The sequence below is a fragment of the Pinus tabuliformis genome, chromosome 3_1 (genome assembly GCF_031772625.1).
Source record: "Pinus tabuliformis cultivar Carrire ecotype Pingquan chromosome 3_1, CPIR1, whole genome shotgun sequence".
In the NCBI taxonomy this organism is placed as follows: Eukaryota; Viridiplantae; Streptophyta; class Pinopsida; order Pinales; family Pinaceae; genus Pinus; species Pinus tabuliformis.
The window spans coordinates 647696088-647768176 of NC_142301.1; positions in this window are offsets into that span (position 1 = coordinate 647696088).

Below are 72089 nucleotides of genomic sequence, written 5' to 3' on the forward strand. Positions count from 1 at the left end.
ATGAATTTTCAGGTTTGAACATTGATGTTGATTCTGTGAAAGACACACAACCACTGAATGAACAGGACCAAACAGCTATATCACTCAAAACAGCAAATCAAATACTCTGTCCAACAACCTTTGACAAGGAAAACATACAAGCACTTAAACAATTGCATTTTGATGAAATAACTGGTGCAGAGGCTGAGGTCATACAGCTAAAAGACAATTTTCTACCAACAGGCCTAACTCCATTGGAGGACATTTTTGACTCAAATGATGTTCCTAGAAAACCAAAAATGCAACCCCTTAACGCTGCCATTGAAGAATGCAACATTGGAACTACTGAAAAACCCAAGATAATAAAATTGTCTGCCTCTTTACCTCCTGACCAGAAGCCTAAATACATTGATCTCTTTAAAGAGTTTCAAGATGTGTTTGCATGGAGTTATGAGGATTTGAAATCCTATGACACCTCTGTTATTCAACACACTATCCCTCTCAAGCCTAATCAAAAACCATTCAAACAAAAATTGAGAAGAATCAATCCTATGCTTCTCCCTTCAATTGAAAAAGAGGTGCAAAAAATGTTTCAAGCTGGTATCATAGCACCAATCAGGTTTTCAGACTGGATTTCAAACTTGGTCCCCACAAGAAAGAAAACTGGGGAGATTAGGCTTTGTGTTGATCTAAGGAATTTAAATCAGGTTTCCCTTAAAGACAATTATCCCTTACCAAAAATGGATCATATTCTCCAAAGAGTGGTGGGGGCTTCAAGAATCTCATTACTGGATGGATTTTCAGGTTTCAATCAGATCCTAGTTCACCCTGATGATCAAGATAAAACAGCTTTCACAACCCCATGGGGAACTTTCAAATATGTTAAAATGCCTTTTGGGTTGAAAAATGCAGGAGCTACATTTCAGAGAGCAATGGATATTGCTTTTGCTAAAGAGATTCGTGACTTCCTTGTGATCTACCTAGATGACCTCACACCTTTCTCTAAATCTGACCAAGAACATCTGAAACACTTAAGACAAATATTTATAACATGTAGGAAATATGGCATTTCCTTAAATCCTAAGAAGTCTCTATTTGGTTTGGAAGAAGGTAAGCTGTTGGGTCATATCATCTCAAAGGATGGCATTAGAATTGACCCAGACAGGATACAGGCCATCTTGCAAATGCCCCATCCAAGAAACATTAAAGAATTACAAGCCTTCTTGGGAAAGATCAACTTTTTAAGGAGATTTATCCCAAACTTAGCAGAACTGATCAGATTACTAAATAACATGCTAAAGAAGGATTCAAAAGTGAAGTGGACAGTAGAAGCAAATCAAGCTTTTGAAGGTATTAAATTGGCCCTTACCCAAACCCCAGTCTTAACAAATCCTCAATTTGACAGAGAATTTATCATTTTCTCTTTTGCCTCCCAGCATACCATTGCTGTTGTCTTATTGCAGAAAGATGACCAAGGGAATGAAAAACCTATTGCTTTCTTTAGTAGAGCCCTTAGGGATGCACCTCTGAAATATCATATCATGGAAAAGCAAGCTTATGCTTTGGTCAAAGCCATCAAAGACTTTAGGATTTACATCCTATACTCTCATGTTATTGCTTATGTACCAAATCCCATTGTGAAAGACATACTAACTCAAGAAAACTTAGAGGGCAGAAGAGGAAAATGGATTGCTAACATCTTAGAATTTGACATTGAAATAAGACCTACAAAGCTGATAAAAGGGCAAGGTTTGGCTAAATTGATGTCTGAAGCAAACTTCCAAGCCTTGGACATTAACCAACTGGACAATGAACCGGAGCTGGCGACTCCAAAGATCAATGTAGCCTTTGAACAATCCCTGTGGTATGCTGATATCTGTTATATACTGCAAAACCTGTGTGCTCCCCCAGGGTTGTCCAGAACCAAATCTAGATTTTTAAAAATGAAAGCTTCAAGATTTTGTGTTATAGATGGTAATTTATTATGGAAAAATCATGAAGGTATATTGTTGAATTGTCTAACTGTGGATGAAACAAGCAATGTTATGAAAGAATTTCATGCAGGTGATTGTGGTGGACATTTGTACTGGAAGTCCACTGTGGACAAGATATTGAGGGCAGGTTACTATTGGCCTACTCTCTTCTCTGATGTTAAAAAATTTACCACTTCATGTCACAAGTGTCAGGTGTTTGAGGGAAAAAGAAAGTTGCTACCACTCCCCTTAAAGCCTATTGCAACAGAAAAACCTTTTCAGCAATGGGGCTTGGACTTCATTGGGGAGATTCATCCTTCATCCTCAGGCCAACATAGATGGATTCTAACAGCCACAGATTACTTTACTAAATGGATTGAGGCTGTTCCATGCAGACAAGGAAATGATTCAACTATCATTCAGTTCCTTGAAACCAACAAGATAATAACAGACAATGCTGTTGCTTTCAGATCCAAGAAGATGGTGAACTTTTGCCACAAATTCCATATCACTTTAGGCCATTCTACTGCATATTACCCTCAAGGCAATGGTTTAGCTGAATCATCCAACAAAAGTCTTATCAACATCATTAAGAAGATACTAGAAGAGAATAAGAAAAATTGGCATAAGAAGCTTGTAAATGCTTTGTGGGCAGACAGGCTATCAACCAAGAGATCTATTGGGGTCAGCCCATATGAGTTGGTTTATGGAATGGAAGCCAAATTTCCTTCATCCTTAGGGGTCCCTGTCATGAAGCTACTTCAAGAAAGTCAAGCTGAACCAAATGACATGCAAAGAAGAATCAATCAGATTATATGTTTACAGCAAACGAGAGATCAAGTGTACAGCAGAGTTCAGGTCCTACAAGAAAAACTGAAAAAAGCCTTTGATAGAAGAACCAAGGCTGAAGATTTCTTTATGGGTGATAAAGTGCTTAAATGGGATTCAAGAAGAGAAGACAAGGGTAAGCATGGCAAATTTGACTCCCTTTGGAGGGGACCTTTTGTTATTCAAGCAGTACAAGGAAATAACACTTATTTCTTGAAAAATTTGGATGGCACTGAAGCTGAAGAGGGCCCTGTGAATGGCCAGATGTTAAATCACTATTTTGACTATTTTCCATGTATATAGCATGGCCCTACCCTGTACATAATCAGTTGTATATACTATTTTCTTTCAGCCTATAAATAGTTCAGTTTAAGAAGCTTTGTAAATAAGCAGGAAAAGGCTTTTATTTCAGCAAGTTCCACAATGGTGACAGATTCCAGTTTTGAGGTCCAAAGAGACAAGTTTGCAAGTTTTGAGAAAAAGTCAAAAGCCAAGGCATTCTGACCTGCTGTTCTTGGTCTTTCAAGTAGAAAAACCATCCCCAAGTGGAGCCACTGTTAGCTACCTATACCAATAGGTTTCATTTTTCATGATTGGCAGGGGAAGTGCCAATATGATCTACTTTGGTGATGCAAAGATCTCATATTTTGTGGAAAAATCATATCTACAGTTGGTCGATGTTGTCCTACGTTTGAATGGGTGATCCAACAGTCTAAGCTGGGTCATGCCTTGTTTCAATTGTTTGTTGTAGATTAGAGAAATAAATCTGTCCAAACTGTTCAATCTTTGCAGATAAAGTAGTTAGGTAGAGAATGAAGGTTCCCAACTGTTTAATCGGGGGCCTTGGAAGTAATAAGGCTAGCCTTAGATAGAAAATAAAAAGGAAAAAGCCAAAGGAAAAGAAAAGGCACATGAGGGTTTGCAAGTCTAAGTGCACCCTCCTTGAAGTAACAAAAAATGCTAGGCAATAGAATGGGTAGGTAGATGGGGTTGCAGAAGCATGATTTATGACATTTCACTGGCCTAAGCAAAGGAAAAACATGGTGTCAGTGCAGATCTTCCTATTCAGCAGTTTTGTAGTAGCAAAATGAAGCATGTCTAACTTCCCAATCATCCCCCATCACATTCCTTGCTAACATCCCAATACCACCTTTGCTCATGAGATAAATCAAACTCATGGATTGATCCATGTTGCATAAAGAGCCACATTTCCTGTGTAAAATTCTTTTCATTTTGATCTACTCCCTAACTAAGTTTGTTTCCTAAAAACTTAGTATCTATCACTTCCCATTCACATTCCCCTCCAAAACTAACTACTAACTCTATCTATACTTAACTCCCTATGTTCCCCTCTCCCTATTACTATAGCATCATTGTGTATAAAAACCCCAAAAAATAAGTATATTCCCTTCCCCTCGGCAATATAGCCCAATAGTCCTAAAGGGTTGCAATACAAAGAACTCAAAGCGCTAAGGCAAGACAGTGCTAATATAATGTTTTGGGATTAAATCAAGATCCGCTTGATTTATAGCCCTAACCCCATTTTTGTGAGTTAATGCCAATAAACCAATTTTCACCCACAAAACACCAATAAACCCAGTTTTTCCCCTTACCCAAAGTTTTGATTAAAGCGTGCTTTTCACAAAAAACAAAAGAAATTATTAAAAATTGCCGCCGGTCCCGCCGTATCGTCCTATTACATTGGTTTCCCGTCGACCGTCGGATTTGGGCTTTCCCATCCGACGGCCCATATCAATATCGGGCCACCCCCGATGTCCGGACTATAGCACCTGAAAAGTGTCAGAGGGTGACGTCAGGGCAGTGCCACGCGTCGCTCCCAGGTCGTATCGGGAGGCCGCCTGCCAATATTGCCCCCGTACAATAAGCGGTCCGAAATTACCGCTTACCGCTTTGGTTTACCGCCCGCCCACGTCACGCCCACGCCATGCCCACTCAGCGTCGCGTCAGCGCCCGGCCCGCCATCGCTCCGACCTGTCTGCCACCTCATCAGTCCCTATGGACCACTCACAGGCCGCCATGTCACCCTTCTGTACCCGACCCCACCCGATGATGTCATGCTGACATTATCCAAAAAACGCGCCAAAAGCCCAAAATGTCCATATTTTCGCCAAAATTCGCGTTTTTCTCATATTTTCACCAAAAGAACTATTGAGCTCTCTGCATGTAATTTACGACGTTCTCGCCGCCAACCTGCAGAAATCAATTTTAGAGATCGTGGGTGCCCTCAATTCACCTACATTGCCACCATTTGCCGTCTGCACCAGGTATTTATCCAAGTTTCTCCTCCGCACCTGGTTTATTTTGCATAAATTCACCAACACAAGTGAGGAAAGAGAGGTCAACACTGTAATTACCTGCAAATTCTCGGAGACCACCATTTATTTCCACAATGTAAGCCCAATTTCACCTACAAAACTCCCCATTGTGTCTAATTTCCACGAATATACAGTCTGTTTGCGCAGTCGCAAACTAAAAGCTCTGCTACACAAGTTCACCAGGAAAACAGCTTTTTAGTCCCATCATTTACTCATTGAACCTTCTCAGGAGCATTTCAATTTGTTCTCACCATAATTCACTCTGTTTCCTCTGCAAATCGCCCTGCTCTTGCAAAATTCACTGCCCTGTGTTGCTGTGCCCAGTAAATCAGGTTCAAATCCATTTCCAAGTGTTAGTGAACCATGGAAACACCAGTTGCATTGAATATTGCACCTCTAAATGCCCCACAAAGAGAGCTGGAGTGGCAGGCCCTGGCTGACAGAGATTACCAGATGGCAGAAGTACTCTCAATGAACACTAAATATAACATCCATGTACTCAATGACCTTAAAGCCAAACACCTCAGTGGTAATGATATCCTAGGGATTTGGGACTCCAACTTGCCTATTTTCAATCTCCCTCAAGTCAATATCCTCCCAGACTTGATACACAGATGTAGTGCCAACTATGACCCCTGTCAGAGAGCTGTCCTCAATTCCTCAGGCACAGTCTTGTTCCATGTCACCCCTGAGGCCATAAATGAAATGCTACACTTTCATACCTCAAGGCCATTGGCTCCCCTCTCCATCATGGATTTGATAAAGAAAGGAGGCAAGCTGTCCAGTGCCCAAATTGTGAAGATCAATCAGTTATTCATTCAATCAGGCTCTGAAACTGTGAGGACCCCTCCCATTGGGAATGTATATCTAAATGAGCTAGGCAAAATGCTTGTGGATATGATCAGTTATGTCCTGGGATACAGAACATCTGAGGATGTTGATGAAACCATTCTGGCTATGCTGTCCATTTTTTCCCCTGGAAAGCCTCCTGTTGTTCATTATGATTATGCTGCCTACATTGCCAATAAGATTCATGAGCAATTGATGAATCTAGAGAGGGAGAGGATATTCAGATACACCTCTTATATCTATCACCTGTTCCTATTCTATCAGCCTGATAGCTTCCCTATTACTCTCAAGAAACTTGATGCCCAAGGGAACCCAAGGTCTGTAGTATTTTGGTCTTCTATCTTTCATCATACATCTTATTCACCATACAGCTACTGTGAATTTATAGACCTGTTTATCCATCCAGCCATGTCCTTGCTACTGAGTGCCCCTCCTCCAAGATTAACATATGAGATGCAAAGGATCCTCCAACTCTCAAAGGCCTACAACATTGGGGATTGGTACTTTTACCAACACCATACAGTGATCAGAATATATGGTTGTGAGTTAGCCCCATATAGGCTGCCAAGATATGTCCCTATGAGACTCTTTGCCTTAGAGTATTTCAGGCAGTTTGGAAATGCAGACATGCTCCATTTCCACAACAAGAACAAAAAGGTGCAACTCAAAGTCAGGAACCAGCTAGGCCCATTTATTTATAACAAAAGAGAGGAGGCATGGCAAGAAGCAGACAAGATCCTGAAGTGCCTCGAGTTGCAAACTAGTTTCCTCTGGATACCCTATGATCCAAATCACTTCATTAGCCTTAGAAGGGTTAGGTATAAATTGGCCAGTTATGATCATGTCAGGCTACCTCATATTGAACAATAGGCGCATTAGAAGAGGCAAGTACTAGAGAGGAAATACTACAAAAAGAAGCAAAGAATCTTGAGAAGGAAGCTTACTTGGAAAATTGTGGGCAGGTTTCCTCGTCTTATCAAGTGCAACTTGGACCAGTTGCCTCGTCCTCTACAGCCCCCCAGCAGGCAGCTAAAGCTACTCCTCAGGCAGCCAGCAAAGGTAAAGAAAAAGAGATGGAACAAGAGCAGCCACCCCCTACAGCAGAACAGCAGAAGGAGCAGCCCAAACAGCAAGAAGAAATGGCTGAAGCTCCCATATCTACAGAGTAGCAGGCTCAAGAAAATGTGCCTCCTAGGCAAGAAACAGTAGTGGAGGCCTCGGTGCTCCAAACTCCACTAAATGAAGAAAGAAGCAGGAAGAGGGATAGAGAGCAGGAAACTCCCCTCACTACATCAACAAATCAAGGGGAGAAAAGGCAGAGATTAAATCCTCTTTCTGAAGAGGAGATGCCTATTGGGCAATCCTTGGGTATGGGCCCCCCTAGCATGGAGGCATCTGCCAGTTCCTTTCAACAGGAACAAGAAAGAACACTGGGAGGAGAGGTCAGCTCTGTTAGCGCTTGAGATTTCACCCTAGGCTGAGAAAAGTAAATCTTCAAGGCTACATCAAACCATTTCACCTCGTAGCTAGCCCTACGAGGTATGAGAAGGCTCTCTCGGGTCAGATTCGGTAGATTTTTCAATATGATAAGCTGACCAATTAGGAATTAAGATTTTAGGCTAGTAAATTGATAAGGGGGGTTGATTTAAAGTTTTTGGGGTTTTCGTGGCAATTGGAGGGAGTGCAATTCAGGGTGCGGGGATTGGGCTCAGTTTTTGCAGGGGGTTCTTTGGGGCAAGATAGGAACTTGTGTTGATGCCTTTGGCTTGGATGAGTGATCAGGGAAGAAAGAGAGGAGGTTAAAGAGGGAAAACAAGGACTTTGAATCCTCTTTAAACAGTGGAAAACATAGATATTGAACAGGATTAAAAGCTGAGCATGGCATGCATGAATTCAAACTTTATCACTTCATCTTGTTCAATTAGCAACAAAGAAAGAGAGATGTAACACATAAACAAACTTACAGTAACAATTAGAAGACACACCATCAACACAATGATCCACAAGAATCCACAATGAAGTCTGCAAAACCCTGGCTTTCCTTTCCTTAAATTGCAGAAATAGATGTACAATACACAATAATGTTTCTCCCACAAGAGTCCAACCATGAAAATGAGAAGGAGAGAGCATAATATAGACCATCTAGACCATCTAACTCCTTTCCCCACCTCTAGGGGTCGAGCTCAGCTTCCTAGGAGCAGTTTGAACTAATTCTAAACTAAGAACTAGAAAATAGGCAGCCAAACATCTTGCCCCTATTACTTAGCTAACTCATCCATGCATTAATTTTTCACTTTTTACATCATGGAAGCTTCTAGAAGGGTAAAGAGAGAAAAAATATATCAAAGTGCCATGAAAATATTACATTTATCCATCATCTACAAGTAAAAATGGTCAACCATAGTCAAAACAGTGCTTTTTGACAAAAAATGTCAATTCTGGCAAAGCTGGCTCGAATGGTCGCGCCCCCTGTTCAAATGGTCGCGCCCCTTTGCAGCTACTTGTGAGTGGGTTCCACTGATCCAAATCAGGTACAAGATGGCTCATTAGAAAGCTTGGTCTGTCTACTTTCCATCCCAAGTGGAATTTCTGAATTTGGAGTTGTTTTGCCCCCTCAAAACCCATTTCTCCCAAGGTCACTTTCTGCAACTCAAAAAGTGGGCAGAAAGTCATTTTTTGATGTATTTTGAGTTTTTGGAGGCTCAAATCTCAAAATCAGGCTTCTCCCAAGTATTGGTAATTTTTCTCTTTGCATGCCCTTTCCAAAAATGCCAAGTTTTCAGAATTCTGAGCAATCCTCCAGAATGGTCTCACCCGGGGTGAGACCATTCCACGGCCAAAACCTGTAAATTACACAAAAAATTCACAAATGACAAAATTTTCTTCAAATTTCTTGAAATTTGGGCTGGGAGTCCCCAATCAAGTACCATGCTCATTCAAAGAGGCTTTGGCCAAAATTTGGAGTGGATCGAGCGTTTTCCTTCGTTTTTGTGCTTTGGCCAACCGTCCTTGGAGCACCTTCGTTCTCGCCGGTATTTTTGACATTTCTCTCAAACCATGACACCTGTGTAAAAACTGAAAGAGGTTTTTCTTCCTTGGCATGTTGTGGACAAAAACCTCTCTCATTTTTGCAAAATTCATCTTTGATTGCTCAGAAACAGCTTTTGAGTGAAACTTGTCCCGATGTGTGAAACAAGGGATTTTGTCGAAATGGAGCGAAATGAAGGGGATAGAGGGCTTCTAAATTCTTGGGGAAATTTTTGAGAGTGGGGAGGGATGTTAGGAAGCAGGGGAAAGTAGAATCTTAGAGATTGAGTGAGGGGAAGGGGTCGAAAAGGGCAAAACACAGGTCAAACCTAGAAAATTGCCAGGTTGTAGCTAGAAACTAGGGTTTGTGCAAAAATGAGGAATTTGGCGGATCTAAGGGATGGGAAGTGTTTGATAAGGTACTTTAGGGATAGGGAAAGGTGTATGAACATCAGGAAACAAGTTTTGCCGGTGATTTGACCGCCCAAGAGAAATTGCTTTCAAAACCGTAGGAGAGGGAAATGACCTTGCCTGGGCGCAACATGAAGCATGAACAAGGTGTAAAATGACTCATTAGACACTGACATGATGATGAAAACATTCTGAATGATGATAGACTTAGCTGAATGATGACATAGACTGACATTTGGGCAAACCCTAGACCTAATGGCTAGTGACCAAATTTTGCTTGAAAACTCTTTGAAATGACAAAATTTGACCTTGACACTTTAAAATCTCTTTGAAAGAGCATATTTGATCGCTGAAGGAAGGCTGCAAAGACTGACACTAACATTGGCTCCAATGGGGATGGTAGCTCCTTGGAGGTGCGAAGAACCTTAGACCTCTGGGAGAGCAGACCAGTGCCTTATCCATTGGGCAATGGAGTCAAAAACTCAAGCTGAAATGCATGACTGAAAACAGAGTACCTAACAACACAAATTGACTCTCACTCAACTAAAAACTGACTCGATACTTATACACAACCTACAAACTGAAAATGATGCTCAAAGGGGAGCTTATTCATCACAACCTACTCTAACAGTTTCATTCATCACCTGATCAAGTGAAATGAAACAACCAATGCAACCAAGTAAGTATCACATCTGCTGGTTGAAACCTCCACAAATGTTTGCTTATGAGCAACAAGAGAGAACTACTAAAAGGCAACTCTGATTGCAACTGAGAAACAGATCCATTGAATGATATGAACTCTCTATCCGCCTCCAAAAACACTGCATAAGGATCTTGAAATTCAAGCTCACTGGAACTTAGCTCATCCAATGGATTACTTCTCTTTCCCTCATACCATGCATGCAAACTTTGATTTGAGCCTTGTGACGAGACCCCTGCTGAAAATGACGAAGAAACTGGCTGCCGGATCAAATTCATATCAACACATTTTTCAAGCTCACACATAGTAAATGGAGAAAGACTTTGACTGCAAAACTCATCCAAAACATCAGCTATTGGATCATGAAAAACTTGAAAAGACTGCTGCAACCCATTTTCTATTGGTTCCAATGTGACTACCTGATTTCCTACATGTTGCTCATCTTGTTCTTTAGAGATAATATGAAAATTCTGCCTTATAAACTGAAATGCTTCGAAACAAAAGGGTAAAGAATCTTCCTGCATCATCACATCATGTATTTCATCTTCCACAACTTCATCTATAATCTGACCTTCATCCTCAACATTAAAACTGAGTGATTGTTGATTTGTTATAGGCTTTTCATTTGAAGATGTACTATGCAATCGACCGTTCAAAAACTGAAATGATTCAAAACAGAATGGCACGGAGTCACCTTGAATCATTAAATCAGCTGCAATTTGACAATCAATGGCTTTCGGGGGTTGCAAATCTGAATATGAGGAGTCTTGAACAAAGTTTTCATCGCGCTCAAGAGGATCCAAATCAAGACTAGTCAACAACGGATTTGTGATTGCATGGAAGTTGTCTCTAATGAACTGACATGAATCAAAACAAAAAGGCAAAGATCCTTCACTTACTTCAAAATTTGCTGCACTCTCCTCATCGATGTCATAGCTGATATGTAATGGCTGAACATTGTATTCAAGCTGCTGAAAATGAACTTTTTCCTCCCACAAACTAGCTGCTGATTTGTCTGTAAGATTAGCTTCTGTTTGGAGAACATAATCATCATCATACTGATCATAATGAGGCAAATCATCATCAAACATACACATCATATCAACAGCTCTCTCTTCTTCACAATGATCTATAAAACAATCACTACGACAACTAGGGTAAGAAACAAAATGTTTTGGATCAGCAACTTGTTCTTCTTCAATCAGCGAGCCATGAGCTTGAACATCATAATCATTCCTTGTGTTGATCTTGTCCATCATCTTTTCTACTGCACTTACCAAAATATCAAGCTTTACCTCTAAAGATGTTGATTCGGCCGGATCTATGTTTTTCATCTCTTCTTCCTTCATCCTTGCCCGTCGGATCAGCAGATGCGCCTCTACATTCACTGCACTGTTTTGCATCTCGTGAAGTGTTGCAATATCCATTTCTCTCAACTGAAACTCCATCTCCGGATCAAAGGCACCCGGATAGTGCAAGAGAGCAGATCTAGGAGTAGGCCTTATATCAACTGGGATTGAATAATAAACTTGGTTAAATCTCGCTGAAAACTGTTGTACTGTCTCCCCTGGCAATCTTTTGAGCTGGTTATACTCTTCTACAATCAAGAAAAGGTTTCGCCCAATCATCCACCTATCGAGAAAAACTTTGACGAACTGCTGGAAATCTGAGATGCTCGCATCAGGCAGGGCTTTGAACCAACTCTTCACTTTGGCTTGCAAAGAAAGAGCAAAAAGCCTTATACTAACATCTTCTTCATCAACTTCAAAAAGATCTAGAAAATTCTCAAAATTCTGGACATGTTGTTCAGCGTTGACATTCTTACATTCACCATCAAACATCGGCAAGTATAGATCATAGCTTTTGGGGAAAGCATGAAGAAAAGAAGGTAAAACAAGAGGTTTATACCGATCTGGAATTTTACAAGGTATAGGGGTATGTACAGCAGGTATGGAATTAGTTTTGGTCACTTGAGGCTCATCAACTTGAAGATGGCCATCACAAAATTCGGAAAAAAGGTCTTGATCAAGCTCAAAGGTATGCAAATCTTTAGTACTCACAATCTTCGAAGGAAAAGAATTAACTGTAGGTCGAGGATCTCTTCTCAAATACAATATACTTTGCAAAGCCTTCTTCACATTCGTGGGAAAAGAGAAGAAATAATTTACGACAAGGAATAAAATATCTTGGATGAAATTCCAACTTGAATACCTGATCTTGCCATATTCTCCTTTCATGTTTCTGCTGGTCGGGATAATCCTCTAGTGGAGTCTTTAGATCTGATCTCGAAAATGTTTTAGAGTCGCCAAGTGAATGATTTCAGCCTTGTCAGTGTCTGATCGTTGTTCACCATCAACAATCAGATCCGAACTTGATACATGTACTGGGGTAAAATTCAAATGAAGTCTTGTATTCACAAGCTCACGGAGATTGACTGAAGCAGCGTTTATCTACTTACGCTGATGTAAAACAAGAGCGTTTTCGAAGGCTTCTGGCGTAACTTCAGGCTCCGTCTAAGACTTATGAAACAAACACATCAACACACAAACAAGTTTGTTCTCCCCAGTATGGTCGCCACTATGTTAGCGCTTGAGATTTCACCCTAGGCTGAGAAAAGTAAATCTTCAAGGCTACATCAAACCATTTCACCTCGTAGCTAGCCCTACGAGGTATGAGAAGGCTCTCTCGGGTCAGATTCGGTAGATTTTTCAATATGATAAGCTGACCAATTAGGAATAAAGATTTTAGGCTAGTAAATTGATAAGGGGGGTTGATTTAAAGTTTTTGGGGTTTTGGTGGCAATTGGAGGGAGTGCAATTCAGGGTGCGGGGATTGGGCTCAGTTTTTGCAGGGGGTTCTTTGGGGCAAGGTAGGAACTTGTGTTGATGCCTTTGGCTTGGATGAGTGATCAGGGAAGAAAGAGAGGAGGTTAAAGAGGGCAAACAAGGACTTTGAATCCTCTTTAAACAGTGGAAAACATAGATATTGAACAGGATTAAAAGCTGAGCATGGCATGCATGAATTCAAACTTTATCACTTCATCTTGTTCAATTAGCAGCAAAGAAAGAGAGATGTAACACATAAACAAACTTACAGTAACAATTAGAAGACACACCATCAACACAATGATCCACAAGAATCCACAATGAAGTCTGCAAAACCCTGGCTTTCCTTTCCTTAAATTGCAGAAATAGATGTACAATACACAATAATGTTTCTCCCACAAGAGTCCAACCATGAAAATGAGAAGGAGAGAGCATAATATAGACCATCTAGACCATCTAACTCCTTTCCCCACCTCTAGGGGTCGAGCTCAGCTTCCTAGGAGCAGTTTGAAATAATTCTAAACTAAGAACTAGAAAATAGGCAGCCAAACAACTTGCCTCTATTACTTAGCTAACTCATCCATGCATTAATTTTTCACTTTTTACATCATGGAAGCTTCTAGAAGGGTAAAGAGAGATAAAATCTATCAAAGTGCCATGAAAATATTACATTTATCCATCATCTACAAGTAAAAATGGTCAACCATAGTCAAAACAGTGTTTTTTGACAAAAAATGTCAATTCTGGCAAAGTTGGCTCGAATGGTCGCGCCCCTTTGCAGCTACGTTTGAGTGGGTTCCACTGATCCAAATCAGGTGCAAGATGGCTCATTGGAAAGATTGATCTGTCTACTTTCCATCCCAAGTGGAATTTATGAATTTTGAGTTGTTTTGCCCCCTCAAAAACCATTTCTCCCAAGGTCACTTTCTGCAACTCAAAAAGTGGGCAGAAAGTCATTTTTTTGATGTATTTTGAGTTTTTGGAGGCTCAAATCTCAAAATCAGGCTTCTCCCAAGTATTGGTAATTTTTCTCTTTGCATGCCCTTTCCAAAAATGCCAAGTTTTCAAAATTCCGAGCAATCCTCCAGAATGGTCTCACCCGGGGTGAGACCATTCCACGGCCAAAACCTGTAAATTACACAAAAAATTCACAAATGACAAAATTTTCTTCAAATTTCTTGAAATTTGGGCTGGGAGTCCCCAATCAAGTACCATGCTCAGTCAAAGAGGCTTTGGCCAAAATTTGGAGTGGATCGAGCGTTTTCCTTCGTTTTTGTGCTTTGGCCAACCGTCCTTGGAGCACCTTCATTCTCGCCGGTATTTTTGACATTTCTCTCAAACCATGACACCTGTGTAAAAAGTGAAAGAGATTTTTCTTCCTTGGCATGTTGTGGACAAAAACCTCTCTCAGTTTTGCAAAATTCATCTTTGATTGCTCAGAAACAGCTTTTGAGTGAAACTTGTCCCGATGTGTGAAACAAGGGATTTTGTCGAAATGGAGCGAAATGAAGGGGATAGAGGGCTTCTAAATTCTTGGGGAAATTTTTGGGAGTGGGGAGGGATGTTAGGAAGCAGGGGAAAGTAGAATCTCAGAGATTGAGTGAGGGGAAGGGGTCGAAAAGGGAAAAACACAGGTCAAACCTAGAAAATTGCCAGGTTGTAGCTAGAAACTAGGGTTTGTGCAAAAATGAGGAATTTGGCGGATCTAAGGGATGGGAAGTGTTTGATAAGGTACTTTAAGGATAGGGAAAGGTGTATGAACATCAGGAAACAAGTTTTGCCGGTGATTTGACCGCCCAAGAGAAATTGCTTTCAAAACCGTAGGAGAGGGAAATGACCTTGCCTGGGCGCAACATGAAGCATGAACAAGGTGTAAAATGACTCATTAGACACTGACATGATGATGAAAACACTCTGAATGATGATAGACTTAGCTGAATGATGACATAGACTGACATTTGGGCAAACCCTAGACCTAATGGCTAGTGACCAAATTTTGCTTGAAAACTCTTTGAAATGACAAAATTTGACCTTGACACTTTAAAATCACTTTGAAAGAGCATATTTGATCGCTGAAGGAAGGCTGCAAAGACTGACACTAACAAGCTCCTCAAGCCAGCAAAGGAGAGCTGAATCAGGCATAAAGCAGCAGTTTATTGACATCAAGAAGAGAAATGAGCCAGTCAGGCTCCAGCTGTACAATCACTTGCTTAAAATGGCTCCCACAAACCAGCAGAGGCTTATGTCAGCATATGACATAACAGAGGGGAAAATGACCATGAGTCATTTTGTACCTACTATGCTGCAGCCACAGTCAGCTGCAAATTATATAAGGACCAACCTGGAGGTACTTGCAAAGGACATCCACCCAATGGGCCAGATAGAGCTTCATAAGCAAACGGGTGAGATGGTCTATTCAACTCTTGCAGACAAGACCTTCCTGGCACACAAATTGCAAAACAGTCTGCATAATACAACTGCTCAACTTGAGTTGGAGAAGGCATCCTCTCAGGCCAAAGACAACAGGATCAGGTCTTTGGAAGATATTATTATAGAGCTTGGGCATGACCCAAAGGATCCCAAAGCTGTACAGGCACTGCTAAAGGAAAGAGATGCAGATATTGCAGCTTTGAGGAAGATGGTAAAGATTCCAGCAACCCTTCACCCTCAAATAGAAGAGGTTTCTCAGCAGAGGAAGGACCAGGATGTAGCAGCCATGCTGCTAACGCTACACAAACAACTGGTACAAACAGAAGGGAAATTGGTAGAAACATAGGCTACATTACAAGCAGCCCTACAGCAGAGAGAAGGAGGCCAAACATCTCAGCCCCCTCAGCCAGTGATCAACCTTGAGGAGCCCCCTCAAATTGTCACTCCTCCCACAGGACAGACAACTGAAACAGGTCCAACAACATCAGCACCAGCAACAACATCAGAACAGGCTCCAAGCCTTGACATGCAGAAGATGATGAAAGAGATTCAAGTTCTAGAGGCCCAAATGGCAGAGCTGAATGAAGCCAAGGAGAAATTGGCCACAGTTAATGAAAAATATGACAAATCAAAACAAACTGTAGCTAAAAGAACATGGGAAGTAAGAGCCCTTGAGAAGAAGATAAAAGAGCTGGATAAAGAGCTCTCTCTTGACAAGGTTGTGGCTGAGATTAAGAAAGTCCTATGGGCCAATATTGGCCAATCAATAACAGATCAATGGCAATACATAGAAACCATTCATGAGCATATGGATCTCATAGGTAGGGCACACAAGGAAAGTCAGAGAGCAAGGGCATCTCTAGGCACTATGCCTGAGATAGCCAATAGAATGATCAATGTCCTCAATAACCGCACAGGCCCTCAGCTGGCAGCAATAGGAATCACCAATAGAACTGACACCATCTTGTTGATAAAGAGGGTCCTCACTTTGAGAAATCTGGTGCAGACATTGGATAGAAGGTGCCAGGAAATGCAAACAGAGGTAAACAAGTTCACAGATAAAGTCACAGCATTGCATAGCAGAGGCCTTCCCAGCCTACTAAACAGTGCAGGTAGGTTGCTGTCCCATGAGAACTATGCAAAAAGGGTGAATACATTTGCCACAAATCAGATCACTGCAGGATCAAGTATCCCAGAGGAAACAGGGCCTGCATCTGGGCAGAGCCTATATGAGAAAATAGAAAATTTGTTTTTTATCATGAATGAAATCAGGCATGTGTTTGAAGTGCCTCCTAATTACTTCAAATATACTGAGGCAGATGAAACATTAGGCACGATTTTGAGACATCAGTTGCCTACACAGGAATGGTGGACCAGCATGATACGGACATTACTGTGAACAAATAGGTCTTCATCAAGTTTTTTTTCATCAAAATATAAGTCATCATGTTCAGAAAAATCGATGCATTCAGTATGACTGGAGAAGAGTGGACAGAGCCAACTCAGCAGACAGATTCGGCCACTAAAGCAACACTGACAGGTACAGATGATAGGGCCGAGAAAGCTACAGCACGACAAAGAAATAAAGAGCGCAATATTCAGAATCGATGCAAAGCACCTTGTAGAGCTAGGTGCCCTCAAAGTCAAAGACTTCTGACGAATAGCAAACAACTGTTATGTATTCATTTAAGTAGCTTTCAATTTTGTAAAAATATCTTTGAAAGTTGGTAAGAACATTTATTGTACAATAACTCGGCACTAACATATTTTTGTATATATTGTTATAGACATTTTTGTGCCTTGCATCACTGAGCATGAAATGTCAATAATTAAGGGATCCAAAGTCCCTAAACATGTTGTTCCTACCCCTAGAGGAACAAGGCCAGCAAACCACAACAGTTTATAAAGGTTCTCCACCTGAAAACACTCAAAAACAAGCAATTTCTGGATCATGTCAACTGCTCCACTGAGCATCTGCGCTGAATGTCAAGTGCTCCACTCTGTACCTGCGCTGAATGTCAACTGCAAAGAAGGCCACCTGCGCTGAGCGTACTTGGACAAGTGGCAGACTCATTCCTCAAGGTGTCAATGCCCAGGAAGCTTCCAAAATGACACTTGGATCAAGGAATTCGACTGGTGATGAGTAAGAGGTTCCAAATCTCCAAGTGGAAGTAAGAATCTCCAAGTGGACTCAAGAACTGAACTGGGAGAGGACACTAGTCAGATTCATGCAAGCCTCAAGCTGACTCATCCTTTCTCCAAAACTCCTATATATAGAGCTCTCTCATGAGGTCTAGGGAGGCTGGATTGTATTGCAAAGAATTGCTGTTGGATTGTGGTTGGATCATTGGGTGTTTATGCTTTTGAAAGGGGCTGAAGAAGGAATTCCTTGCTGCTGGGAAGGAGATGCTGGGTTGGAACCCTATGGGTTGTATCTCTTCCTGAACCCTGTTTATCAATCAATAAAGCTTCTTGGTTCTTTCCTATATGCTGGTGTTTATTGTATGATTTGCATTAGTGTATTTGATTTACTTCTAATCCTGAATCATTTATGAATATGTATGTTTGCCTTTGTATTGTGTCCTTCTCTTGTTGCATGTAGCTTCTCTCTTGTCACAGGTAGTTGTTCTCTTGTGATCTTGTGGGTGCGAAAGCGAGGAGGCAAGTAGCTGTGGACACACAAAGCGGAGAGGATCTAGATCGAGGGACAACCGAAAGATAACGGTAAGTCTACCAATCTCCTCTCTTTCATATTTCATAAAGGAAGAAACCGAAGTAGCTGCATTCGTTTGTTGCTAAGGCGCTATCACGCCTTAGGTGGATAGGATCATCCTGCATAGGCATTTTTTCCCACAACAAATTGGCGATTCCGCTGGGGAAGAACTTTGTTTTAGTCATTTTGTTTGAGCTTGCATCATTGTTTACTTCATAGACTCAACGGCAACAATCGAACTGCTTTACAAAGTAGAATGTTGCTGCTTTGATCCTTTACTGGTTTTTTGTCTATGATCTTAACAATGGACTCATAAATGACTTGATGATCCTTTGTGATAGTCTTTAGTACCCTTTCAAAGTATCCCTCTGTTTATACCTTGCTTGTGTTTCTGATTTGTCTTGAAACAGTTGATTTTTGAGCATTTTATGACCTGGAAACCAAGAGAGACGAGAGTTTCTCCTTTCAGCGCAGGCACTGAGAAGGCAGTCTGCATTTCAACGCAGGTCCCGTGAAGGATACCTACGCTGAATGTCAAACTGACAGTGTTACACTTGCGCTGAACCAGTGTGGCCTTGTGCAGCTGGGGTTCCTTGCTATCTTTTGCCCTGTTTTGATCTCTGTTTTTGCAGCCTTTAACCAGCATAGGTACCACATCTGTAATCCCTTTTGTTTGCTTGTATTCAGCCTCATTTTTGTACAAAAAGACTGTAAGTGTTTTTATGTGTTTGTGGCGTCATTTACAGTTTTCCTTTGCTTGAGCAAAATAGTCATCCTGTAGCCTTAACTCAGATCTGATTGAGTGATTGATTGTGATCTTAGAAGAGAGTTCATTGGCTGTTTGCAGTTTGATCTATCATTTGCTTTTGCTTACTGGTTTGAATTTGTCATTTTTAAGTGTCGAAACAAGTATTTCTTTCGAAAAATCGCAAAGTGATTGTAATCTCTTCTACCCTTGCTGATTTTGGAAAAAGTAAACTTGTTTATTTTCAGTCATTTAAAAGCAAATTCGAAGTTGTGCAAAAAGCTTTCTTTGTAGGCATTTATACTAAGAAAGTGAAAACAAACACCTGCATTGTGCATTTTGCATTTTGATAAGATTGCATGTTGGATTTAGGAAGAGTGCATTAGAGTGTGCTGATTGCTCTTTGAGAAAAGATAGTCGCTCTCTTTTCCCTTAGTAGCTAGGATTTTCAAAGTTGAAAGATTATAAAGCTTGCTTATCATCTTAGACTGCATTTAGGAATTTGTACCAATACATCTCGTGGTGATCCTGAAAGACAAACTTTAAAAAGATCAACTTAAAATATATTGAATGAACCTAACAACGCTTTGCAACATAACGCTCACAGTAGAGGTCTAGGTAGAGACGTGTTCCGGCGTCGTTAAACGTAGTGACTGTCGATCTCTAAGAAGGTGGGTGATTCCTCCTGAGGGACGATTGCACTAATACGGACTTGTGCTCCCACGTACCGTCGCGTATATATTGGGAGACCCCTATAGGCATATATCCTTTATCCTTAGGAAACTGTGTCGGTCGCCCTACTGATCGCAATGCAGTGAACACAGCATTCACGAAGATCGACCACCCGTACCGTAAAACGTATTCTGTGGTTTTGCGAAAGGTTTGGCACACCCTCTGCCTAGATCTCCAGAGCAGTTTCTTTTGGCCTTTTTCAGACTCTATAACAGAAAAATTCCAACCGAGCATTTGTCACTTCGGGCTCGTTAAAATATCGAAGGAGACTAGAGTCATCTTTAGCTTTTTCTCGACTCTTTAAAACTGAAAAAGCAAGTTGTGTCTAAAAGCGTCGTTAACAATTTATTTTAAACGGAACAATCACCCTTATTCCCGCGTTGATCTTTAGGTTGAAAAGATGGAGCACACCAACCAAGGAGTTCCCCTTGGTGGGAATCCTAGTCCCTTCTCCTCTTGGAGAGATGTTGGTGTGCCCCACATGGCCACATTGTCGCTTCCAGGATTGACAATTGGCCTACCTGTTTGGCTCTTTTCAACCAATGTCGTTCAGAATGCCACCATTCTTGAGCAGTCGAGTCAACAGTTAGATCAGACAAGAGTTGCCTCCCAGCCTTCTACTTCATCTTCCTCTCCTCCTTCCTCTTCGCTTGACGGAACTGGTCGGTCAAAGAACCGAGTTCCTAAGGAGAAAAAGGAGAAGAAGAAGAAAGAAAAGAAGCAGAAGGAGCCTAAGGTGACTAGGGGCAAACAATTGTCATCTAACAAAAATCCACACACCGCACTCGTAAGGCCTAAATCACCATGTGTCATATGCAGGGGAGACCACTTCCATAGAGATTGTCCATGTATCCCTCGGATACTAAGAGACTGGTCCCCCCGTCTGCACAATTCGGTAGCATCGACCTCTGATAGCCATGTCGATTGTTCACCGTCAACTAGTGGGAGTGAAGCTCCAGGACAGAGCGGGAAAGCTAAATTTCCCTGCAGACTATGTGAAGGCGATCACGCCATCCACCGTTGTCCCTTTTTAGATGAGGCAAAAAGAGTTCTGGAAGATCGTCCGATATTATGAGCAAATCTTCCTCCTGGATATCAAAAACTCTTGCCATGTCCCTCGCTAGTTGAGAATCCGGTTGACCCTCCCAGGTGGTCAGCCGAAGCACCTGTCATTGAAGATGAACCGTCTGGATCCATGCCTGACGAAAGTCAAAAGGTTGATACGGCAGTTGACCCGGTTTTGCCTTCAGAGGCTCCATCTTCGAATGACACCATCACAGAGGAGAATCAAGACGACACCGTCCAGATTCTCTTCATCAGCACCGACTCTGATGATCAAGGGGGCAATGCCACCATTCCTTTATCGCAGGAAGGAAGTTCATCGGAGCGCTATCCGGCCGTTTACTCGGTCCCACCACCAAGCAACCTGGTTGTGTCCTTTGATTGGAACCAACTAGGCAGACCCCGGTTGCCGGCCAGTATACCATTCAGAATTATTTTCCAAATATACAGAATGGTAATGGCTGGCACTATCATTGATGAGGGGGCATCTGTGAGTATCCTTTCCTCTATTGCTTGGAAAGTGCTTGGTTCACCTGCGCTTTTGCCTGAGATGAGAAATCTATCAGGCTTTGATAAAGGAACCTGTCGCCCTTTAGGAATCCTCCCCAATGTGCTAATAACACTGAAAGGGAAGACCGTTCAAATGAACGTGATGGTCGTTCAAGGACCCTTGGATTATAACCTACTCCTTGGACGAGACTATATATATTGCATAGGAGCAGTAGTCTCCTCACTCTTTAGAGTAATGTGTTTTCCACATGGAGGAAGAATGGTCAAGCTCGTGGACCAACTTTCGTTTCCCAGATCACACATCGCAAATAGTCGCTTACCATCCCTAAATGGTCTATTCATGCAAGAAGTGTCTCAACCCACGATCCGTCCTCCTGATGAGCGCGAGTAATTCGAGAGGACATGACTGGAACCCAGGGGGCATGTGTCCTGGTCTGCTTCGGCAGAAAACTTTGGGTATAAGGTAGGATTTCCGCGAAAGAATATGACTAGTCTGTACCCCGTCCATGAAGGAAAGAGGGTTGTTCTAGAATAGGATTCTTTTGTCAAGGTACTTGGGAGAGACGGGGCCCGTCTCCCATCTTTGTCTATTTCGGTAGGCATTGCCGAAGAAGAGTTTTATTTAACGAAACAATCTTTAGGTAACCTGAAAAAGGTAGGCCAAGGAAGTGTTTTGTCTAACAGGACAATCTTCGGGTAACCAGAAAGAGGTAAGCCTCCCTCAGTAACACCAATGTTTTATCTTTTGAGTAGTGTTCTTCTCTTGCAATGACAAGTAGCTGTGAACACCCAAAGAAAAACAGAAGTGAGAAGGAGGAGGGGCAACCTTGAAATCATATTTTATACCTGGGGGCATGCAAACCCTTTTGGAGTGCAAGAAAAGAGTGGCTATTTACCTGTTTTTTGGGTTAGCTGTGTCAGAACCGGTTATTTATCTGTTTTTTGGGGTTAGCCGTTTCTGAACTTGCATAAAGGAAGGGTGCGGAGCAAAGCATAGTGAGATGAAGCTCCATAAAAAATAGGGATCTCACAATGAGACAATCTTATCATATGACTGGTATTTCGAGCAGTTTTAGCAGCATAGTTCATGCTCGTTAAAAAATAAACATAAGCTTTGAGCAAGTTTAAGCTCGTTAAAAAATGAACTTCCTGGTAAATAACCATTAAGAATGTAACCTGATCAACCATAAAAAGACCTTGGTCTTGTTTTGTGCACCTTCACCTCCACCGTTCATTTGGCCAATCGGTTACCTCCATATGATTGTTTACCCATTTTGAGGAACAGCTGCGAAGAGTGATTTCACCTAGCCATCCTTGTGACACTGCAGTGATTGGAAAATTCCAACCTGTACCTGGAATCTACTGCTATCCCTGTTCATCACTCGTTCCTCAAAAGACGAGTCTTCTTTAAGCTCTTTTCAATTGACTCGTAAAATATGAAAAGATTGCTGAGTTTTGGCCTTCCAGCTCGTTAAAGGACAGGAAGAGCTATCCCTCCTCTAGATTTTAATCTTTTTGGACCTGAGGGATTATTGCACAAAAAGATCGAGCGCTTGTTTTGTTCGGCTTGTTAAAAGTACCGAAAACTCATCCCTTCTGTATTGTTTTATACTTTTTCGGACTTAAGGGATTAGATGACGAAAAAGGAATTTTGGAGTTGACTTTATGTACCTTTTCAGACTCTCTAAAAATGAAAAAGGGCCGAGTTTTCCTTGTCGTTAGACTCGTTAAAATTATTAAATAGCGACAAACTTGTCTTTAGACGAGAACGAGTTTCCCTATCGCTAGGCTCGTTAAAACATAGCGATGGGCTTGCCCGAAGGGCAAGTTATAGAACAAGCATATGTTATCCTCCTCAAGCTTGACAAAAATAAAGAGGTACTGGTCAGCAATGACTGGGGAAAAATTTGGAAAAATCGAGAAGTCTTTGATGGTAGCAGGTCGCTCTTGAACATGACGCTTTTCCTCCGTATCGCATCTGGTTGGGTTGTTTCATTCACCGGTCACATCACCATGGTCTTTGCCACACCATCCATATTTGGGGTAATGCTACCGATCCATCGCATCAGTGTCGCCATATGTTCAAGAGAAGTCGTTCAGAAAGAGTCAACCAGGTCCCATCCACTGCCATACATTATCCTTCATCCATTCATGACCGCCACCCTGAATCATATGTCACAGATTGTTTTCACCTCCACTAAAATCATTAGCTCCGTTCCGTGTCACTGATGTGGGATTCATTAAGGCCCTCCTTTGACGGATCGCTTCTTGTCGACATCAGCTCATTATCCAAGAAGTTGATCTAGGAACAACCCATTCAGTACTTTGAAGCTTGCATGCCTCAATGGCAAGTTTCTCACTTCCGGCGATAGGTATACATCAATGACCTTCGACCAGAAGATTTTGCGTGGTGTTCGACGCCAAGTCCTTTATTCACACCACATGAATTGTACTGCAGTACCTTGAGGGTCATTATCATTATCGGTGATTCCTCTCGCGCTTGTTAACGGTTTACATCATTGATCGGTAATCAAGCGATGTCTTTCCATGTTCGACTTCAGCGCAATTCTCACATGGATCGACTTGTACTTAGAGTGAAGATCGAACGAGTTTGAAGACCCCAGATCTAGTTTCATCCATCCAGGCTGCGATAATATATTCAGGAAAATAAAGACATTTGTTATGTACATCATTGCAGCAGATGATCATCCTCCTCAAAGGATGATAGTTTTGCCAGAACTATCAGTCTACCATCAGACAATCGTCTGTTCTATGTACCAAAATGTATTTATAAAGCTGAGCATGGGAATGCCCGCCTCAGCTAGATCATGAAAGCAGAATGAATCATAATGTATTGTATTGTATCTTATTACAGGTCTCCTCCCAGCAAATGGATGAACTTCGGACTCCCCTGGATAAAGCATTTCACCCGATAAACGGCCTCATACTTTAGGGGGCAACTGTTATAGACATTTTTGTGCCTTGCATCACTGAGCATGAAATGTCAATAATTAAGGGTTCCAAAGTCCCTAAACATGTTGTTCCTACCCCTAGAGGAACAAGGCCAGCAAACCACAGCAGTTTATAAAGGTTCTCCACCTGAAAACACTCAAAAACAAGCAATTTCTGGATCATGTCAACTGCTCCACTGAGCATCTGCGCTGAATGTCAAGTGCTCCACTCTGTACCTGCGCTGAATGTCAACTGCAAAGAAGGCCACCTGCGCTGAGCGTACTTGGACAAGTGGCAGACTCATTCCTCAAGGTGTCAATGCCCAGGAAGCTTCCAAAATGACACTTGGATCAAGGAATTCGACTGGTGATGAGTAAGAGGTTCCAAATCTCCAAGTGGAAGTAAGAATCTCCAGGTGGACTTAAGAACTGAAGTGGGAGAGGACACTAGTCAGCTTCATGCAAGCCTCAAGCTGACTCATCCTTTCTCCAAAACTCCTATATATAGAGCTCTCTCATGAGGTCTAGGGAGGCTGGATTGTATTGCAAAGAATTGCTGTTGGATTGTGGTTGGATCATTGGGTGTTTATGCTTTTGAAAGGGGCTGAAGAAGAAATTCCTTGCTGCTGGGAAGGAGATGCTGGGTTGGAACCCTATGGGTTGTATCTCTTCCTGAACCCTGTTTATCAATCAATAAAGCTTCTTGGTTCTTTCCTATATGCTGGTGTTTATTGTATGATTTGCATTAGTGTATTTGATTTACTTCTAATCCTGAATCATTTATGAATATGTATGTTTGGCTTTGTATTGTGTCCTTCTCTTGTTGCATGTAGCTTCTCTCTTGTCACAGGTAGCTGTTCTCTTGTGATCTTGTGGGTGTGAAAGCGAGGAGGAAAGTAGCTATGGACACACAAAGCGGAGAGGATCTAGATCGAGGGACAACTGAAAGATAACGGTAAGTCTACCAATCTCCTCTGTTTCATATTTCATAAAGGAAGAAACCGAAGTAGCTGCATTCGTTTGTTGCTAAGGCACTATCACGCCTTAGGTGGATAGGATCGTCCTGCATAGGCATTTTTTCCCACAACATATATCCACCCCGCGCTGTTTATTGGGGGTTGTTGTTACTCATATTGTTCAAGAGAACTCGGTTGTATTTTTCCTGAAAGAAATAACAAAAGGAGCTATTGGTCTCCAAAAGAGATGTATGGCTCAGATGTGCTGTGATGAAATTACTGAATGCTGCAAGATTCTCGTGCTATGGCTAGATACAATAAGTGTTTTCTAACTATATTCATCTTTTATTTCATTTCTAATCTGTCTGTGAATGTATGGTGTTTAATCTTGGTAGAGAGGTAAAAGACTAGTTCAAGATTTGTCCATTAAAGACACCCTAAACTCAAACCTTACTACTGTGTATGTTTTCTTCATGGCTAGCTGCAACTGTGGAATTCTTAAATGCTCCCAATTGCTCTAATCTCATGATAAGTCCTTATCGAGTAATTCTTGTCGCTGCTGGGTAGGATTTGTTCTTTATCTTGCATTGCACTATGAAAGAACTCTTAATTGCCTTTCCTGGTGTAATTTGTACTGTTTTATTTTGCCAAAAATCAAAGTTTGTATCATGAATACCCATCTAGCCTTGCAGTGAACCTCTCTTTATTACAGACATCAAAACCTACTTATTTCTGGACTCCACATGCCCAATGGATTGAACTCTCCTCTGTATTTGCATGCCCTCCTTGAACAATAGTCTTCAACCAAAACTCAAACAAACTCCCAACTCATAACTAGCCTAAGATCCTCAAGAACAAAGTTAAAAACTAAAAGAGAGAGCCCTCTCTGATTACAGGTTGGCTAGAACCTGTGATCCAAAGCTTGGTTAGTGGTTACCCCGGCCGTATTCCCTCAGGAGTCAAAGGGAACAACCTGGTTGTTAACAGAAAGGAAGAAAAACAAATAAGTTATCTCACTTTTCTAACTGCATCAAGGAATTTTGTTAACACAGTGAACACTTCATTGAGGTAATGAGGTAAGGTGGGGTGTTTACAATTCCTTATTTATTAAGAATGATAAAGTGATTTTGGCTTTTAAAACTATTATTTAAATAAATGAAAATTAAAAATATTTAATTTTACATCTAAAGTATATTTGATTGGTTTATCTTTTTATGATGTATAATGACAATGATGACATTATTAAGTGTAGAGAATTGGCAAGAGAATTGCAAGTGTTTAAGAAAATTTAATCTAAATCAAGAGACACAATTATACTCTAATAATCTACATAATTCAATTTAAAATTTAGAGAAATAATCTCAGACATTCAATAAGAAATCACACACATGCAATGCATTTTTCTAGGGGAAGGCAACTCCTAAAAACCCCTTAAGCTTTCTTGCATTAAATCAAATGAATAGAGATGTATTACAATTTCTAGCTCTATCTGAGGCCAACCTACAAGTGAATAACCTATCTCTCGATACTCAATAAGAAGCTATGACCCACACTTAGTCAATTTTTGCCTCAACTTGAGCCCTATTTCCTAGCACAATTCATGATGAAATTAGGCCCCTATTATTTAGGATTTTTCCTCCAATTGATTTCACAATTTCCAAGGTTGATCATTTGACTATATGCAACACTTGTACCCTCAAGACCAGTAGACTAGTCTACAAGTGATTTTACACTACCTTGGAATCTCCATCACAGTTAGGGAACTCAAATTTTTTGCATCCACAACTATTTTGGGCTGATCAATTAGTTAACTAGATGATCACCGAGTTAGTTTGTTGTCCCAATGCAGAACTAACCTTCCACTAGTTCCTCCAACTATTAGAACTAGTTTAATTGAACTCAACTGGATATAATTGAACTAGATTACTGATGAGCCTCAGTATTTCAACAAGAATGCTGTAACTCCCAAGGCTACCGACTTTAGTAATCAACCCACGGTTTGTATAATATTAAGAGGTGTTGGCACTATATGTGTGGCATACAATGTGTTCTTCCTTTGCTGTCATGATGTAATTGATTACATGTACTGAAGTTAAATCCTAAACTAATTGCAAAAAATGAAATGTTTAAAATGGAACCTTAACCTATTGCAAGAAAGAAAGTACAAGGAAAGAGACGGAAATTCAATGCTAAATCAAACCATTTCCTAATTAACTACCAAGAAACTATGCTTTGAAATAATGCTAAATTATCATGAACCAAATGCTACTATATAAGCATGGAAGTAATAAGCATCAAACATCACTAATGTGCAAGTAAAGAGACTGAAATAAATCTATTTTTGTATTTTTGTCTTTTCATGCAAAATCAAGTACGCAAACTAATTTCCTTTGGTGATGTGGCAGGTGAATTAAGGATGTTGGAGGTTGTATGGAAGGTTTAGGAGATGGTTGGATGGTTTGGGAGACCCTTGGGAGGATTTTGGTAACTTCCTAGAGGTTTTCTCTCAATTTGGCCTTAAAACAGGCCATTTCAGGAAAACGTACAAGATATACTAGAAACCTATTGGATCCCCTCAAAACCTACAGGATACAGCCGAGAGAAAAATGGAAGGTGTTTGAGGTGATGGAAGGGTAAGGTAAGGTGGTAGATGGGTGGAATGGAGTTAGAAAATGCCTAGGATCACTCAGAACTCAAAACCAAAGTTGGGAGATGGATGGATTTGCTCAAAAAGCCTGCAGAAGTTTCCTACAGGATGTGTAGATTCACTATAATTCATCGAATGACCAAGAAAATCAAATCCAAGTTGGATGGGACAAATTTTTTTATTAACTAGGATTTATTAGGTCCCCATTCCAAGTTGAATAACTAAAAATAAAACCCTTTTTAACCCATTCTAAAAAAATAAAAATCATTACTAGTCAAAAATCTCGAAATTCGAGAACTAGTGAGCTAGTAAATCTAAAAAATGCCTAACCAAATCAAGTGAAAATGCAATGGGGTAATTTTTGTTATGAACTATAATGTTTTCTTGATCTAATTCAAGTGGAATCAAGTCAATTGAAGCTCATTAGCATGCTATAAAAAATAGCAGAAATTTACTGTTCTTTGCTAAAAAGGAGGTCCACAATCTAGATTTGGGAATAAGAACACTAATCCAAGTAGATCAATGATTCCTATGAACTTCCAAATATTTTCCGAGGATGAAATAATTCTTTTGATCCTACAAAATAAGTTACATCAACCATTTAACCCAATCCTACAACAAGAAATCATCAATACTAAATGCAAAAGTAGAAAGAATTAAAAACTAGAGATGCATGTGAATAAGTAATGAAAAGAAGGAAAGAAAATGATACAAAAGGGATCTGAGGTTCCTAGGATGTCCAAGCCCAAGGAAACCCAAATGCCTATGGAGGAAAACAAGATTTAGAAGCTAAACATGACACCAATCTTCATTATTTTCATCAATAGAATTATATCCCGTCAAGAAAATACAATGGAGCTACAAAAATACAAGCTCTCCCCACAATAACACTAATGAAAAATCTACATCTAGAGGAAAATTCGACTTGTTACTGATAAAAAATTATTATGAATCATTCCCCATGAATGGAAGAAGCTTTCCCCACCAAAATCCCTTGATTAGTGGATCTAGTCCCCAATACTAGGAATTTGCATTAAATGGTAGAGAACACATTCCTAGATTTTCTCAATCGTTCCCTAGAGGAAAATTCGACTTGGTACTTATACAAAATTATTAATAATCATTCCCCATGAATTGAGGAAGCTTTCCCCACCGAAATCCCTTGATTAGTGGATCTACTCCCTTGATTAGTGGATTTGGTCCATTGATTAGTTGAACACGTTCCTATATTTTCTCAATCATTGGAGTTCCACAATTTGTGCCATAATTTGATAATATCTTGTTGATTTATTATTTATTATTGATCCCCTAGTAGTAGGGAACAAGTCCCTAAATTATATTCTCCTCCAACTCTTCATAATTTGCCCAATATTCTCATAATATTCCACAAAAAATAAATAATATTAGGCACAAATATTTAATTATTCATAAACCTTCCTAATGAATATATTAAAGTTAAAAATAAATTATATAATGCAAAAAGAGAGGTTTAATGTGCTGAATGATGGTCATAGGCATTAATCTATGTTTTAAATTAGAGGCTTGGGCCTCAATTTATGTTTAATTTACAAGCCCATCATACCCCCCCTGATGAAAGTGTTGCTCATTCTCTGAGCAACTTAGTGACCTCATTGTGCTTCATCCATGGCCCTGTTGCACTCTCTCTTGTGCATTATGAATCTTGGTTGTAAGCTCTGCAAGGACAGTCCCAAAAAAATATTTGTTCAAAGAAAAATCATTCTTTCCTGAGACCATTATCTTGCTTTCTTTCCCTTATTCAAGATGAGTTCTTGAATATTTTTTAGTTTAGCAAGGTCTTCGATATCCTTATCAACCTTCTGCTACCTTGTTCCACAATTTGGACACCTCTAAAACCTTCAAACTACCTTTAGATGAGAACTATGACATCCTATAGTAATTCCTATCAAAACTATGGGAAACCTATAGGAAACACTATTAAAACTACAGGATAATGGTTTTGAGCATAAATGATAGTTTGAGGTTAGGAAAGGCCCTTAATTAACTTCCATTCCTTTCTTTTCGAAGACTGATTTTTTTAGTATTTTTCTTTTAAACTGATTTTGCTTTTAAGGGTGAATGCAAGGGTGATGATGGTGGACAAGGTATGGTGATGGAATGAGGAAGGGGGCGTATTTTATTGGCATAGAAAGTCATTTATTTTCCTTAGGAATGCCTCCTGTAGGATTTCTGGGTCACTATAATTCCTACAAGATCATTCTGTAGAAAACACAGCCCCTTTGTAAACTGAAGTAAAGGAGTGGAAACAATGACAAAAATGGTGGAGGAATGAATGGTGATGAGTGGTAAAATTAAAATGTGAGTGACAGGGGTCTCTATGTGATCCTCCTTTGCTCCTTGACCATCCTTCTTGCTGACCTACAAATGGAAATTTCATGAAAACGGAGAGGATGCTCTCTTTGTTTTTTTTTTCAAGAATTAAATGGGATGGATGAATGATGAAAATATAGTGACTATGAAGTGGATGGAGGGCTTGGAGAGCTGTGATGACCTTGGCCTTTGCAAAAATTCCTCTTTTAACTACTATCCTCATTCCTTGAAATCTTCACCCTTCTTAATTTGACTTTTCAACATTGCATGAGTGAAGGAGTGAGCTGCAATCAGCTAGCTGAAGGTGGCTAAGTCTGTTGACCCATCTTTAGGTTATAAAACCTCATCTCTCATGCATTGACAACAAATTTCTAACTATAATATGCTCAAGAGAAGAGGTCAAGAATATTGCATATGTGTACCTACCTAATGGTTGTTGGAGAGACATGCATGTTGCTGTTGAGTTGATGTTGATGTGCAGGTGTTGGATGGTGATGCCGATGATCTTGATGCTGTTGTTACACTCTGGAGGAGCTTATTTGACCTCTGGATCTCCTTTAAAAGTGCTCACTGCCAATCCTATAGGTGTTGTTGTGTATCTTAGAGGTTTACAGGACAACGACTTGTTTTTTCCATATCTTCAAAATGGTAGATTGGATTGAACTTAAACATTTTGTGCATGTTGCCATCATCATTTTGCACCTCCCCATAGAAAAATGTTGGTCAATGGATGCGCGGATCTTGAGAAAAAATAAAAATGGCTGAAGGTGATGGACGCTAATTTCTTGGAAACTGTGCACTGGAATTTTCTAAAACTTCTTGGCCATATTGCCATCATCCATGTGCATCTCCCCATGAAACAACTTTTTAAATGGATGCATGGGTATTAATAAAATGCAAAAATGCCTGAAGGTGATGGAGACCTGTTTCTTGGAAACCATGCACTAGAATTTGCTAAAGTTTCTTGAGCATGTTACCATCATCCATATGCATCTCCCCCTAAAACAACTTGGCAAATGGATCTATGGTTTTCAAGTTATGGCAAAATCAAATTTGTGTTCTATGTATTTTTGTATCCTGTAGTAAAATAGAGCATCCTGTAGTTTTTTAGGACAACAAAGAAAATGAGTGGTAGAAGCTTGATAATGATGGGTGGATGGTGAAAACAGATGAGGGTCATGGATTGGCATGGCCTTGACCTTGTTGGAGCATTTGACCGAAGTAGGGGAAAGTCAAGTTTTGACTTCTTAGACTTGGCTTGACCAATTTTCCTTTTGGTACCAACTTGTTCTTGTTGCTTGCAGATGTTGGAGAGTACATGCATGCATGGAGCAAGGATTATTTTATTTTTTCTCTATTTTTTCTTCTAGGCCTACTAGCCACGTCAATGAGGTTTTCAACTAGTAGGTCTGCCTAGGCACCTCAAAGGAGGTTTTCACCTAGGATCTTCTTTTTTCCCTTTTTTTTTTTTTTTGTTCATCCCATTGACTGCTTCATGGAGGTTTTCAATCAATAATCCAATTTGAGGCACCTTCAAGGAGGTTTTCAACTTATATTTTTATTTTTTTCTCTTATATTTCATTTTTTTTTGTACCCTACCCTACTCGAAAGACAAAATCACTTTCAAGTATAAGAATACTTCCAATGGAGCCATGTGCACATCAAGATGACAGACAAAATGATATGGAGGCTTGAAATGTATGCTTTTACATGTACTTGGATTTGGGAGACCAAATGATTTGACTTTGAAAGGATCAATCATAGTTGAGGAAGAGAGTGATGTTGCAACTTAGTGGCTATCTGGAACCATATTTAAATATAGCTGTCATGTCCTTCGTCCTTTTGTTGATCTGGATCATTCTTCATGTCTTCTTCTACCATGACCTTCAAATCTTTCTCTTTTTGCTGATTGTTATCTTGAATACATGAAGTATTTGATGGTAACCATGAGGGAGTTCTCTCATACTCTGATCTTCATCAATCACAGCCCATGGTTCTGTAGTCTTCTTATTTGAATCTTCTTCTTCTAGATGTGGTCCTTCAATGATATCAAGATAATAAGAAGAGATGCTTGGAACTTTTCTACCTCAGCATTGTAAGTGGGTTGAGCTACTTCAATGTGTGGGTTTGGAAATGGTGGTACAGGTAGTTGAGTGGGAGTGTATATTTGAGATGGATGTGGATGGGGTTGTGGTTGTGTTGGAGGTGAATGGTAGGGATAACATGGACTTGGGTATGGATGATATTGAGGAAAATATTGAGAATATTGTGGATGGCTCCCATAAGTTCCTTTCCAACCTTGTTTCCAAGATTGGTTTTGGGGTTGAAATGGCTAATGTTGCTAAGGAAATGGTGTGTTCCAATTACTTTGAGGTGGATGTGCATAATCTTGAAATTGTGAATTAGGCTCTTGTATCATATCAGGCTGAATAGGATGCCATGGTCCTCTTGGAGCTACATAACATTGCTACATTCGCAATTGACTTGCTCCATTGTTCTCTTGGTGAACTTCCTTCAAGCTTGGTAATGATGGACAATGTTTAACATCCTGTGATTCTGCAACAAAAATATCGGCATTTTCTTTTCCTTCATGTTGCACTCTTAACATTTCTACTTGTTTTGTTAGATTGCTAAGAATTTCTATTTTAAAATCATCAAACAAATTTCCAAGTTTAGCTTGACTTACCGATCTTGATGCTGATTTACCTACTCTTGATTTTCCTCTCGATATTTGTTTTCATGTTTCACAAAATTCATTAAATGATAATTGGTATACATCACATCTACTCATGATATTAAGGAGATCAATCCATTAATCCATTATTGTTCTAAGTAAGAGGGCTTTTAGTGTGTCGGATCCTAAATGATGTAGTTTTGCCCTCTCAACATTATACATGAACCTCTCTATTAGATCCTCTAGACTCTCATCTTCTCTTTGATTCATTCTAAAGATTTCTTCTTTAAGGTCATGATCTTTATATTTTTCTAGGAATATCTTTTGCATATCATTTCATGATCTTATTGAATAAGTCCCTAAACTCATGAACCATTTAAGAGCTATATCCTTCAATGTTGTTAGAAACAATCTCAATTTTTGAGTTTTTAATAAGTAACCATAAGATCTACAAACAATCTCAAATTTAGAGAGAAAGGTTTCCAGATCCTCTGACCTTAGACCATGAAATTTTGGAAGAAAAGATGGAGGGATGTTCTTCATGTGCACACTTCCATCAGTATCTTGAATGGGAAATCTGATAAGATCTTCCTCATTGTCATCATCGCCATCAATTTCTTCTACATTCTTCACCATCTTCTTCTTCTACCTGCAAAAGTGAATAGTGATACAGCTCTTACTACACCATGTGATCAAATGCAGGGGTGGGTTGGTGTTGGAGAATTTTGTTTCTATTTTTATGATTAAATGAAAACCTAATGAAATCCAATTTTCTATTTTTGAAATTAAATATGCCTAATGAAAATATTTTTATTGTTTTTGCAAAAATTAAAAAGAAATGAATCAACTAGGGAAGAAAACAATGTGTACTTTGAGACCTCACCAACAACGGTGCCAAAAAGTGATGAGCCTCGGTACTGCAACAAGAATGTTGCAACTCCCATGGCTACCGACTTTAATTATCAACCCGGGGTTCGTACAAACTTAAGAGGTGTCAGCACTATATGTGTGGCATATAATGTGTCCTTCCTTTGTTGTCATGATGTAATGGGGTGCATGTACTGAAGTCAAATCCTAAACTAATTGCATAAAATGAAATGTTTGAAATGGAACCTTAACCTATTGCAAGAAAGAAAGTACAAGGAAAGAGATGAAATTTCAATGCTAAATCACACCATTTCCTAATTAATTACCAATAAACTATGCTTTGCAATAATGCTAAATTATCATGAACCAAATGCTACTATCTAATCATGGAATTAAGAAGCATCAAATATCACTAATGTGAAAGTAAAGGGAATGAAATAAATCTGTTTTTGTCTTTTTGTCTTTTCATGCAAAATCAAGTATGCAAACTAATTTCCTTTGGTGATGTGGCAAGTGAATTAAGGATGTTGGAGTTTGGATGGAAGGCTTAGGAGATTCTTGGATGGTGTGGGAGACCCTTGGGAGGATTTTGGTGGCTTACTAGACATTTTCTCTCAATTCGGCCTCAAAACAAGAAATTTTAGGAAAACCTATAAGATGTACTAGAAACCTACAAGATTCCCTAAAAACCTATAGGATACAACCGAGAAAAAAATGGAAGGTGTTGGACGTGATGGAAGGCTTAGGGAAGGTGTTATATGGGTGGAATGGAGTGGGAAAATTCCTAGGATCACTCTGAACTCAAAACCAAAGTTGGGAGATGGATTGATTTGCTCGAAAATCTTGGAGAAGTTTCCTACAGGATGTACAGATTCACTATAATTCATCGAATGACCAAGAAAATCAAATCCAAATTGTATGGAACAATTTTTTTTATTAACTAGGATTTCCTAGGTCCCCATTCCAAGTGGAATCACTAAGAAAGATATCTGTTAACCCATTCTAGAAATATAAAAAACATTACTAGTCGAAAATCTAGAAATTCGAGAACTAGTGAGCTAGTAAATCTAAAAAATGCCTAACCAAATCAAGTGCAAATGCAATGGGGTAATTTTTTTTATGAACTAGAATGTTTTTTTGATCTAATGTAAGTGGATTCAAGTCGATTGAAGCTCATTAGCATGCTCTAAAAAATAGCATAAATTTACTATTCTTTGCTAAAAAGTAGGTCCAATAATCTATATTTGGGAATAAGAAGACTAATCCAAGTAGCTCAATAGTTACTATGAACTTACAAAGATTTTCCAAGGATGAAATAATGCTTGTGATCCTAAAAAATAACTTACATCAACCAGTTAACTCAATCCTACAACAATAAATCATTAATACTAAATGCAGAAATAGAAAGAAATAAAACTAGAGATGCATGTGAATAAGCCATGAAAAGAAGGAAAGAAAATGATACAAAAGGGATCTGAGGTTACTAGGATGGCCAAGCCCAAGGAAACCCATAAACCTATGGAGGAGAACAAGATTTAGAAGCTGAACATGACACCAATCTTCATTATTTTAATTAATAGAATTACATCCCTGCAAGAAAATACAATGGAGCTGCAAAAATACAAGCTCTGTCCACAATAACACTAATGAAAAAACTATATCTAGAGCCAAATTAGACTTGGTACTTATACAAAATTATTAGGAATCATTACCCATGAATGGAGGAAACTTTCCCCACCAAAATCGCTTGATTAGTGGATCTAGTCCCCAATACTAGGAATTTGCATTAAATGGCAGGGAACACATTCCTAGACTTTCTCAATCATTCCCCAGAGGAAAATTTGACCTAGTACTTATAAAAAATGATTAAGAATCATTCCCCATGAATGGAGGAATCTTTCCCCACCGAAATCCCTTGATTAGTGGATTTTCTCCCTTGATTAGTGGATCTGGTCCCTTGATTAGTGGAACACATTCCTACATTTTCTCAATCATTGGAGTTCCACAATTTGTGTCATAATTCCATAATATATTATTGAATTATTATTTATTATTGATCCTCCAGTAATAGGGAACAAGTCCCTAAATTATCTCCTCCTCCAACTCTTCATAATCTGCCCAATATTCTCATAACATTCCACAAAAGATAAACAATAATAGGCACAAATATTCAATTATTCATAAACCTTCCTAATGAATATATTAAAGTTAAAAATAAATAATCTAATGCAAAAAGAGAGGTTTAATGTGCTGAAGGATGGTCATAGGCCTTAATTTATGTCTGATTTAGAGGGCCATGTATTACTAAAACATACAATCACACATGCTTAACTGAAATCCAATCCCTCTAACTCAAATTTAATGAGCTAACTGAGTGACAAGAGCCATGTCACACAAGTTAACTACGTCCAAGTTATCTACTAATGTGGAAATTCGAATTTTTTCAATTTGACCTAGGAAAATTCAAACTTGGAATTTGTTGCTACACTTCTCAACACTCCCTCTCAGGAAGAAAGGGATTATCAACCACCCCTTTCCTACTCCTGCGGAACTCGAACTTCACTCTTGACAAAGCCTTTATCAAGATGTCAGTATCTTGTTCCTTCATCGAAATGTATTGTTGTAACATTATCCACCTCTACACATAGTCCCGTAAATGATGATACCACATATCTATGGATCGATCATGAAATACCAGATTCTCATATAGCTTAATGCAAATCTGATTATCACAATTGGATCCATCATTTGACCAAATAGTCCAACAAGTATCTTTCTCATCTAGATTGCTTCACATGTTGCTTGACTTGTAGCCATGTATTCTTCTTCTGTCGAGCTAAGAGCCACAAATATTTCCTTCCTGTTGTACCAGGAAACTATTGTAGACCCAACACTGAAAAGTCCACCTGATGTACTATTTTTGGTCAGATGGACTCCCTACCCAATCTGAATCTGTGAAACCACACAACTTCATATCCTCTGTCTATCTGTACCATAATCCATATTGGGTAGTGCCTCTGAGTTACCGTAAGACATTCTTATCTATCTGCTAGTAATTTCATTGGCCTAGTCATAGCTTAGCTCAACTGGTTGACTCAAAAACACATATTTGGTCATGTGTTCACAAGATACATCAGAGAATCCACTAACCCTTGGTAAATGGTAACATCCACCTCTTCACCTAATGTGGCAGTCTCCTTCCTCCAATTGGTTGCTAGAGGTGTCTCCATGGGTTTACAAGTCTCCATTCATAATATATCATTAACATACTTTCCTTGAGACGCAAAAAATTTCCCCATCGCCTTGTCATACTTCCAGCCCAAGGAAGTAGTGCATGAGACCCTTTTCCTTCCTTTGAAATTCCCTTGGAAGTTCCTCCTTCCTATGAGACAACTATCAATCCTGGTGTACCAAGCACAGGGAGCATATTTGAGACCATACAATGCTCACTTGAGTCTACACACATGAGACTCTCAATTAAATGTCTCAAAAATTTTTGGTTGCATAGTGTACACTTCATTCTCAATAAAACCATTGAGAAATATTGTTTTTTTATCCATCTAGTGGATCTTCCACCCCATATGCATAGCCAGTGCAAAACATTAACCTAATGCATGAATACCTTGCTATAGGAGCAAAGGTTTCCTCATATTCAATTCCATCTGTAACGTCACATCCTCTCACATTTAACCACATTCATTGGTTTTCGTTAGGTAAACATGAGTTGAGGGTCACTATGATAAGACTCAACCTCCTAAATAAGCTTAAGGAAATGGAATCGAAAAATTAAGACCTTACTGACTTCCCTCATGTGCTATAAGACCTTTAGGAGCTACCCAACCCATCTATGTGTCCATCCCCTAAGATAACTCTCTTTATCACTTACCTAGAGCCCCAAACACTCCCTTTCCAAGAAATGCAAGCGATTTTAGCCCTCTAGTCACACTGAATATCTTGCGTCCATGTGATTGTGGACTTTTCCAGTGAGTTCTATGCCAGTGTCCTTGAATTCTAAGCCACTTTTTTCAGGGCTAGGACTCAGGCTTCTGCCCATAACTCAGTGAAACTTCTAGAGATGAGAAATATTGTACACTTCATCCTCAATAAAACCATTGAGAAATATTGTTTTTTTATCCATCTAGTGGATCTTCCACTCGAGATGTGTAGCCAGTGCAAAAATTAACCTAATGGATGAATACCTTCCTATAGGAGCGAAGGTTTCCTCATATTCAATTCCATCTGTAACGTCACATCCTCTCATGTTTAACCACATTCATTAGTTTTCACTGGGTAAACATGAGTTGAGGGTCACTATGACAAGACTCAACCTCCTAAATAAACTTAAGGAAATGGAATCGACAACTTAAGACCTTAGTGACTTCCCTCATGTGCTACAAGACCTCTAGGAGAATCCCAACCCATCTAGGTGTCCATGCCCTAAGATAACTCTCTTTTTCGCTGACCTAGAGCCCCAGACACTCCCTTCCTAAGGCATGTAAGTGATTGTAGCCCTCTAGTCACACTAATAATATTGCCTCCATGTGATTGCGGATTTTTCCAGCGAGTTCTATGCCAGCGTCGATGAATTCTAAGCCACTTTTTCATGGCTAGGACTCAAGCTTCTGCCCAGAACTTAGTGAAACTTCTAGAGATGACAAATGACATAGAAACAAAGCTTATGAACCAACACTTGAGCCAAAAATTGATTTGATCTCTCCCAACAAGGATTGGCATTCTGTCAAGCACATGGTGAACATCCAACCTACAAGCCATGAATGCAAATATCAACATAATGATTTGGAAACTTATCTTAGGATAAAAAAGAAGGAACAATGCCTTCTCAAAATATCTGTCATAACACCAATTAGGTATTGCATTCATTATGCAGACATTCATTAATACAAATGTGTTAAGAGACATACTTAGATGCATGCATTTATGTCAATTAGCCATGCTTATAACGAACATATAACTAGATAAATAACAATGAGATAACAACCATTAAAGGCACATAATAATAGGTACATTTACTCATTAGAAGAAATAGGAACTAAGCTATTATTAACCATATGAAAAAGACTACCAAGTCAGGGACTTCCTATTATGTGGACTTATCCCTCTTGTGGACAAGAGCGATCTCTCTAGCCTTTAGAAAAACCTAGTAACAAACAACTAGGAACTGCTACCTTTCTTTAGAATATGATTGATTGAAACCAATAGTATGATAGAAGCCACTTACCGTTTAAATCAAAATTCCTAATGAAGTCATGTTCAGAGCTTTCAACCATCCAATTCTCCTTGATGCTTTATAGATCTTCCCATTGCTTCCCATAACTTCTCTGAGATGTCCTGAAGGAGATCTACATAGATAGAAACATACACAAGATCAAAGCATCCAACATATAGCAAAAGAGATAAATGGACTAACTAACCTAATAAGATACCAAAATGGATCAATATGCAATAAAATTCTATCTAGGTGCTTAAGGAATCTTTAAAATTATAATATTAATAGAAGCATAATTGAGAAAAAAATGTTTTCCTTTATATTCATAAAAATGGATAATAGACTTACAACCTTAAAGCCTTGATGTTGCAAGCCCTTCCCACAATCTCCAACCCTCTTCTTGAATGAATAACCTTCCAACCTTATTCTAACAACATAAACCTACTTCCGACATTCCTCCCCCAATTCTCAAACCTGTACTAGCTTTATAGGCCAAGAATGGGAAGCTTACGATCCATTCTCCAAGGGATGAGATCCACTAATAGTGGGTTAGGGGTTCCACAAAAAAATGGAGTTCCTCCATGATGGGAGGGAACAAGGCTAAATAGGCACCCATTTGAAGCTTGTTGGTTAGAATATATACAGCTAACAATGATTCTAGACTTTACTTTTTATTTTTACATTTGTTAATTCATGTTCATAGGCCATAGTCTAATATAGAGTGCACTTATGCGCAATTTCTAATGGACTTCTCTGAATATGCACAAAGATTGATTAGGGAACTACGTAGGAATCCAAAATCAAGGTTTTGAATCATGGGATTCAGTAATTTCACCTTCTTCGGGATATTTTTTTATTCTAAATTTTCAGGTGAATGCCTTGGGACACATTTATGGATAGTGAAAGATCCAAACCTGTGGTCATTTTCTCAATATGACAAAATGACATGTAATAGATTTCCCCCTAAAGTGAAAATTCAAAAGATATGTATGGTGACTGAAGCACTTTATCATGCCAAGTTTTGGGTTAGAGACTGCAGTCGAACACTTGAAACAATCAATAAAATATTACAATGCAACATATAATATCATCGCTGAGGTAGGCATTCCCATACTCAGAGTATAAATGTCTCAAAGAACAATATGGAAATACATTTGAAGATCCATGTCAACATAAGACATAGTATGGATGAAACCATCAATGGATATATGTTTACAATCATGAATATTTAATAACTCCACACAACTTGGATGGATGGAACTAGATTCAAGGTCTTGATCTCCATTTCTCGATCCGTAGTACAAATCTAACCATGCGATTGAATCTCTCGAAGTCGAACATGGTAGAAAAGACTTGATTATCGGTCAATGATGTGAATCATTAATAAGCACGAGAGAAACCACCAATAATGAAAATGGTTCTCAAGGTACATCCAATACAATTCATGAAGTGTGAATCGATGTTTCGATGTTGAACACTTAGAATTATCTGATCGAAGGTCAATGATGAGAACCTGTTATTGAAGGCGAGAAGCCTGCCATTATGGAATGCAGGCTCTAAGGTATTGAAGGTTTCTAGATAAAATTCCTATATAGTGAGCTAAAGTCGATAGGAAATGATCTGTCACAAGAAGGCCTACAACACAAAACTAATGTCAAGTTTTGAAGAATAGTAGTTTAGAGTAATCCAAGACCGACTCAGGGATAGTCAATGCAAGAGAAGGCTATGACTAGTATAGTAATTTGACTGAGGTTGAACTTATCCTGAACATATCAAAGACATGATGTGATGACTTGGCAACATTTGAATCATAAATAAAACTGAGACAAATTAAATACTTTCAATGAGGTATGGTCAACTGAGAGGTAAATGGGTTTCCCACGCGACAAAAAAGTGATGAAGTGTCATGTTCAAGACTAGCATACTACCTTTTATAAAACAAACAAAAAGATTCTTTCTCATTTTCCCCCACCATTACTAGCATGTACCTCTTTATTTTTTACAATCTTGAGGATCATAACATATGTTTTTCCTGTAAGCTTATCCTTTGGATGAGTCCTTTAAATTATTTCTAACAAACCCTAGGAAGGAGAGGTTCAGTCTCATCATGCTTAATGAATGCTACATTGTTTAGGTTTTACGAGTCTAGTGAAGGGGTAACTTGATGTCGTTTTCATGTTTCAAGAGTTTGAAAAGACACAAAAAGAACTCATTAAGCTCTTTCGATGTAAAATTTCAATGATACCATAGAAAGTAAAGCTCAGTGTTTTTCAGTTTGAGGGAGTTAGGAGAAAAACATAAGAAAACTCCACAATGTCCTTTTTCATAAATAAAGTCCCTCAAGCCCAAAAAAGGGTAAAATAATGCAAGATAGAACTCCATTGACCATGATTATTCAACGTATACCTTTTTCATATATAGTCTAGTTCAGTACACAAAAGGGGTAAACTTATACTAAATAGATGATTCTTCATTTACTTTTATGAGTTCGAACAATCAATTGTTCAACAATATTTTCAATTTTTAAGTAGTTTAGAAAAGGGAGTAGGGAGAACTCCTTGGTTTCACCTTTTTGTAAACTTAAACGAGTTTGAAAAAAGTGATAAAAATGTACTTGATACCAAAATTTTATGTTTCCATAAATAACCTGTGATCTGCACAATTGAACTCAAAAATCATATCATTACTCAAAAACAGAGTGAAAAACATCATAAATTTGGGTTTTAAGGGCTCATAGGAAAAAATGATATTTCAATAGGCCTAAAAACTTATAAAAACAAAAATGAGAGTGATAGAGCTCATTTTTCACCAAGAATTTCAGAGGTAGATTCTGGGCAAACTGTTGGACGAAATCTTGAGCCGTATTCTCCAGGTAAACCACCTCTCCGAGATATTTGTTTTCATGGTTTTAATTCATAATTTCACTCTAGATTTGGATTTTTTAGGGAGGGTTTTCAAAATTAAAATCGCCCTCGACGTGCTCAAATCACCCTTATCGGGCCTGCACACATCAACCATTTTTCCAAACTAAAAAATGTGATGTGCATGGTTTCTAAGGATATAAACATGAACATGCTCATTGTTCAACATAGTCGGTTGCACACAACACCGAGGGCATAAAAAATAAAAGAGAAAACGCCCAATTTTTTTGTCCATTTTCAACATGATAATTTGTAATGATCTTTTATGGGTTTTTTCAGGGTTTCAAGATGCAAATATTGAATGGAGAAATCGTGAGAATGGAGAACAAGATATAACTACCATAAAACATCATATTATCCTCTCAGGCATTGAAAAAATATGGTCGTACAACTTGTTAACTATCCCAAGCATGAAGGCCCAACTAGACTTGCTAGAATGGATGGTGGGAAAGTTAAGTGTTCAAGAAGAATGCTTCATAATTGGAGATCATGAGCTCCCCAATGATGCTGATGATATTTACTCATTTTCTAGGATTCCACACCATGGGGTGGAAATCTCTATGTATGGGCATAGGCGAGATGGTGAAACAAATGCCACCTATTTTATACAACATTGTACTCGAGGGTCTGCTCTCAAAGATGGGAGAATCAGCATCAAAACCATAGCAAGGCTTCCTTTGAAAAATATTGGGTTCACCATTGCATGACTATGTGGCAGTGTAGCTCTTAATTTCCTCACGAAGGCTCAAGTGCAAACCATTGTAGAGTGTTTGTAACCTACTATATTCAACTAGAGTGAGGTTGTAGTTTCCAATCTAAAGGGGCAACCAACTATGGGTAAAAAAATAAAACTCAAAAACTTTGGGTATGGTGCCTTCATCATTTAATTTTCTCTAGAGTGGATTCCTCTTCTTAGTCCACAGGTAGCTATATAGAGAGGAGGAAATCATGACCCTCACATGATAAAATGGGTTGCATTGATGTGTTATCGAGAAAACTAGTGTCTATTCAAAGCTGCTAGTCCCACTAAGATGGGTAGCTATCTTAGAAACAAATAGATTAAAGTTACTTGTGCTTTCCTTTATGAGAGATAGATGAGAGAGAAGCAAAGAGCACCAACCTCGGTCTTTCGCTAGTCTACTTGCTTGTTTCCTCTTTCCTTTGATAGAGCCTTCGTTACTCCTTCCTCACTTGTCCCACTTCAAAGAACACCTGTAGATTCAAGGCAACAAAATACCATCAAAGCATAGAGATATATAACCATAAATAAAGTAGGATCAGATGTACATCAACCATATAAATGCATACACAAACAAGATTCAGAGATATACAAGCATATGGAGGAAAACTCAAATAGCTTTATTGATAGAAGTAGTAGAAGAGAGGATTACAACCAGGCTGTCTGATCCAGCATCATCCTCCCAGCATGAAAGCCCTCTTCACCTCATACAAAGCAAGATCACCCAAAAGTGTCTTCAAAGAGAAACCAACAACACTTGCTTGCAAATTACAAAATTCCAGCCTTCTAGATCTCTAGGATGAGGGATCCATATATAGATGTTTCCAGGAGAGTGAGTCAGCTTTTGGGATTTTGATTAGTGTCATTTCACTGATAGTTCTTGGTTCCACTTGGATATTTCATTGATCTCTTACCCATCCCTATGCGAATTCAGAGAGGCAAGTGTCCTAGAGAAGTTTGTGGAAGATTCCATGATCATCCACTTAGAAAATTGTCTCTACCATTTGTCTACTCTTGCCCATCACACCCTACAGAAGGGCTTTTCATTATGCATCACACCCTGACCATGCTGCGGGTGAGATGGTCCAGTTTTGACCAGTTCTGAGTAGTTTTTCAGGGAGAACTTCTAGGAAATGATGTAATCGATTGACCATGATCCTTTAGGGTATGAAACAACACTTTTAGGGGTTTAGAAGCCCTTGGTTTATGGACATATGTGATTGGGGTTGCAGTGCCCAAACATGTCTATAACAGTTGCCCCCTAAAGCATGAGGTCGTAAATCTTCTGATGTCGGGTAAAATACTTTATCATGAGGATCTAAGGTTTTTTGAACTGGAAGGTGACATGTAATAAGATACAATACAATACATTATCTTCACAATATTTTCATGATCCATCTAAGGTGGGCATTCCCATGCTCAGCTTTATAAATTCATATTTATGTACATAAGACAAGCAACTGTCTCTGTGGTAGACTGATGATTCTAATAGAGCCATCATCCTTTAGTTTGGATGATTATCTGTGCAGCTATGATGTACATTTGATGTCTTTATTATCGTGAATATATTTCAGCCCGGATGGATGAAACTAGATCCAGGGTCTTCAAACTCGTTCAATCTTCGCCCAAAGTACAAGTTGATCCATGCAAAAAGATGTTCTGATGTCGAACATGGAAAGACATCGCCTAATTACTAGCCAATGATGTAAGCTGTTAACAGGTGCGAGAGGAATCACTGATAATGATAATGACCCTCAAGGTACTACAATACAATTCACGTGGTGTGAACACATGAGTTGATGTCAAACACCATGCAAAATCTTTCGGTCGAAGGCCATTGATGTAAACCTGTCGCCGGAATTGAGAAACTTGCCATTGAGGCATGCAAGCTTCAAAGTACTAAAAGGGTTGTTCCTAAGTCAACTTCTTGGATAATGAGCTGATGTCGATAAGAAGTGACTCATCGTAGGAGGGCCTTAATGAATCCCACATCTATGACAGGGAAAGGAGAAAATGATTTTGTGGAGGTGAAAACAATTTGATGATACATGGTTCATGGTGGCAGTCATGAAAAAAATGGAGAGCGAAGGTATTGCAATAGATGAGACGTTAGCTAGGTTGGTGAATTCTCTGAGCGACTTCTCTTGAACATATCGGCGACAGTGAAATGGACTGGTAGCATTAACCCCAAGGTGGATGGTACAGTGGACCAATGGTGATGTGACCGGTGAGCGGAATAACCCAACCCGACTCAATCATGGTGACGAAGTGAAAGTGTCATGTTCAAGAGCGACTTGCTATCAATGAAGCTATTCAAGTTTTCTTCACTTTTTCCCCAATCATTGCTGACCAGTACCTCTTTATTTTTGTCAAGCTTGAGGAGGATAACATATGCTTGTTCTATAATTTGCCCTTCGAGCAAACCCGTCGCTATGTTTTAATGAGCCTAGCAAAAGTGAAACTTGCCCTTGCCTGCATGGACAAGTTTGTCGATATTGTTTTAACGAGTTTAACGACAAAGATAACTTGGTCCTTTTCATTTTTAGAGAGTCTAAAAAGAGACGAAAGGGCAACTCCAGTGGTCCTTTTTCATAATATAATCCCTTAAGTCCAAAAAAGTGTAAAATAATACGAAAGGGATGACTTTTCGATAGTTTTAACGAGCTGAAAAAGACAAGCACTTGATCTTTTTGTGTAATAATCCCTCAGTTCCAAAACAATTAAAATCTAGAGGAGGTATGGAACTTCTAGTCGCTTTAACGAGCTGGAGAGGCAAATTTCTCGACAATCTTTTCATATTTTACGAGTCAGATGAAAAGAGCTTAAAGGAGACTCATTTTTTGAGGAATGAGTGATTTTTTAGATAGCAACTGGTTCCAAGTAAAGTTTGGAACATTCCAATCATTGTAGTGGAAAGAGGGTGGCTAATAGAATCACTTGTCGTAGCTATTCCTCAAAAGGGTAAACAGTCAAATGGAGGCATATGATCGGCTAAAAAAGAGTGGTGGTGATGGTAAGAACACAACCAAGGTTCAAAAGCTAATAGTCATGCGATCAAAATGGTTATTTACCAGAGGTGGGGTTCATTTTTTAATGAGCTTAAACTCTATGGAAACGCTTGCTCATTGCTAGGTTTATTTTTTAACAAGCTTGAACTTCACATAAAACTACTAATGGCGAGGTTTATTTTTTAACGAGCTTGAAATTTTCATAAAACTGCTCGTGTTCCTTTTTATGTAAGCTAGGAATGACCAAACTATAAAGCTAAAAAGAAAAAATGCTAAAAAGCTAAACAATGAAATTGGTCGATTTTTCTTGTATAAAAAGGTTTGCATGCCCCCAGCATAAAAAAAGGGCTTCAGTAACCATATGGAAACTTACTGTGGCTAGGCAAGATGATTTTCTGTCAATACTTAGACAAAATACTACCTGCACTTTGTCCGCCAAATAGACAAAGGTGAAAGGTCACCTGGATCGATCACATAACTTACAAGGAAACTTACCTCTACAGTTGGGTTTGTCCACAAAATAGACAAGGGTGCATGCCCCCTAAGCTTCGTTACATTCACCAGACTACTCACAGTAATTAGGTGGATGGAATGGAGGTTCCTTTACAAGATCAAGTGAAAGACTTGACTTGGAACTTTTCTCAGCCTTGTTTCATTTTTTAACGAGCTTGACACAAGACAAGGAATTATGCTCAGATCCTTGGTTTCATTTTTTTAACGAGGTTGACACTAGTCAACAAACTATCCTCTAGTGACCTTTGATCACAACTCATAAGGGGTCATGAAGGAAAGATCTGGTTCCAATGCCCCAAGTACATGATGTACAACGTCACTGAGTTGATCGTCAGATGATGTAGGTATGGTAGGGCTTGGGGGCAATACCTTGCAATGATCCACACTATCAAAATGGTCCGAGTTCTTCTTAATCTTTGATGATGTAGAAGATATCATATGAAAGGTTTCCAATGTGTCCACTTCTGCCAGATTACCTGGAGGCGGGAGGGAAAAAGTACCCATTAAGAAAGGGTCTTTTAGGAGACCTACTCTGATATTTTGAAGTGATTAAGAGCTTCCATGGATCATTGGAATGCTTCTAGTAACTTGGGAACCGTTGGGGAAAAAGATTAGTTGCTCAACGATTGTAATTCCACCTTGGAAGGGAAATGCAATCTTTCTAAAATATGTTGACACAACGGTGGCCATAGCCTAAATCCAGGGCCTTCCTAGCAAGATATTGTAGTCAAGGTTTCCATCAATGACCTCAACTTCAATTTCTACTGTCTTTCCCCCTAGTTCAACTTGCAAGTTACTTAATATCTCATATGGCATATATGTTCTTCCATCGAACGCTTTTAATGTTGTTCACGATCATAACAAGGATGGAGAGCCTAAAGTTTTCCAGCAACTCATTGACATAATGCAGGTATATGCCCCCTCATCAATAATTTTTCGATGAATAGTCTTGTTGAGAGCTTTCACTTGGATGAGGAAAGCGAGTTGGGCCGGTAACTGAGGTTCGTATCCTTTATGATTAAAGGCCACTAGATTGGAATCCATTGGTGTTGGAAATAATACTGAGAGGGGGGGTGAATCAATATTATCTAATCAATTGAACTTTTTCAATTTCATACTCAGATTCATATACGCTACTTCAGTTAAGTATACCCGCGTATATACGCGACTGTGTCTGTTGCAACTAGTGTATAATCATTAAACTCATGATTCAGTTATGTGATCTTCAATGGATGCAGCAGAACATTATTAGCCATATTAATAGTCAATAGTAGCAGTAAAACAGATAGATCAACACACATAAGCAACACACATCAACACCATGCTATAAGGTGGAAACCCAATGTGGGTGAAAACCACCTGCTGCAATTCGTTTCTATCTTCCTTTATTAAGAAACTTCTTTTACAATGTACTGGTGCAGTCCTTTACCAGTACGAAGGCTACAACCTTCTCTCGTTCTCTAGACTCTCCTGGAAGGGAGCTCCAACCCCCTTTGCTCTTGTACTAGCTAAGATACTAGTACGTAGGCGCCGGCCTACAATCTTCTCTCCTCCGGGTACCACGTTTCATACATTTTCATACTGGATACTCCTGAAGCACAACACTATAATCTGAAGGCCACGTTTCATCAAATTTTCATACTCGACCCATAAATATCATTAAAGCACAAAACAATCAATACTAGCATCAACAATCTCTGAATCACTGAAACACTGAAACCCTGTCAACAACATAATCACCAGAACACAGAGCAGAACTCTGCAATAACAATCAGAACCAACTGTACCATCAAAATCATGCATCAGAGTGCATAAGCTACTTGGAAGTGCCGAACCTGCGTGTATACGCAACTTCATCAAGATAAACCAGCGTATATGTCATTAATCATTTATTCATAACTTTGTTGCACTTCCTGACTTCAGACATAACCAGATCATGACATATACAAGGATAATATATGCGTTAGCACCCAGATCTAGTCCATCAGATCTCATAAATATGAGTCATTATGATCCTGATCCAATATTAGTTCTCATCCATCAATACTGAAGCTAAACACAATCAGCCAAACAAGATATGCAGAATACTGACACCTTTAAACTGTCATCAGAACCCTTTAACAACCAGAACCACCTGTAACTTCAAATATCATAGCTCAAAAGGTATACGCTACTACAATGAACTCAACCTGCGTACATACACGCTTACACCAAAGCCAACCCGCATACAGATCTATAAATATTCAATCATGACTTGCAGCGATTACAAACTTAAGTTATACCTAGTTCAGATCATTGCATGCGTTAATATAAAGATCTAGAATAAACATAATCAATCATATAGAGATAGTTCATTTCAAACCATTTGATCCTGATCTATCCTTAGATCTTGTTCCTCATCCTTCTTAGCACAGATCAAGAAATGAATCATCAACCCATAACCTGCATACTAGATCTCATACTTCCTCAGATATTCAAGACCTTTCGGATACCCTTGCCTAATGATCTTCTTCTCCTTTTATAGTCTTAGGCCTTGCTCAATACCACGGTCCAAAACCATAATAAATCAATACCAAGAGCCCAATACTTGGGATCAACACACTTACCATGGTCCAAAACCATAGGTTCAAATACCGAGGAATAACTACCACGGACCAAAAGTAATCTTTCCGACATGTACGTGCTTTTCCATGCATGAAATTGCGTGTATACCCTACTTGGTATATAGTGAACCTGCGTATACGCGACTTGGTATATAGTGAACATGTGTGTATACCCTACTTGGTATATAGTGAACTTGCGTATATACTCTTCTTTCTTCATTCTTTGTAGTCTGATCATCAATTCTTTGCTACTGACCTTCTGCACTATAATCTATCATGTTGCCATCAAGGACAACACTTGTATCATAATGCCAACAATCTCCCCCTTTGGACTTGATGGCAAAGCTAACTTGTAATACTTAGAACTTGATCTTCTTATTCCTTTGAGTTGTCTTGCATCCCATGCATTTAGTCACATTTGTAGATTGATCCAGTTATATGTAAGTGAGATGTTCTTCTATGAGAGGGTTGCCATCAAGTACAACACATGCATCATAATGCCAACAATCTCCCCCTTTGAACTTGATGGCAACAACACCAAATCACTCTCCCCCCTTGACATCAAGGGCAAAGGGTGGACCAAGATATTCTCTTTCCTTGATAAACATTCTGTTGTCCATACTCCCCCTGAGTACCTGCTGAAATCTCCAAATGTGCTCCCCCTTTGTATATGCCAAAGTGTACCAATCTGTCCATGCTCCCCTTGAGTACATGCCAAGTCTCTGTACTGCTGAAGTGTGCTATTCATGCTCTTCCTGACTAAAGGCAAGATATACAAAAAGATGTTCTTCAAGAAGAACCATGACTTATACATCATAAGAGACCTTCCTATCACCAAAAGACTCAATACATACATCCATTTCCCAACCACGTGGGGATATACTAGAATTGACTCAATACATACATCCATTTCCCAACCAAGTGGGGATACATCAAAAGTTTACACATGATAAAGAAAGAACATTACATCTTCATCCCAGGCGTAGTGGGGAAACCAATATAGGCCGTTACATGACCTTGACACCATGAAAGAGATATCACAAAAGAGATATATGACCGAAATATCTAGAGCAAGTCACCAATAACTGATATCGCCAGCATCTGTCAATCACCATTCAGATCAGCAACCAAGAGATCCTTTTGTTCTCCCTCTGCCTTTGTTTCACTTGAAACCAACAACAACTGTGAACTAGAACCAAAAGCTTCTAAGATAATGCCAACAATGCATCGTTGGAAGATTATCTGCTCCCCCTAAACTTGTGCCAGATGGTCTCTGTCAGACCCATATCAGAATCTTCTCATTCTGAGTTTGGCCCAGTGATTTTATTCAAACCAGCATATACGCGACTGTATCCACAGAAACTGGCGTATATACGTGGATACTCCTTGTGAAACTCGCGTACAACCAATTCTAGATCGGCAACCTATAAATGTCCTGTAGAGAATAAGTCATCAACCTATAACAAGGTATGTCTACGTCAATTCATCCCTTTGAAAAGAGTTCATAGTCATTCACATTATATCATGTGTGAAACCACCATAGTCATTTCATCAACATCAAGATCTACATGATCCAAGTATCATTGCTTGGGAACATCTGCATCAATCAACATATGTAAGTATCAGCCTATCATCATATAGATAAGAACTCATCATCATGTCTCCAACAAAGCAACTTTGAGTAGTCATCCATGTATCAACACTATGTATCTTGAGCTCAAGCTCATTTGGCAAAACTTCTTGATATCATCAACAACAACAATCGTTATCCACAAGAGTGCCTACATCATAACTGTATGATCTTTATGCATATGACGACAGCAGCATATGAGTGACTCATCATCAAGTAAAGAAGATGTGAATTCAAGCTATGTACTTCTCCTTATCTTTATGAATATCACCATGTAAGCACCATTAGAGAATCAACCACAGATCTGATCTAAAAATCCAAGAATCATCTGAACAACTCATAACCATATTATAGAAATATATATCATTTAGCCATATAAGCATCATCACCAACGACTATTAACCATAATGCCAACAATGCATTATTAAAGGCATATGCTCCCCCTCAACCTATGCCATCTATTAGATCTGATCATGCATATATCAGTAATAAGCATCAAGACATCATCATCATCTAGTTAGGATCAAAACACTTCTAGACATCTTACAAGTATCAAAACATTTCCACACATCCTCAGCAGACTGTAACTATTAACCAATAGAGCAAATAATGGACTGAATCATATCAGATCCTTTTTCTGAGCCTGTCCCCACTGCATTTTCTTCAGACTGACATATACGTGACTTTGCAGTGTCTAAATCACGTATATACATGACTTCCCTTTATGGAACTTGCGTATGAGGTTCAGGATACTGAATTTTTATACTTTCAGCTCCCTCTGTGTTTGTTATGTCTGTGTTGTGTTGTATCCGAGTACATTGTGTTGTGCCACATATGTCTGACTGTAATTCCTTCTTCTTCCATATCTTCAAGTGTGATGATGTTTTCTCCTTTCGGTGTGATGTCCGTCCTTTGTTCCTGCATTCCTTTGCTATATGTCCAAGCTTGTTACATGCATAACATCTTACATGTTTCATATTCCTCCTGTAGCAATCAACAGCTTTGTGACCAAACATATTGCAAGAAAAACAATATCCATTAAAGTACTTGGAATGTGATGATCTTGAACCATTCTTCTTCTAAATCTAGCTGCAACATGTCCAAGATTATGACATTCATAACATTCAATATTATTCATCTGAGTAAATGGTCGACTATTACTTCCATAGGTAGGAGTAAAAGATTTTCTTTGAAGAATCTCTTTCCTTGATTTTTAATGGGGTTGACCTTTCATCTCCTTGTTGATCATTTTAGATTTCTCTTTAGAGTTCCTTGCCTCACCTTGTGAACTAGATTCACCTTCAACAGATTCATGAAAACCAAGACCGGTCTTGATAGCAGGAGACCTTTGACTACTAAGAATATCATCCAAGGCTTTAGTACTATCTTGAAATCTCAACAGTTTATCCTTTTCTTCTAACTTACCATTCAAGATATTTACCTCAACTTGAAGTTGTTCCCCCTTTTCTAGACATTGCTTCTTCATGTCTTCTTCGGCTTTCCTTCCTTCTTCCAACTGATGCCTTAGTTTGAGAATATCCTTTTCTTGTTCTTCATTCAAATCTTGTTGCATTTGACGAATTCTGAAGGCACATTCCAATTGAGATTTTAAGCTGATATATTCGTTTACCTATTTTTCAATAGCTTGGAGTAGATCTTCCTTTAGCGAGCAGATCGTGGCTTCAAGACTTTCATAGTAACTGGATCTATCTTTGAGTTTCTTGATGGTTGTGCTTCTTTCATTGACTTCATCTCTTAATGATGTCACTTCACCCTGCAACTTTTGACATTGATTTTCCTTGTCCTTGAGTAACTTTCTTACCTTGTTTCCTTCCTCTGATTGAGCTTTTAGTTTGGTAGCTTCTTCTTTGAAAGCACATTCCCTTTTGTTCAATAGATCTTGTTGATATTTAATTTTGTCTATAAGCCTTCTAAATACTGCCTCTATTTGATACTTTTCTTGCTCACCCATAAAAGCAAATTCAGTTGCTTCACTATCACTTTCATCTTTTCCAAATGGATAGATAGCTGGAACATCAGAGGATAGCAAACTCATACCTGATAGGTCATATTCACTCTGAAATGATTCTGAATTTGAATAGCTTCTTATACCTAATCCCCAATCAATTTTCCCACTGTCATAGTTCTTTTGAGATGTCTTCTTCTTCTTAGGTGCTTTCTTCTTAAGCTTCTTTCCCATAGTTCCACGGATCTCCTTCAAGCGATCAAGCTTCTACCAAAGGACCTGCTCTAATTCCAATTGTTGGAAATAATACTGAGAGGGGGGGTGAATCAGTATTATCTAATCAATTGAACTTTTTCAATTTCATACTCAGATTCATATACGCTACTTCAGTTAAGTATACCCGTGTATATACGCGACTATGTCTACTACAACTAGCATATAATCATTAAACTCATGATTCAGTTATGTGATCTTCAATGGATGCAGCAGAACATTATTAGCCATATTAACAGTCAATAGTAGTAGTAAAACAGATAGATCAACACACATAAGCAACACACATCAACACCATGATATAAGGTGGAAACCTAATGTGGGTGAAAACCACCTGCTGCAATTCATTTCTATCTTCCTTTATTAAGAAACTTCTTTTACAATGTACTGGTGCAGTCCTTTACCAGCACGCAAGCTACAACCTGCAGAAGGCTACAACCTTCTCTCGTTCTCCAGACTCTCCTGGAAGGGAGCTCCAACCCCCTTTGCTCTTGTACTAGCTAAGATACTAGTACGTAGGCGCCGGCCTACAATCTTCTCTGCTTTGGGTACCATGTTTCATACATTTTCATACTGGATACTCCTAAAGCACAACACTATAATCTGAAGGCCACGTTTCATCAAATTTTCATACTGGACCCATAAATATCATTAAAGCACAAAACAATCAATACTAGCATCAACAATCACTGAAACACTGAAACCCTGTCAACAACACAGTCACCAGAACACAGAGCAGAACTCTGCAATAACAATCAGAACCAACTGTACCATCAAAATCATGCATCAGAGTGCATACGCTACTTGGAAGTGACGAACCTGCGTGTATACGCAACTTCATCAAGATAAACCAGTGTATATGTCATTAATCACTGATTCATAACTTTGCTGCACTTCCTGACTTCAGACATAACCAGATCATGACATATACAAGGATAATATATGCGTTAGCACCTAGATCTAGTCCATTAGATCTCATAAATATGATTCATTATGATCCTGATCTAATATTAGTTCTCATCCATCAATACTGAAGCTAAACACAATCAGCCAAACAAGATATGCAGAATACTGACACCTTTAAACTGTCATCAGAACCCTTTAACAACCAGAACCACCTATAACTTCAAATATCATAGCTCAAAAGGTATACGCTACTACAATGAACTCAACGTGTGTACATACGTGCTTACACCAAAGCCAACCCGCGTACAGATCTATAAATATTCAATCATGACTTGCAGCGATTACAAACTTAAGTTATACCCAGTTCAGATCATTGCATGCGTCAGTATACAGATCTAGAATAAACATAATCAATCATATAGAGATAGTTCGTTTCAAACCATTTGATCCTAATCTATCCTTAGATCTTGTTCTTCATCCTTCTTAGCTTAGATCAAGCAATGCATCATCAACCCATAACCTGCATACTAGATCTCATACTTCCTCAGATATTCAAGACTTTTCAGATACCCTTGCCTAATGATCTTCTTCTCCTTTTATAGTCTTAGGCCTTGCTCAATACCATGGTCCAAAACCATAATAGATCAATACCAAGAGCCCAATACTTGGGATCAACACACTTGTCGAGATACCATGGTCCAAAACCATAGGTTCAAATACCGAGGACTAACTACCACGGACCAAAAGTAAGCTTTTCGACATGTATGCGCTTTTCTGTGCATGAAACTGCGTGTATACCCTACTTGGTATATAGCGAACCTGCGTATACGCAACTTGGTATATAGTGAACCTGTGTGTATACCCTACTTGGTATATAGTGAACCTGCGTATATACTCTTCTTTCTTCATTCTTTGTAGTCTGATCATCAATTCTTTGCTACTGACCTGCTGCACTATAATCTGTCATTTTGCCATTAAGGACAACACTTGTATCATAATGCCAACAATCTCCCCCTTTGGACTTGATGGCAAAGCTAACTTGTAATAATTAAAACTTGATCTTCTTATTCCTTTGAGCTGTCCTGCATCCCATGCATTTAGTCACATCTGTAGATTGATCCAGTTATATGTAAGTGAGATGTTCTTCTATGAGAGGGTTGCCATCAAGTACAACACATGCATCATAATGCCAACAGTTGGATCAATCCCATCTATAGCTAATAACAAAGCCTGCTTTTGGGAGGGGAAATTCTACAGTACTTCAAGTGTCGACATAGCGGATAGCGATTGGGCCAGATCCTCCACTATATTATAATTTTGTGTTGCTCGAGAACAAGGATTAAATGTCGAATTATGTACTACTCCCTTAGGCGGTTTTATTGTTAATTCAGGAATGATTGGTGGAACAACTTCTGGCGAAGTTGTTGTTGAACTACCGGGTTGATCTGTAGCCTTGCTATTCGACAATTTTGGATTCCCATAATCTTTATTCCTTGTCGATATCAAAGCATCATTTTGTTGTTTCGAGATGGATAGCATAAGAAATTGGGATGGGGAAGGAAGATCGATAGCAACCAGGTTTGTTTCTGGGCTTGGAAACGGATTAGTCAACACCACCGAGGTATTTGAAGTTTTCAAAAATTTCATAACCTTAGCTTTATGTGGACAATCTTTCGTGAAATGCTCATTGTCGCATATGTAACATCGATAACGAGGTTTCGTTTGCCCAGTAGGGTTTCCATAAGATTTCTCAGGAGTCGAATATTCTTGTTTCTTCTTTTTTTTTTTCCCTTTCTTCTTGCCCCCTGGTTGCTTTGGTTCTTTGCCTTTGTCAGTCGACATGGCAGTAACCTCCGAGGCAAGAAGTTCTTCATTCCCATTTTGACCAGAAACTGTATGGGCTTTCTTAGATGTAGCCTTTGCGGTTTTCATGCTAGTTGTGCCTATCACCCATCGTTGGCATGAGAGTATTTTCTTGATTTAGGAGGAGGAGGAATGGAAAAATCTGTTCTAGGAGCATTAGGAATTTTGTCGTAGAGCATGCCAGACTGTGTATATATCAAGTCTAGATATTGCACATGAGCAATGACTTGCTCTTCAGTGACAACCCCCCCTAGCCACATCTTCCGTAATTGAAGGTAATAATGACTTAATAAACCATTCAGCTAGCAGCTGATTAGGAGCATATGTTTTTACCATTCGACGATGACGTTGCCATTCATGAATATGATCAGATATGTGAGTGGCTGTCATCTACTTAAAATTGGTAAGAAGCTACGTCCCTGTTTCGTACCTTATGGGTAACTGAAAATGGGTTAAAAAGGTTGTGGCAAGGGCATTGAAATTATCGAATGAAGCTCTAGGCAATTCGATGTACCATTTTCTTGCCGGACTAGTTAACGTTCATTGAAAGAGGTGAAGCCTAATCGAATCATCATTGAGAGTGTTGGATGAACACCATAGATGAAGGGTCATCACATGATTCGATGGATCTTCACCCGGATCTCCATTGAATTTAGGAATATTTGACGGAAGTTTATGAGGAATCATCAGCCACCAAGGGGTGTAAGCAATTAGATCATTTGTTAGACGATTCAGATCTGGTAATTCCAATGTTGCGATGAAAGGAAACTGTTGATTCAGGTTCAACGAAGCATACCCAGGATAAGATGGGATCTCCTGAGTAGTGGGTCTTTGCATACCAGCATAATGTATTTGATGTTGATAACTTTGATAAGGTTAATGGGCATAACCATTATGATATGATTGATGGTGACCATTTTGAATATACGGCTGCCCGTTACCTGCAAAGCTTTGTTGCTTAGCTCCTCGGTAAGCTTGCTTGAATTGCGGTTGTTGATATTGCACCAGCCATGGTTGTGAACCCATTTGTTATTGTCCAATACTCGATGTTTGACCAAGATGAAGGGTGATAGTACCCTTTTGAACCTGAGTCACTTTAGTTAAGAAGCCACTAATCGGCTATTGTGGTTGAGTCGTTGAGACAAGCGGTTGTTGTATTACGACCTAAGAGACTTGAGGTTGACATACAATATGCAACACTTGTACTTGTGATACAGTCACAATTACAGGTGTAGTGGGAATATTCGACACAGGATGGACTAGTTGCATTAAATATACAACCCTTGGTTGTTGAGACAGTATTTGTACCCAACCAATGGATGTAATTCTAGTTTGACCTGAACCTTGTTGTAAACTCTCATATGGTTGTTCTCTAGGAGGGAACAATGAAAAGGCATACTACCCCCCATATGGTTGCAATCTGGTACTTAAAGGGTAGATTTGCCTTTGAAGACACATCAGATTGACTTGTTGAGTTTCAACATAAGAAATAACAGATGAGAATCTGGAGGATGAAGAAATAGGAACTAACCATGTCATCAAAACAGTCCCTGATTGGACTCCGGCTTGTTGTTGATAACTTGCCAGGACAGATGGTATACCATCAATCATTGTAGAAATGGCAGCAGGAAGTTCCACTGTAGCTGTGTCTGTTGAGACAGTCCTAGATGTTGAAGGTTGTTCACACATGTTTAGTCTATCCAAAATATTTCCTAGCGATTCGACAGGAAATTGCGATGAAAAATAACTAACTTCTGTAGTAGATGGATGTAAGTGGATCCCAGTTCCAAAATGCACTGAATACTGGGCGGAAGATCCTTCACTATCTCTTCTATAGCAATCAATCCAGGTGGAAGAGGTATATCATCAGGTCCGTAAAATATTGTTGGTGCCAAAGAAGGTATAGACTCTGTAGCAATAGATGTTGGAGGGATGACACCTTCAGAATCAGCCCTAGATGGAGCTGGTTCAGGAATAGAAGTGTTTACCATTACACTAGGATCAGTTCTAATATCTTGTAACTGCAGTACTTCTTCTGTAGAGGTAGGGGTACCATAAATAATTGGAGTAATTGTAGTCCCTGATGATGTTGAAATGCAAGTTTCAAATAAATCAGGTGTATTGGACTCAGTTAAATGAGAACTCTTTGCTCGAGATGGTTTCATTTCCAGAGTCAAAGATGGTTGACTCGTTAGTCTCCATGAATGATGGGGTTTTGATTGACTTTCTTCCACAATTGTGGATTTCTTGATCAACTCAAAATAAAAAAGGGGAAAATGTTATTCCTAATTAAATGAATTTTATGACACTTTGACACAACTTGCCTTTTCAATTTTTAAGAGTCAATAAAAAGCTAAATATGACTCTAGTCGCCTTCGATTTTTAATGAGCCTGAAGAGAGAAGTGCTCAAATGGAATTTTTCTTTTAAGAGTCTAAAAAGGAATGAAAGTGACTACTCTAAAAATCTAGATAGAGGGATTACCAAACCAATTGAAAAACTTCAGAATACTTTTTACGGTACAGTAGTCAATCTTCCCGAACGCTATGTTCAGTGCATTGCAATCGATAGGGTGGCAGACATGGCTTCCTAAGGATAAAGGTTGTAGCCTATTGTGGTCTCCCAATATATACTGAACAGTACGTGGGAGCACAAGTCCATACTGGCACTTGTCATCTCAAAGAGGAGGAATCACCCAACCTATGATGAAAGCAATAGTTACCAGGCTTTAAGACGCTGAAATATGTCTCTAGCCTAGACTTCTAAATGTTGTGCATTAGGTTCCAAAGAGTTTTTATTTTCATTGAGGTTTATTTTACAGTTGATATTTCTGAAGAATTTTTCCTTTAAGGTTCACCGTGTGATGTAGATATACAATTCCTAAATATGGAATCTAAGATGATAAACGGTCGTTTATTTTCTTTTTGCAATGAAAATCCTAGGTACTAAGGAAAGAGAAATGAAATTCTTTCAACGTAGAGCAGAGAGCACACACTAGATGCACTTTTTCTAAATCAACTTCAACATGTAGTCTGTTAGAGTCGGTCTAGTTATCCCTCCATCAGAGATCAAAGCTCTTTTGCATTTCATGATTAGGTGTCCCACCAGTTTTGATCAGTTGCATTTCGTTAGGCATGCCATAACTCTGATGGAGTGGGTTGTGTCACTTATTCCCCTTGTGCTTGGCACTGCTGGTTCAGGCTTGTTTATTAAAATAAGTCTTCAAAGGTCATTTACAATCATGTTTTAAAATTTTGAGGTCTTAGGTCTAGGGTTGAGTCAATTTTGTCTTGAAAAGTCTTAGAAGACCAGTAGGCCAGAGGGATGTCTTTGATAGATCATCACTTCAATAATTTTCATCATTGTACAGCTGAATAAGGACTTCTCTTCAAAACTCTGTTTTGAAGATAAGTCACCATCTCATTTTTGTAAAAAATTGTCAAAATTTTCAAGTTCTTCAAATGTTCAAGCGCAGCCTTGGTCTCCTTTGCCAGAGCATATCAGAGCTATCCCTGCAAAAAATTATCAAAAGAAATCATTATTTCAACCAGTTGTTTTTAAAGGGAAACCAAAAAGTCAGAGCCTATTTAATCTGAAAAAGTGTCAACAACCAAACATTACAAAATGGGTTTTGGTCAAGTAAAAATTAAAAGGGAGTCTATATAAAGGCATTTCTCCTCATAACCAACCCATTCACATCTCAAGAGCAAAGTGCATCCATTTTAGGGCGATTTTACAAGCTGGTGAGAAAATCAGGCTAGTTCCAGGGGCGCGCTATGCATCAACATTGGCGCGCTACGCACCCAGGGCGCGCTACGCATCAGCACACCTTTTTCAGTGTAAATTTACTCACGCGCTATGCACCAGGGGTGCGCTACGCGTTGGGTGAGGCGCGCTATGCGTTGGGATTTTTGCTCAGAAATTCGCCAGCAAGTGTGCAACTCCTCGTCTAACTCAGTTAAAACACAGGTAGGCTTCATGTCCATGGTTTGTACTCAGTTTTGCAAGATGTATGTAAATAAATTATGCTAGCTATGCCATGAAAATTAAATGTAAAAACCCTTAGTTTGCTGTGAGAATTCAAAGGTCTAGTTTGCTGTAGGGTTTTCAAAATTATATGCTGCCAAGGTTTTCCCACTTTTGTGTTTCCTACCCCCCATGTTCACCAACATTTTCCTTAAAAAAAAAAATTCCTCATAGAACCCTACACTATCCCTCTACGAAATTCTAAACCCTCCCTTCTATTACAAACATAATATCCCCTAATTCACCCCAAACCCTAAAAATTATCAGAATTTCTATATCCTTTCCCTTCCCTAAATTCCTTGTTTATTTCCATTGCCCCTATGTCCCTAATGTTTCCTCTTCCCTAACAATTCCCTTGTATTTGTGTCCCCTTGGTCACAGCATTTTGAAAAACAGGAAAATGTCTACAGTCAATTGTGTGCATAGTGAGCATATATATTCCAGCCATCTTGTCTTCAACAATATGTCAGAAACCGAGTCAGCTTATGAGCAGAGTTATGACAATGATTCTACACCAGAAATAGAGGTTCCAAGGAGGTATGACAAAGGTGGCAAAGGTGGTCGACAGGTCAGGGAGGAGCCCACTTCTTTGGCTCATCTGCAAGCTTGTCCACCTGCAATGAACTGTTTTCGGTATCAATCATGTTTTGAATATTGTGAGCGGATCTCACAAATCCAGCATCACCGAGAACTAGTTCGTTTATTTGTTCTACATTTGTAGAATGGTCATGTAAACCTTGCTGGAGTGGATTTCACCTTGTCACCCGAGATTATTGCACAGGCCACTGGGATACCAAATGTAGGGGAGAAATGGAATAAGCGCCAGCAGTTAGACAGATTTCACTATGAGCCATATATCAAGCACGGGTGTATGCGACATTTAACTGCAGTTTTTCCTTTCAGATTCCTAAGGGATGAGTATGCGCCATTGATGAAACTCATCATTCGATATTTCAGTTGCGAGGGAAGATTCTCACGTCTCTACGCGTACCATGTCCGTTTGTTGATGCATTTCACAAGGGTACGTATGATGAACATTCCATTTTTCATGTGTCGCAACATAGAGAGGATGGTGCCTTTAGTACAAAGGAAGAGCCCAGCACATCAACATAAAAGCATCTATCATTATGCATTGATCAAAATCATAGTGATGCATCAGTTGGCACAGCAGGGTATTGCTTGGGAGGATTTCATTTCTCGCGACTTTTTCACGGTGCCACAGCCACCTCCCGAAATTGTCCATGATGAGGGAGGGCCTTCACATTAGTTTGACATTCCTGAGCCCGAACATGTTAGCGCTCCTTCATATGTTACATATTAGAGAGGCCACAGGACCTTATTTGCATCTGCACGGCGAGTATTATCTCCACCTAGGGTGGAAGGGGTCTCGCCTTCTTCATCGGCACAGCGAGTATTATCTCCACATCAGGTGGAAAGGGTCTCGCCTTCTGCAGCATAGGTATAGGTACAGGTACAGGACAGAGGCAAGCAACCCATATTTGATGAGGGACCTTCAGGAGATCCGGACACGGATATTATTGATCTTGATATCAGTTCTCCTAGCTCGGAGGTAAAGGAGATCATTCAGCAACAAAAGGCTGAGAATCGCTTGTTGCAACAGAAGTTGGAAATGGCCAACTGGACAATCAACTACTTGGAGCAGCGCAACAAGCAGCTAGAAGACGAGCACACACTTATAGAGCTGCAACGAATCCGTGAAGACCGTAGGTTGGCCCGTAAAAGACCAGGTGACTTGACACCTGTGGCGTGGCAATTTGTGCTTGAGAAGGTCAACCGACACTTGGAGGGGTTGTTGGCGAAAGCCAATAGAGACAAAGACTTGCTTCGTCACATGAAGAATCATTACTGGGCCCGCATGCATGTTTGCAAAGCGAAACTGAAGATCCTTAAAGGGCGATTGAGCAAGGCACTAAAACGGAGAAAAAGGGCCGATCCACTCCAAATTTTGGCTGAAGCCTCTTTGAAGGAGCATGGTACTTGATGAAACACCCCTAGCTCAAATCTCAAAAAATTTGGAGAAGTTTTTGTCAATTTTGAAATTTTGTTTTAAAAACAGGTTTTTGCCCTCAACGCGTAGCGCGCCACGCGCTACCCTGAAGATGGGGAGGTCCAATTCACAAAAGGTCTGCATTTTTGGATTTTTCATGATGAAGTACACCTGCTCAGCCACTACCAAGACATTTCATCAAGGTTTGGGTCCCCAAAAGGTCAAAAAACATGCAAAAATTGACCTCACTGCCCCTTTTTGGATGCACAGGTAGCAGCCTTGGGAGAATGCACTTTTGGAGGGGCAAATAGACATCAAATTGGAAAATTCCACTCGGGTTGAAAAGTAGACATCTAGGGCTTTCCAACAAGCCAACCTGAGCTCAATTTGGATGTCGGGAAGTGCACCAAACGTGAGCTGAAAGGCGCGCTACGCGTAGGGTTTTGGCGCGCTACGCATGAGGGTATTTTCTAAGTTTTTCATCTTCAGCTCAGGAAAACGCAGCCAGTTTGACCAATTTTGACTTGTGGTGGGTTTTTTCACCCTCCTTGATGTAATTAATGTAATTTTATGTTGACTTGATACTTATTTACCTATTCTAGATGATTCATTCATAAAATAGCAAACATTTAATGAATGAATTGGTTTCCTAGCTTATAGAGGCAAGTTGTTTTGACTACCTAGATTATAGTACTTTGTTTAGAATTGGTTGAAACAGCTCCTAGGATGATGAGCTCAACCCCTAGAGGCAAGGGAATGTGTTAGCTTGCCTATATTATGTATTTTCTTAGTCATTTTCATGGTTGGACTCTTTGGGAAGAGGCTTTGAGACTTTATTGTACATTTTACTTCAGCATTTTGGCAAAGGGAAGACCAGGGATTTGCAGCACTATTTGGAATTCTTGTGGCTTTATGTCTTGATGGTGTGCTTCTTTCAGTACTTGTAAGTTTGTTATGTGTATCATTTTCCCTCTCTCATCTTCTGCAATTGAACAAATGAAGTGTTAAGGTAGAATCCATAAATTTGCTATGCTCTGCCTTTAAATTTGTTTAATTTTCCATGTTTTCTTCAGTTTAAGGAGAACCCTTGAGCTTGCTTGCTCTCCTTAGCTCCTCACCTGTCTGATCTATTCACCTCATCACTTTAAAAGCATCAAAACAATTGCCTACCTTGCTCCAATCAGACCTCTGCAGAAACTGTGTCTCATCCCCGGACCCAAAATTGCTTTTCCCTCTGATTCAACAAAAATCCCAAAAAGCACCTATAAACCTCTGCACTTAATATCTAGCCTAAGATCAGTATTCCTTATTGGTCATCTCAGCCCCTTTGAAAACCTTTTGCCGAGATAGACTCGGAGAGAGCCCTCTCCTGTCCTCGTAGGGCTAGCTACGACGCTGAGCGTGGTTTCATGTGGCCTCGAGTTTTGCCTTTCTCAGCCTGAGGCAGATTTGAGCGCTAACACAGTCTTAATGCAAATGCACATGCATATACTATTTTTCAGTTTCCTTAATGTGAAAATGACAAAAAGGAAACAATGTATAGATCTAAACTATCTTCTTTCAAAGCGATAGTACTAACATTTTTCTTTTCAAAAAACGAAAGTAAAGCCAAGACGACACTTTGCGAATTCGAATTCAAAATTTCTTTCGACACTCGAAATACTAATGATTCAAATCAGATACAATGGAAAAAGTTTAATCGACTATCTAAAATGGGAATGCTTTGTAATACTCTTTTTCTTGACTAAAAACGACACTTGTGACACATTCAAATCAAAATATGATAGTTCGATTAAGCTACTATTTGCACAAGAGAACCGTAAATGATGAAAAATACATAATAAAACATTCACAATTCTTTATCGATGGAGGCTGAATAATGCAAAGGAAGATGGTTTCAATAGAGATATACTGATCACAGAGAACAAAACTATTGAATAAAGCTGAAGAAAAAACCAAAATTTGGAGGCAGAAATAGTCTCATCTGATCATCGCACCTGTAACATAGGGAAACATGGATGCATCTCACCTACAACACACAGGACGTGTGATGCATCCAAACTACCAAGAAGGGATAGTGTGATGGTCCAGGGATGAGACTGAGCTTGGTTTTTGCTCACAGTTTGCAGCTAACTTCAAGGATTTAGGCTGAGCTAATGATTGTCAGTAAACACAAAGTATAGGGGCTGATCTAATGAGGTTATTTGAGCTACCATCAGGGCACTTAGGATGTTTGCAAGCTAGATGTTCAGTCCATAAACCAACCCAGAGATTGATTGAAGCAACGTTAATCTACTTTGCAGTTGCATAGAAAAAGCAGTTCGAAGGCTAGCTGGCTTAAATTCAGGCTCCATCTGTGGTTTATAAAGCAAACAACAGTAATGAAAGAAAAAAACTATTCATTCCCCAGCAGATTTTCCATTTTGTTATCAGGAAAACTATTGTCTATTCAGAGCTGCTAGTCCCACTAAGACGGGTATCTATCTTAGAAACAAATATATTAAAGTTACTTGTGTTTTCCTTTATGAGAGATAGATGAGAGAGAAGCAGAGAGCACCAACCTCGATCATTCGCTAGTCTCCTTGCTTGTTTCCTCTATCCTTTGATAGAGATTTCACCACTCCTTCCTCACTTGTCCCGCTTCAAATAACACCTATAGAGTCAAGGGAGCAAAATACTATGAGAGCATAGAGATCTATAACCATAAATAATGTAGGATCAGATGTACATCAACCATATAAATTCATGCACAAACAAGATTTAGAGATATACAAGCATATGGAGGAAAACTCAAATAGCTTTATTGATAGAAGTAGTAGAAGAGAGGATTACAACTAGGCTGTCTAATCCAGCATCATCCTCCCAGCATGAAAGCCCTCTTCACCTCATACAAAGCAAGATCACCCAACAATGTCTTCAAAGAGAAACCAACAACACTTCCTTGCAAATTACAAAATTCTAGCCTTTTGGATCTCTAGGATGATGGATCCATTTATAGATGTTTGCAAGAGAGTGAGTCAACATCTGTGATTTTGATTAGTGTCATTTCACTGATAGTTCTTGGTTCCACTTGGAGATTTCATTGATCTCTTACTCATCCATGGGCGAATTCAGAGAGGCAAGTGTCCTAGAGAAGTTTCTGTAAGATTCCATGATCATCCACTTGGCAAACTGTCTCTTCCATTTGTCTACTCTCACCCATTGCACCCTACCGAAGGGATTTTCAGTATGCATCACACCCCCAGTGTGTAATAGGTGAGATGCATCGCACCCTGACCATGGCGTAGGTGAGATGGTCTAGTTTTGACCAGTTCTGAGTAGTTTTTTAGGGAGAACTTATGGGAAATGATGTAATCAGTTGAACTTGATCCTTTAGGGTATGAAACAACACTTTTAGAGGTTTAGAAGCCCTTGGTTTATGGACATATGTGATTGGGGTTTTTTAAACAGTGCCTAAATATGTCTATAACATGATGGCATGCCATGGAGATGGTGATGGACCAACGATCTGATTCACTCTTGATTTCTCTGCATGGATGGAAAACCAAATCATCATGATTGATGATTTTCCATATGCTGACATGGATTACATATGTGATCTAGATATGCCATTGCTAGTTAGGATGCAGTGGGGAAACCTAGGTAAGAAACTTCACACTTTGGTTATTTTTGAAATTTTGAAATTTTCTATTATTTTTTGGCATCCAAAACTAATTATCTGAAATTTTCATGAAGATGTGGCCCCAGTGAGACCAACAGGGTTATAGAGATATGATAAATGCAGAGATCAGCTTGTAGTTCTCGAAGAGCCAAACGAGGATGCAGTAGAGGTACTCACATAGATGAGCACAACCTCGAGAGGTTGACCACAGATGTCCTAGATGTCAGGATAGATTACTTACCTCTCCAGTACTAGAGGCACACTATTTGGGTTCCCGGTCCTTTTAGTAACTTGCTATGATGAGTATCTCACACTATTGTATTCTACCATGATCATCATATCCCATGAATAGAAACTAAATCATCTATGGGTGAATAAATGACCCAGGTTGCGGAAGATAAATTCTGAGTACTAGAACTAGCACCATCAACAAAGCCAATGTAAGTTTGAGGGAGCATCAACATTTGCAAATCAAGTGTAGCATAAGAATAGAAAGAGAAGTAGTAGAAAAAATCATAAAAGGTTACTAAAAATTGCCACACATAAAGCATGGTACAATAATATACAAATTCTTCACTGAACATTCTAATTATAATATTTCTTTAGGTAAAGGCCATTTATGGGCTTTCCTAAAGGAATTCCATCATCATCAACTATTTAATAGGCCCCTTTTTCTAAAACACATTTTAGAACATATGGTCCATGTGACATGGGCTCAAATTTAACAACACCTAACTTATCATTCTCTTGATCATAGACCAAGACTAAATCCTCTTCTACATATGAATGAGGTTTTACATTTTGATCATACGGTGCCTTCCATGTTTCTTTTGAACCTTGATAGCTAAAGAAGTATCACGATGAGTCTCATTGAGTTGTGCTAAGTACAAGAAAAATTCTTCCTTGATAGAAGTGGCTGGTAATAATTTAATTGTTGGTTTTAAAGACAATATTTCATATTCAATAGGTAAAATTGCTTCCATGTCATAAACAAGCCAGAAAGGAGTAAAACCAATCGAAGTTTTTGTTCTGGTACAGTAAGCTCACAAGGCTAGCAAAAGCACTAGATGTCAATCTAGTTTATGGATCTTGATAATCCGTTTAATCATGGTTGTTAAAACCTTGTTAACAACTTCTACTTGGCCATTCACTTGTGGGTAATATGGAGTAGAACTATCATGACACAAGCCTAGCTTTGCAGTAAGATCAATCATCATAAAGTTTCGAAAATGGCTACCATGGTCTGTGACGATGGCGTGTAGAACTCCAAACCTAGCAATCACATGATTGAATATTAAAATAGATGTTGTTTCACTGTCATTCTTATATCCGGGCATCGCCTTGGCCCATTTCGTGAAATAATCTACCACAACAATAATGTAGCTATGCCCCCTAGTGGAGTGAGGGTTACATGTAAGGAAATTGATGCCCCATTTAGCAAAAGGATCAACTTCAATGATGGGGTGAAGAGGGGTTGGGTGTGCACGCATTTTTTGATCATAGATCTCAGACAACAATGATACAACCTTTAAACGTAGAAGTCCATAGATACCGTATGTAAAGGATCTTTTTAGTAGTGGAAAACCCTAATTGGTGATCGCCACAAGTTCCATAATGGCAGTCATTTAATGCCTTTTCAACTTCCTCGTGAGTTAAACATCATCTGAAAATGCAATTGGCACCATGATGATAAAGTGTATTACCAAAAATATTGTATTGATGGGATTGGTACTGGATATGAAAATGATTAGTTTGCTTGAGTTATGGACAAAGTATCTGGGTTTGAATATAAATGATGATATCTCCATGCTAGGGATCTAAAGTACTGATAAGAAAGAGAGATTTGTCTAGAAGAGAATCATCTACCATGGTTTCCGTCTAAGTATGGGGAAAGTCACACAATAAATCAACAAATATGAGTGATTTATTAGATTTGGATTTTTTGAATTCCAAGTCGAATTCCTACAATATAACTATCCATTTGGAATACTCCCCCCCGAACAATTGTCTCGTAAGTATATAAATTGTGTGATTGTAATCAGGAATCATAGTAATTTTGTGCACTAGAATGTAGTGACATAATTGTTGGACCACTTTAACAGTTGCCAAGGCTAATTTCTTCACATGTGCATATTTTGCTTCATTTTTGGTCATATTTCTACTTAATTAATATATCACATGCTCTTTATTCAATTTGTCTTCCTGAACTAAAACCAGGGCAATAGTGGCATCGAATGCAACTAAGTATAAAAATTAGTCTCGATGATAATTAGGAGGATGCTATAGTGGTGTATGGGTCATCAAATTTAAGTGCATCAAAATTCTTTTTAGCCACTTCATTCTAGATAAATGAGATTCCCTTTTTCAAAATTCAAGCAAAACCTTTGGTTAACTCAATATAGTTTTGGATAAATCGACAGAGAAATTTTTCCTTCCCTTGCAAACTTTGGAGTTGGAAAAGATTGGAAGGAGGAGGCAAGTTCAAAATAGCCTCAACCTTTGAGTGGATCGACACGAATGCCTTCCATTAAACAGAGAATCAAAACAATCAACTGGATTACACACAAAAAAAAACTTTTGTGGATTCAAACGTATATCGTAGTGATGGCATCTAATAAAGATAGTTCTCAAATTATTTTGATGGTCTTCATGTCTCAGCAAATGAGCTAGAAAGTCATCCAAATAAGGTTGTACAATATGCTTGATATCATGAAATGTGTAAGACATAGCCCATTGGAAATTTGCACCAACATTCTTCAAACCAAATGGGAGTTTTTGATAGGAAAAAATCCCCCATAGAAAGATGAACGTGGTTTTGTGTTGATCAACTCAGAGTATGCTAATTTGGTTGTATCCAGAAAATCTGTCCATAAATGAAAAATTTTCATTTCTAGCATAATCATCAATGATTTGATCGATAAAGGGAGTAGAGTAATTTTCCTTTGGACAAGATTTATTGATATCCCTGTAATAGATGCATACTCTAATGGTTCCATGCTTCTTGTTAATAGGTATAATATTGGACACCCAATTAGTCAAGGGAAATGGGTAGATGAAACATTATTTCAGCAGTTTTTTGACCTCATCTTTAATCGCAACAACCTTTCGAGGATGCATAGGATGTAATAGTTGTTTGATAGGTTTTGCATCTGGGTAAGTCTTGATCTTGTGCACAACAATGCTTGGAATAATTCTTGGCATTTCCTCATACGACAAGGAAAAAATGTCAGAAAATTCTCGAAACAAGGATTTATACGTTTGAATCTCTTCAAATGAGCATGAATAACCTACGTGAATATTTTCAATAATTTATGTTTTTACTGAGATATCAACAACAATAATTGTAGATATATTACCTAAATTCCTTTTAGATTCATCTTGAAGAACTAAAATGGGCCATTCCGAACTATCTACAATCTCAAGCGAAAACATAGTTGAAAAACCATTCTCAATTTTATCAAGGTTAGGTCGAAAAGGGGAATGATGATGATAATTGTCCCCTGGAATCTCATCTACTATCATGACCTCCATAATAATTTCTTGAGTTGGAAATGTATAGTCGAAAGGATTAGGAAGTGAAACTTGTTCTAACCAAGGTAAAGGACAATAATCATCATTGATCATATGCAATCAATCAATCTCAAAAGGTATGGCCCAAAAAAAGATTGAACTATCTAATAAGCCAATTCAAGAGGGCACATCTCATTTCCATAGGAGGCCAGTTCAGATTTACAAGGCACTATCTATGGATTAGATGATTCCATAGTGATTGATGTGATCATGTTAACCTCAAAAAAATTAGAAGGAGAGTTAGGTGGAGGAAGTGCAAAGGTCCCCATCAGCGATCAGTCTTTGAGCAAACCAACACCAACATCCTCATAAAGAGTATTTGTTTTTCCGACAAATGGTATGCTACCCATAGAGTTAGGGTCTGAAGTGTAGTAATACAATTGGTTTACTTTGAAAATTTTTCCTTTGTGAGGAAATTGTATCATTCAAAAAAGTGATGAGACCGTTGCTGACATACCATAGGTCCAACATCGACCAAGAAAAATGTTATAATCAAGTTGAGAATCAACAAATTCAACTTCGATCATGACTGGTTTACCCTCCAATTCTATGGGTAGATCATTTAGGATTCCATAAGGACAAAAACCTCTTCTGTCAAAGGATTTCAGAGTGGTAGGTGATTGATTTATGGTTGGAGAACCTAAATATTTGCAACAAGAAATCAACATAATACATGTAGAATATCCTTCATAAAAAAACAATACGAAATACTCAAATAGTTTTAACAAAAACTAGAATCTCAAATTCTAGTTAATGTGGGAGTCTAGGTTTATGACTCTCAAGATCAGAGATAATTAGATCAGAGTACTATGGATCAATAGCCCCAATTACTGACAATAATAAATTTCACTATGCTAGACATGTTTGACGCACCTCAAGAGCTAAAATTGTTGAAGGAGACATAGATAGATCTTCAAAAATATTTTAATTCCATGCAACCCTGATATGTGGATTGAAATTTGGTTTCTAAAGCATACCCTTGGGAGGTAGTCGAGTCATCATTTCGGGATTTGGTTTCTTGGTCTGTAATAGTTCAGAAAGAGGATAAATTGAATTGGAAGGTTAACCAGATGAACTAGTCTCATTCCCACTAACCATAGTAATGTTAGGTCTATAATCTTTTTATCTCATAGCTACCATAAATTTCTGCAAAGACATCATTAGGATATCTTTTGATACAGAAGAGGAAGATGTATTATGAGAAACCATTTTTTTTTCTTTAGAAGGAAATGCATCCTTCAAAATAGTGGGAGTTGGAGAACCTTTAATGAATTTGGAAACTTCTACCTGATTTGGGCATTCCTTCGTGTAATGATCCTCATTAAAAATAAGGCAAGGATAATGAGGTTTCTGTTTTTCGTCAGCAACTTCAGTTTTAGTGGGTTTCTCTTTTGAGGAAGAATTTTATTTTGATTTACCTTTCCATTTATTTTTACCTCTCAATGATTGAATCTTGATAGTATATGATTCTACGACATTAACTTCAGAAATAACTTCAAGAGAAATGCTTTCAATGGGTGAATCCTGTATGGCCAAAGTCTGAGTACTTTTAGAATTTATTTTTTCCCATTAGACTGTTGGCTATCAGAACATATTATACCATCAATGGCATTAGATATTTCTTGATCACTTATTGGGCATGGTAAATTCATGGTTTTTTCCAGAAAGGGGGCAAATTGAGTATAGACTAAATCTAAATACTAGGCATGAGAAATCACCTACTCTTCCGTCATGACACCTCGCCTGGAAACATCTTAGGTAATAATGGGATGTAATGACTTCGTAAACCATTTAGCTAAAATTTGATATGGAATAAAAACATTAAGTAACTAATGTCTATGTCTCCATTCATGGATATGATCAAAAATGTGAGTCGATTTTGATTTCTTTAAGGAAGTCAATAGTTTTGTATGAGTATCATAATGAATCGGTAACTAGAAATGCGTTGAAAACGTTGTTTCTAGGGAGTTAAAGTTATGGAAAGAAGCATGAGGTAGCTTTATGTACCATTTGGTTGCCGGAGTGCTTAAAGTTCGTTAGGAAAGGCAGAGTCTGATAGAATCATCGATTAAAGAATTCGATGCACACCAAAGATGATATGTCATCACATGAATAGATAGGTCTTCTCCCGATTTGCCTTCAAATTCGCGTATGTCCTTTGGTAACTTGTTGGGAATTGCCGACCAAAAAGGATAATAATAAATAGGATCATTCATTGACCAGGATAAATCAGGTAAATCTAGGGTTGCAATCAATGGTAATTTCTAGTTGCAGTCTTTCTACAAAGTTTGATAAACTTGCGGGTTAAGTCCAAACCCTGGAGGAGTGTTGGCTTAGTGGGTCCTGACCCAGGTTTAGAGTTAGTTGTGCCAAACAAAACCCTACACTACTGGCCCTTTCAGCATCAACCCGCGTATTGTGGACTGAATTCTCACCCGAAGCAGTATGGGGGGATGTTGGAACCAAGTTTTCGCATCTAGAGATCAATGTGATTTCCTTTTTATGTCCTAGATCTGCCTTTGTGCAGATCTTTAAGCCCTTAGGGCTTGGCACTGTAATTTCCTTTAAATGGCCTCTATACCTTCGCAAAGGTCTATAATCGGCTTCTGCAGACCCTTAACAAAAAGGTTATCTAATTACATGCATCATAGGCTAGCATTAGATCAAAAACCACACAAATTTTCTTTAAGTGCTTAATAAACTTATAAAAAATTATTATAACCTTCACGTAAATACTTAACATGCTTTACATTCTATAAATAAGACTTATCCAATATATTCGTGCATCAATACATCATTATTTCATAAAGACATTATTTCATCACAACATATATCGCAACATAAACAGCAGAAGGAGACAAATAAAACATATGAATTTCTGCAACAATCTTCTTTATTGATCTTCAGTGCAAGGTTACAAACTCAAAACTTCCATGTGCACTCAACTGTAGGGGTCTACGCGCTCAGCTGTAGACACTACTCTAAGCCTTTGTGCACTCAGCTATAGAGCCTTTTCCTCCTCTAAGAGTTACTTAATTGTGCTAACTCCCCAGGACTCCATTCATCATACCCCTAGACAAAAGCATAGATCTGCCTTAGACTCTCTATGACACACCTATTTATACAATCCCATGGTCCGTGGACCAAAGGCATATCTCGAAACTGACTCGATATTTTACGTAAATGAGGGTAAAAACCATTTTTTGATTCCTATCTACTTACATGCTCCACATCCACAATTCACAGAGACTTTACATCTTTTTGTAAAAATCTACATCAAAACTTTGGTTTTCAAACCAAAATTGACTTACGGGACCCCATCCCAACATGCCCCCAACATGAAGGTCGTGACTCACCCTTGAGTGACTAGGCTGGAATAGTGATCTTACTGCAAAAATCTCCTAGATCCATCTGCACAACTACTACTTCAGCAATGCTCTATGTAGCTGCTTACTTTAGTTGTTTGACGAGTTTCTCCATAGCTTGTCCTTCATCGACCAACTCCATCTTCTATTTGTGAGCTGCAAGTTCGTCATCTTCTCCTGAATATTGGTTGAGACTTTGTAAGCTTCTTCCAACGAAGGACCCAACCTTACCTTAAGCAGTGTCCCT